Source organism: Monodelphis domestica, chromosome 5 (genome assembly GCF_027887165.1).
Source record: "Monodelphis domestica isolate mMonDom1 chromosome 5, mMonDom1.pri, whole genome shotgun sequence".
Taxonomy (NCBI): domain Eukaryota; kingdom Metazoa; phylum Chordata; class Mammalia; order Didelphimorphia; family Didelphidae; genus Monodelphis; species Monodelphis domestica.
The window spans coordinates 217,859,183-217,930,191 of NC_077231.1; the positions used below are offsets into that span (position 1 = coordinate 217,859,183).

General features: G+C 40.9%; 3 protein-coding genes across 8 annotated transcripts; 1 reads left to right on the forward strand and 2 right to left on the reverse strand.

Annotated features, from left to right (window-relative positions):
• Window positions 1–5,805: 5,805 nt before the first annotated feature.
• LOC100011049 (transient receptor potential cation channel subfamily V member 5) lies at window positions 5,806–26,321 on the reverse strand. The gene is made up of 15 exons (XM_007504475.3): window positions 25,995–26,321; window positions 22,536–22,633; window positions 22,241–22,363; window positions 21,501–21,632; window positions 21,017–21,115; window positions 20,166–20,341; window positions 19,611–19,757; window positions 16,648–16,860; window positions 12,517–12,603; window positions 10,621–10,697; window positions 10,228–10,393; window positions 9,937–10,003; window positions 9,183–9,451; window positions 7,471–7,577; window positions 5,806–6,775 (listed from the first exon to the last, which is right to left on the reverse strand). Exons 1-15 carry the CDS (start codon window positions 26,120–26,122, stop codon window positions 6,472–6,474), a joined length of 2,193 nt encoding a protein of 730 aa, XP_007504537.2. The 5' UTR covers window positions 26,123–26,321; the 3' UTR covers window positions 5,806–6,471.
• A 5,454-nt stretch (window positions 26,322–31,775) lies between these two features.
• On the forward strand, window positions 31,776–33,325 carry LLCFC1 (LLLL and CFNLAS motif containing 1). The gene is made up of 2 exons (XM_007504474.3): window positions 31,776–32,031; window positions 32,761–33,325. The coding sequence occupies exons 1-2, from the start codon at window positions 31,884–31,886 to the stop codon at window positions 32,958–32,960; spliced, it is 348 nt and encodes a 115-aa protein (XP_007504536.1). The 5' UTR covers window positions 31,776–31,883; the 3' UTR covers window positions 32,961–33,325.
• A 276-nt stretch (window positions 33,326–33,601) lies between these two features.
• On the reverse strand, window positions 33,602–55,040 carry KEL (Kell metallo-endopeptidase (Kell blood group)). 6 transcript variants are annotated; one of them, XM_056799815.1, is made up of 18 exons: window positions 54,454–55,032; window positions 53,509–53,635; window positions 52,712–52,903; window positions 49,006–49,130; window positions 48,287–48,433; window positions 46,738–46,920; window positions 46,428–46,616; window positions 45,949–46,094; window positions 43,583–43,712; window positions 40,783–40,896; window positions 39,681–39,779; window positions 39,211–39,288; window positions 38,216–38,316; window positions 37,904–38,014; window positions 37,582–37,649; window positions 36,894–37,063; window positions 35,129–35,224; window positions 33,602–33,864 (listed from the first exon to the last, which is right to left on the reverse strand). In XM_056799815.1, exons 1-18 carry the CDS (start codon window positions 54,475–54,477, stop codon window positions 33,694–33,696), a joined length of 2,271 nt encoding a protein of 756 aa, XP_056655793.1. In that variant the 5' UTR covers window positions 54,478–55,032; the 3' UTR covers window positions 33,602–33,693. The 6 variants fall into 6 exon arrangements, with proteins under 6 accessions (XP_056655793.1, XP_007504531.2, XP_056655795.1 ...); XM_007504469.3 differs by having other exon boundaries at window positions 46,738–46,794; window positions 54,454–55,027; XM_056799817.1 differs by lacking the exons at window positions 52,712–52,903; window positions 53,509–53,635 and having other exon boundaries at window positions 54,454–55,029.
• Between the last annotated feature and the right edge of the window lie 15,969 nt (window positions 55,041–71,009).

The window sequence follows — 71,009 nt, forward strand, 5'->3', positions numbered from 1 at the left end:
CCAGCTACTGTGACTGACCCATCTATTGTGCTATTCCCTGGGAATGAATTGAGAATAGATTTTGTTGCCCTGGTATCAATCAGATCTTTGTAGTCTTGTTCCCCAACTTTTATCCACATATAAGTTTCTTGAGTGTGGTGGCTTTGCAGAATTGGCACCATCATCTTTAATGACTGCATTCTCCAAGTCTTGAACTAGCTCTTGCCCATTAATATGCTGTAGTGCTGTGTATTCTGCTGGTAAATCTGGTTCCCCTTCTGTTAAATTATGATTCTCTACCCCTTCTTGTGAAATTTTGGTAATTTAGTTATCGCCCTTTTGATTTTCAGCCTGGGAGTTAACCTTAGCTAAGATGTGACAGACAACTCTGCATTTATGCTCTTAGAATATTGAGATTGAGCTATCCAGAGAGTTTCTGGATGTTTGCTCTCTTATCTTTCCTCTCCCATCCATCTCCTTAGAGTTTATTGAATATGCTGGTCCATGGGAAAGCCTGTTATTGAGGAATGGAGTTTGAACAGTGCTCTCCCCTTCCCAGTGTCTTTTATCAATGAATTCTAGTGATGGTTTGGGATTATTGGTTTCTGGGTGTTGTAAATCTGTTTTTGTTTTTGGATAGAAATCTTTTGCTCTTGAATCTAAGTTTGATTTGTTTTCACTCTCCTTTGGTTTCTTGTGTTGTTTCTTATGTGTAAAAGTCTGTGGGGGTATGAATGTTTGTGTATTGGGATTATGTTATTTTGGACTCTTCTTGTGCTGTCCCTTGCTTTATTCTCATTTCTTTGTCTTTGTGGTTTAGAGAATCAATGCAAGGTCTCTTTTCTGTTATTGTTCTCTTGTGATGCTGAATATGACAAGGAGTTGCTAAAAGTTTTTGTGCTCTCTTTTTCCAACCCATACTTGCATATTAAGAAATGTTCTAAGTATTTCTTGATTTGCTCTTTAGACTTCCATTTGCTTTCTTCTGTGCCTCTATAGGACTCCAATATTGTGTTCTTCATGTCTAATGTGTCTTTTTGTAACTCCCTCTCCATCTCTTCTATTTCCCTTTGTTTTAAATTCTTGTTTTCTCTGTCTCTCTCTACAGATTTGAATTCTCCCACCAACAATGCTTTTATTGTCATCCTTGGTGTGACAGCCCCTATTTTCCTTCCCTACACTCCCTGTGAATTAAATCTTGCTTCCTTCTGGCATCATGTGGTTCTAGACAGTAGAGTCAAATACTTGGGCTTTGTGCCTTCATTGATCATACACTACATAGTTTTGAGATCAGGAGCATTCTGTTCTTTTAGTTGGCAATGGTCACGACATTTGGGCTTACTTGTATTATAGTATGTTTGTTCTCTGTTATAGTTCTTGCACCCTTTATATTGTATAGCTCAGTTCTGGTATTATGAGCCTCTGCTGTTTCCCTGATCATAGCATGACTTCATTGGACAGAATGTAACTATGTGTCCAATTTTCTGGCACAGGAATAATTTCCTAGTATCCCCTTGCCCTCTAGGTTGATATTGGGGTCTCTGTTGTGAGAAGGTCCTAATAGTTGCAAGGTTTTTTACTTCCTCTATCTCCTTCTGCCTAAGGGCTTCTTTTGATTCTTCTAATTTTTGTTTTAGTTCCTCTTTTTCTTTTTGCTGCTCAGTATGTGTATCATGCAGTTAAGTTGCTGAATCTCTTAAGTCCTGGATAGATAATGATTCATTATTTGGGCAAAATTTATTTAAAAAGTGTCTAAGTGTTGGTAAATATCCTTTCAGGAACTGTCTCATAACATGTGGTATGGCTTCCTGGCTATTTTGTGTGTATTCTAATATTGCCTCTGCATTTTCCATCAATCTGTCAAGATAGACAGGAGGGAAATCCCATTCAAAATCACTTTAGACAAAATAGAATACCTAGGAATCTATCTCCCGAGACAAACAGAGGAACTGTATGAACACGACTACAAAACACTCTCCACACAATTAAAACTAGACTTGAGTAATTGGAAAAACATTAACTGCTCATGGGTAGGACGAACCAATATAATAAAAATGAACATCCTACCCAAACTTATTTATCTATTTAGTGCCATACCCATATGAACTTCCAAAAAATTTCTTTACTGATTTAGAAAAAAAACATAACAAAGTTCATTTGGAAGAACAAAGGATCAAGGATATCCAGGGAAATAATGAAAAAAAAAGACAAAGGAAGTTGGCCTTGCAGTCCCAGATCTCAAACTATATTACAAAGCAGCAGTCATCAAAACAATTTGGTACTGACTAAGAGACAGAAAGGAGGATCAGTAGAATAGACTTGGGGCAAGTGATCTCAGCAAGACAGTATATGATAAACCCAAAGATCCTAGCTTTTAGGACAAAATTCCACTATTCGATAAAAACTGCTGGGAAAATTGGAAGACAGTGTGGGAAAGATTAGGTTTGGATCAACACCTCACACCCTACACCAAGATAAACTCAGAATGGGTGAATGGCTTGAACATAAAGAAGGAAACTATAAGTAAATTAGCTGAACACAGAATAGTATACATGTCAGACCTGTGGGAAGGGAAAGACTCTAAAACCAAGCAAGACATAGAAAGAGTCACAAAATGTAAAATAAACAATTTTGATTACATCAAGTTAAAGTTTTTGTACAAACAAAACCAATGTAACCAAAATTAGAAGGGAAGCAACAAATTGGGAAACAATCTTCATAATAAAAACCTCTGACAAAGGTCTAGTTACTCAAATTTATAAAGAGCTAAATCAATTGTACAAAAAATCAAGCCATTCTCCAATTGATAAATGGGCAAGGGATATAAACAGGCAGTTTTCAGCCAAAGAAATAAAAACTATTAATAAGCACATGAAAAAGTGCTCTAAATCTCTGATAATCAGAGAGATGCAAATCAAAACAACTCTGAGATATCACTAGGACATTGGCTAACATGACAGCAAAGGAAAGTAATGAATGCTGGAGGGGATGTGGCAAAGTAGGGACATTAATTCATTGTTGGTGGAGTTGTGAATTGATCCCACCATTTTGGAGGGCAATTTGGAACTATGCCCAAAGGGCGATAAAAGACTGTCTGCCCTTTGATCCAGCCATAGCACTGCTGGGTTTGTACCACAAAGAGATAATAAGGAAAAAGACTTGTACAAGAATATTCATAGCTGCACTCTTTGTGGTGGCCAAAAATTGGAAAATGAGGGGATTCCCATCAATTGGGGAATGGCTGAACAAATTGTGGTATATGTTGGTGATGGAATATTATTGTGATAAAAGGAATAATAAAGTGGAGGAATTCCATGGAGACTGGAACAACCTCCAGGAAGTGATGCAGAGCGAGAGGAGCAGAACCAGGAAAACATTGTACACAGAGACTGATACACTGTGGTACAATCGAAGGTAATGGACTTCTCCATTAGTGGCAATGCAATGTCCCTGAACAATCTGCAGGGATCTAGGAGAAAAACACTATCCACAAGCAGAGGACAAACTGTGGGAGTTAAAAGATCGAGGAAAAGCAACTGCTTAACTACAGGGGTTGAGGGGACATGTCTGAGGAGAGGCTCTAAATGAACACTCTAATGCAAATACCAACAACATGGAAATGGGTTCGAATCAAGAACACATGTGATACCCAGTGGAATCGTGCATCAGCTATGGGAGAGGTGGGGGGGGAGGAAAAGAAAATGATCTTTGTCTCCAATGAATAATGTTTGGAAATGATCAAATTTAAAAAAAAAAAAAAGATAGAAGGATGCTCTTTTTGTTCCTGCTTCAGTCTTTTAAATTTGCTCCATGCATTTGGTTGATTGAGGATTTTATTGCTTCTAAGAGGTCCTCATGTGCTTTTCTGAGGAAAGTGAGGTTCAAGGGTCTAGAGAAATCAAAATCTTCATAATATTCTGGTCAGCTTGTTAAACTCTCATCTTCCCTAGTCTTCCTTAGGAACTGGGCTTGTTCCTGGGGGCTAAACATTTCAGATAGCAAAATCGCCACATCCTCAAAGCTAGGCTCATGCAACTTGAATGCTCTTTTCAGCTCATAGAGACACTTAAAGGACTTGGAACAAAATTTAGGCCTCCTCTCTTTTAGGGTCTCTAAGTCCTGGACCCTGAAAGATTGTATACCTTCCTATGTAAAATTCCTGAAACTGGTGTAACTTTTGCAAAGTCCCTAAGAGGCATGATTTTCTGTGCCCCTGTTACTTCTTCCATGTTTGTTTATCTGTCATTATTTTTTCAGTGCACACCCCCACTGCCAAAGCTGTTGTTGTTACAGTTTCAGTGACCTCATCTTTGTCATTGTCATTGTCATCAGTAGTAGCCCTTGTCACAAGCTCCTTTCCCTTTCCTAGTTTCTCCATCTTGGCTGTGAAGTCCTGGTACATGTCAGTAATGGCTGCCATTTATGAAAACATTTTGTCCCGTCTACTGTCTAGGTTATTTATGTCTCTGCCTAGGATTCTTTTCAGTCCCTTTCTGATGGTGTTGTAAAATTGCCAGATCATTATGATAGTACCATACACAGCAGAAAAGGTTGGCACCCCAGTAGTTGGATAATAACAAGAATCCATTACCAACAGCTACACCTGGAAGTTGGAAGAGATTGGGGGGGGGGCAGCCATCTTGAGTATAGAATTCTGAGCAAGCATATACAGGGACTAAAAACTGATATCTTTATTCCTGTAAAAAAGAGGCTTGTACAGATAACTGATTAAGGAGTGAACACAGAAAGAAGAAAATGTACCAGAATGTGGATCCTAGTGTTAGCCATATTGACACACTGGTACTACTCTATATTTGGAACTATTACTCTCTTACATCTGTATTCAACTTTGCATGTGTTCCCAGATATATCTGTTTCTCCATGATCTGGCCGATGAGTTCCTTGACAGGGGTGTCCCTTGCACCATAACCAGATTCCCTTCCCACTACTACCTCTCTATGTGTATCTCCCCTCTTTCCATTCTCAGAACTCAGTCCCTGGTAAAAGTGAGGGTCCTATTGGATTATCTATAGGATTAGCCATGTGCCAATACTATTTTGCCTTTGGAAGGAAGCAAATAGAAAGTTAAGAAGTATAGCTGTCCACCAGCTATATGATATTGTTCCATGAGTGGCCACCTGAAAGGGAGTTTGGGGCCTGAAGGAATATAGGTTGGAGGGATTAAAGCTAAGGAAGGGAGAACATAAGAAGAGAAAATAGGCCCACAGACCCAGAGTATTTCAGCATAGTGTAAGCCAGACAGGGATAGCCCTGATGGAATGAGAGCTTCTTCTTAGCTGGGCATATTGAATTTTATTGAAGTTACAAGGAAAGGGGGAAGGAAGATTGAAAATTAACTGGGTGGTTTGTCAGAAAAAATAACATTATGAGGTAACTGATGGCAAGATACAAGAGCCAGATCCTAATACAATGTAGTGGCCAACACTCAGCCCAGAAGTACATTGAAAGTACTCATGCAAATACTGAATGAACAAAGGAGCTATAGAAATTGTTAACCATATTTCCCCTGTAGATGTGGGAAATGGTTGGAATTTCACAAAGTCAGAGTTCTAATTCAATTCAAGGGTATTCATAAGTCTGGTAAATGAGCACATTGCTCATAAGAGTCAGTTTTTGAGTACATCTATAGTATTTTCAAGGTTTATTCATGCCTGGATCCCTACAAGAGGAGGAGATATATGAAGTATCAGTAATTCCACAGTATGGGAGCAGAAGCTTCCTGCTTTTCCAAAGATAGTCCACAGAGAGTATTAGCAAAAGATATATATGGAATGAACTAATCAGAAGGAAGTGATAGAGACCAGATGGAGACATCAATTATACATTTTTATGTATACACATATATTCAAGGATACAAGAACTCATTCATAATTCTCAAAAGCTAATGAATGCACAAAAGGGACCACTCCTTCCTATTCCTTGCATAACCTAATTCTGTACAAGTTAGGAGTTTGGTAAGGGAGAGAAGGAGAATGACTTGTGTTGGTTTGATAGGGGTATGAAAAAAATATGAGGAAGAGGCGAAAAGAGCTGATCTATGCCTGTCTCTGCTCATATTCGGTTTCATGGAGCCTAGCTGATTTATCCTGTTTCATCCTCCATCAAAGCCCAAGAGCGGCTCATGGGAGAAAGTCTAGAAGGAAAAAGTAACTATACAAGACATGGTCAGAATCTCCCCTTCACAGCTAGCCCCAAATTTTAGCACCAATTCTCTTTTTCACTGACATTGTGAACTTGGAGTTAAAGGATATTTGACTCAAACCTTAGTCCCTTTGCCTAGGGCATGAAGATTCATGGACAGAATGCTCACAATTCTACAATGTCAGAGAAGGATAAATTACTGAATGGGCTGGAAAAACCCACATTCCACTGGTTACTTGGGTTTCAGGATTAGTCACATTTAGATAGATGTTACTCTTCCTCTAGTCCCAAATGTCCCATGTCAAAAGGCTAAAAGTCAAGTGTTTCCAGTCATAAATGGTAGACTTTCTCTTCTTCATCCCCATCTCTCAAATCCAGACCATGGTTCACATGACCCAAGGTGTTTCTGCGAAGGACCTCCCAGCCCCAGTGATTAGAACTGCTTTGAGATGTAGTTCGGGATAAGGAGGTTGTGGGGGTTAATAACGAGGCCTTCCCCAATATTGTACCCTTCTGCCTGGAGGGCAGCTTCTCAGATAAATGCTCCTGTTCTGATTCATTTTGGTCAGATGGCTTAAGAGCTTCAACATATCGGAGTACCCGCAGAGGGTTATGATCCTGGAGATCTTCAACCCTGGAAAGGAATGAGAAGAACAGGCTCAATCCTCAAAGCATAGCTGGTTGGTAAAGGGGTAAAGGGAAGCAGGAGGAGGCCATAGCATGTATGAGACAAAAACGGATAGGAAGAATGAGCCAAGATTGAGTAAGAGAGAATACTAGCCTTAGTAGGAAATAGCGGCAGGAAAGACCATGCAAAATGGAAGGGAAATGGACTAGAAAGAGGAATGAAGAAAGGGATTAGGGAGGAGTAAGAATGAAAAGAATCAAGGAGCAGAAGGGAAATTAATAAAATTGGGAGATTAAGAGCATTCAGATGTGTAGGCCAGGTAGCAGAGTAGGATTGGGTACCCAGTTTTCCCTAGGGACCATAAAGTAGGGACCAAAGAGGAACATCAATAGAAAGTGCACACACCTGCATAGAAATATAAACATACAGATTTGATCACTCACATTCAAATAGTCTTCACTCACACTTCAGCTCCAACTCATCGCTACATCACTAATCCACCCCTCCTTAGACTTCATAGCCCCAACTTTGTAGAATTATTTCTCTCCCTAGTGGACTCAAGAAGAAATCTCGTGAAAGGGAGGTAGTCCAAGGGTAAGATTGTTGGGAAAGGGTTAAGGAATAAACTGCTCTCATTATTATAGATGTGCACATAACCATATATTCTCATATATAGATTACCATAACACCCTCCTGCTCACCGCAAGAACCAGCGGTCTCCGAGTCCATACTCTTTTCCGCAGATCCCTGAACGTGGCCACAGACATCGTGGTAGCTTCCTCTCCAACATTACTGTAGTGGCCACAACCTTGGTGGGAAAATTGGGAAGGGGAGAAAATAATCAGAAATAAAATCAATATACTAGGAAAAAAAAACAATGAATAAAGCTGAAATGGGAACAAATAGAATCCAAAGCAGATAGATATCAAGAAATGGGAGAAGCAGAGAAGATAGATTATATTTATTTAGAAGAGAATTTGGTAATCATTAGATAGCAACAAAAGTTCACTAATGACAAGTCATACTCTACTAAACTCATTCCATTTTTCATATGGTTTTGAGATATGCTTAAATGAGACTTGTATAGATATAGTATATTCTAATTTTAGTAAATAGTTTAAATTAATTCTTCTGTTAGTCTGAGGAAGGTTTCTACAGTTGATCCTATCCTATTCAATAGTACCAATGGATTGAATATAAACTAAAGGATGTTAGAGTCCACAAATATCAAAAAAGCTGGGAAGGGTAACTAATATAAGAGAAAGAAAATCATAACCCAACTGAACTTCAGCTTTCTCAACTGTTAAATGGGGTTGGAGTGGGTCAGGATAATCTTTAGGGTAATAAGATCATAGATTTAGAACTAGAAAGGACCCCAGATGTCATCTAATCAAACCCTGTTATTTTACACACTGAGATTTAATTGACTTGCCCAATGGGATCATACAGGCAGTAGATATAGGATTAAAATATGGATAATTTATCACAAACCCAGCAGCATGGGTCCTTCTTAGTTCTAATATATGTATATGTGTGTATATGTATGTTATGATTTTTAGACTCTTGATTTGAAATGGTGAATTGAAAATCATAAGATTAAAAAAGCTCTGTGTAAATTTCAATTACACGACTAGAAGAAGTGGAAAACCTGGCTGGGCTGATGCTGAAATAAAAATTTGGCAGTTCTAAGTTAACTAAAAGCCAACACTGTGATAAAACTATGAAAAAAAAGATGATAAATTAGAGTGTAGTAGGCTATTAATAGAAGTCACCTATGAATGTAATGTAATACTACATACGATCTCACAGTACTCTTCCAATCAGACCACACCTGAATTATTTTGTTTAGGTCAGGATGGAATTATTTAGGAGGGACACCACCCAGATGAGAGTGCCCTATATGGTGAGGATTTGGGAAACTATGTCTTATGGGGAGGTTATGTATTTTCTTTTCTCTCCTTTCCCTTCCTCTTCTCTCCTTTCCCTTCCTCTTCTCTCCTTTCCTTTCCTTTTCTCTCCTTTCCTTTCCTTTCCTTTCCTTTTCTCTCCTTCCTTCCTTCCTTCCTTCCTTCCTTCCTTCCTTCCTTCCTTCCTTCCTTCCTTCCTTCCTTCCTTCCTTCCTTCCTTCCTTCCTTCCTTCTTGTCTTAGAATCAATATCAATATTGGTTCCAAAGCAGAAGAACAGTAAGGAGTAGACAGCTTGGGATTAAGTGAGTTACCCAGGGTTACATAGTTAGGAAGTGTCTGTAGCCAAATTTGAACCAAGGTAATCTATTTTCAACTTCTCTCGATGTACCCTGCTGCTCCTCCAACATATAACCACTATAACTAATATATCTCTTCTCATTCTCCCCTTTAGTATTATCTATCAACCAAATACTTCTTGAGGCTATGGTTTACTGGGGGACTCACCTGGGCTCTCCAGAGCTCATCCCGCTCATGGGCCACCCGCCAGTGAGTATCACCCATCATAGCAATGAAGAGGTTCAGCATGAGAAGTACAGCGATGATGGCAAAGGCAAAGTAGACCAAACAGTACATGAAGGGCAGATCCACATCATAGTTGGCAGGACCATCAATGACGGTAAGGAAGAGCTCAAAGGTGGTGAATACTGACATGGGATAATTGAAGAAATGGCCCAGCCTATCTGGGTTCTCTGTCTGAAAAATGACATAAAACGCTGCTCCACCCAAGGGAAAAGGGTGGAGGAAAGGGTGGTTACCATAATAGTCCCAGGCCTGAGCTTGGCATATTTTCTGTCCTTTTCTCCTTCTGTTATGTGTGTATATGTTACAACTAAAACCTAGAAATGGCTCACATTGACATTTTCCATGACTAATGAGATACTCCACATTTGATACTAATAATTATGCTGATATTGGGATAAGCATGGGTCAGACTTTTGAGATGATATAATCTATAATAAGAAAATGACTTGGCACTTAGTGTTCATAAGTTAGGAAACTGAGAAAGTGAAAATAAAACTGGTAGATGAATAAATGGCTGGATTTATTATGCACTCAGTCTTTGGGTATCTGTTGTTACTTTCCTCTGTTTCTCTCCTATTTGTATTTGTGCATTTGTGGGAAAATATGTATTTATGGAACCAAAACTGGGATAGGACAGATCAGAGAGTATCAGTAGTTTGGGGGAAAGTGACATTACCAGAGGCGAAACCCAGGATAACCACAGCCATCAGCCAACAAAATCGTAATAGATCCCCAAAAAACATCTGCAGGGAGCAGAGAAGAACATGAAGGGCTGAGACAATCAGTTCTCAAAGAGTTACTCCTTTAACACAATGAGTCTATTCCTAATAGATGCATAGCCTCTAGAATAGTTTAGTTTATTTCATATCCCCTGTCTCAAAATCTCCTCAATCTGCTCATTCCCCTTCCTTGGGATAATTTATGCAAGACATTATCAATCCCAGAAGCAGGAGGGAGGAACACTGACCTTCTGGATCATGATGGTAAATGGCCCCAGCATCTGGAACCCTCGGGTGAAATACATAACATTGCACCAGCCAAGCACCAGGGCAAAAGACATAGGCACCACCTCACCAGATGTGCTGGTGAGTCGCATCACCATGATCAGTAGTACCATGCAGGCATGGGTTATGCTTGGGTAAGAAGAAAGAGTAAAACACAAAGCATGTATGAAAAGATGGCTGTTTGGTTGTCTCAGGCCTTGACTGCAATTTGTGTGTGATTTCACACTGTTCACATATACTAATGCACATGGCAACACAAATGCATTCAGATTTAGGCACCCATACAGCATCAATACATTATTGGCTCTCATTGACCCAGATGAATTCCAAAAGAGAATGAGAGAGAAAGGACTCACACAATGACATGAAAGGGTCCTCCAAGAATGGTGTGTCCAAAGTATCGAGCAGCCCCAATTCTTAAAATATCTGGAATCTGAGGAAAACATAGATATCTCAGCAAAAGGGACATTTGCTTGATGGTCTCCAAAACTCCATTTGGAGAGTGAGAGGGTGGGGGTTCCTGCTGATTTATCCTCCCTCCCTTCCTTCCACTATCTTTATTTTATCTTGTGAATCATTCTCAGCATCCTGGAGAGGGCCCTCAGGCCTACCTGCTTAGACTCAAACTTTGTTGACCAACTATCAGAGAAGGGGCCTGAGGAAGAACACAGGGATCATACATAAAGGCAGAATGGGAAGGCTTTTGCTAAGATTGGTGAAGAAATCAAGAGAGGATGGAGATTCCTGATCATCAAATGTCAAAATAGTGGACATGAGCCTCAGAAGGAGAGCGGTGGTGGTAAGGAGTGTTCCTGGGACTCAACTTCCCTTGAAAATTTCTAGCTATATATTCAGTCTTATGATACTTTCTCTGAAATTGTGGGCTCAAACCTGATTCTCCTGACATCAGTGCTATCTCTTATATAGACCAAATAGTTTGTATGGCCTTTTGGTGCTTCTAGACTTATTTCTATAGTAAAGCCCTAAGATCATCTGTAATAAAGAGTAAATTGACTGGAAATTATTACTTGTTGAACTAGAAAGGATAAACTGAAGGGGAACCTGTTTCTTCAGCAATGACTGCTGTTCTCTGGCTGACTGTGACTAGAGAGGGCTGCCTATAGGAGCCTAAACCTGCTTATTGGTAATGGAGGCAGAACCGGGATACTGCTGAGGGATGCCACACACACACAGATACTGGTACACAGAGGATACTGCTCTGGGATTCGCTCTGAGGTTTGCCTATTGATCCCTACTGATTGCTGATGGATCAATCTATTTCCTAACCCTCTTCCTCCCTCACTCCCTCCCTTAACCAACCTTTCCCTTTTGCCTCCCTCACCTCCCAAATCTTCTTGAAGCCTTTGCTTCTTCCCTCCCTCCTGATTGAATTATAAAGATACTCCAGTTGCTTTCTCAGTCAAGGGATAACAAGTCATTGGGATAACAAGATGGGAAACTGAGGTAAGAGGGAATGAGGATTTTCCCTAATCTAAATGAGATAAAATTGAGAGTTTGGGGAATCACAAGTGTGACTCAGACAGTTAGGGAGATGGAGGACAACAGCAGTACAAAATCTTCTTTCTTCTTCTTCACAAATCAGCCAGATCTCTCAGCTTAACCCCAGAAAGAAACAAAGTTCAAAATCTTTCCTTTTCTCCTGGCCAGCTCAATTCTCAAATAGACTACCAACTCAAAAGCTTCTCCCCTGATCAGCTTCCACTGTTCAGAGCCAGAGAGCCAGAGACCAAGTCCCAAAAGCCAAGTTTTTCTTCTCAGTGTCAACTTCAAATGCTCAGATCCAGAGAAACAGAGATCAAGTCCAAAAGCCCAGTTTCTCTTCTCAGTGTGGCCAGCCAAAGCCCCCAACTTCCCTTCCTGGGGATATTCCGTTGGAATCTTCTTGACAGACATCTAGAGCTAGATCTCCAGCCCTGCATCTTGGTCCACAAGTCCTGCAAAAACTCCCTATCTTCATGTTTCTATCACACATCCCTACCAATTAGCCATGGAAGAGGATCCTCACTTCAATAAAGAAAGGGGCAAGTTTTGTCTACTTCTTTGCCCTCTCTTAATATATGAGACTACATTGCTCTCATTTCCCACCTATTCTTACCTGAGGGGAAAATGCCAATGGATCAGAAATCAGGATAGAGAAGAAGGGAGACCCACAGATCACATGGGGCCCATTCTGGGAGAGCCGGCTCTTCCTTTCATCAATGGTATTAAGTCATTCCCTGCCAGCACCTCACCTCTATGAGTAAAATGATCACAGCCCCAGCGACAGATACCAGCTCCCCAACTAGTCGAATATGATCCTCATAGGTCACATAGGATTCCTGTAGGGGAAACCAATGGAAAAAGGTGAGATGCAAAGGGGAAATTAATTTCTTCCCTTTTTTTATAAACCCTTATGTTCTGTCTTAGACAGAACTTAGACTGTGGGGGGCAGTTGGGTAACTCAGTGGACTGAGAGACAGGCCTAGAGATGGGAGGTCCTAGGTTCAAATCTGGAATCAGACACTTCCCAGCTATGTGACCCTGAGCAAGTCACCTAACCCCTATTGCCTAGCCCTTACCACTCTTCTGTCTTGGAACCAAGACATAAAGTTGAACCAATACAGAGTATTGGTTCCAAGACAGAAGGTAAGAGTTAAAAAAAAAAAAGAATCAATACTGTGTATTAGTTCTAAGGCAGAAGAGCAGTAAAAGGGTTAAGCAATGAGGGTTAAATGATTTGCCCAGGGTCACACAGCAAGGAGGTGTCTGAGGTCATATTTGAACCCAGGACCTCCCATTTCTAGGCCTGGCTCTCAATCCACTGAGCCACCAGGCTGCCCCTCATTCCTATGTATCATGATGGGTCATAGCAAGCCAATGCAAGATCTCTCCCAAGCTCCCTTAACTGTTTATGCCTGCTTGGTTTTCTCTGAGGTAAGGTTTTTACACCATGTATAGTCTATGTAAGCAAATACTTAAAGATCATGCCTGAGCTAACCAAGTTTCTTTCTCATTTTAAAAAAAGTGGGGTAAAAGAATTCAAGTAACACAGTCTACATGATTGTGTCATGAGCAGAGACCATTCTAGGTGAGACAAAGCAGAGGCCAGGTCAGTGAAAGGAACAGAAGAGTTTTATGACCTGAGACAGAGAATGCATTTGGTAGTGGTTGTGGTAGGTCAGTCAGAAAGATCAAATGGTTATTGAATGAGGAAGAAAACTGCTTTTGAGCCTCTAAACAATCCTGGAAGGGTTCGCCAATCATAACTTAGGATGAATTAATTAAATCAATATAGTTTCCTTATGAGGAATCTTAGAATTCTGAACGGGGTGGCAGTGTCCTATGCCATTTTGTGAAGAGATGGCCTGGCCTTCTTCCTGCCAAAGACCAGTTGGTTGGATGGATGGTAACTTGTCAGAGACGTTGCAGAGGACATTTATTCATGTTTTGGATAGGGGTTACATCTGAGGCTCCTCCCCAAACTGACATTCTAATAGTATTAGAGACCCTGAAGATATAGACTGGTGATATTTTTTTGAATAGACATATAATGAAAGTGAAAAGATATTGAAGACTCATCAAATAGCCAGGAAAAGTATGAAGCAGAACCCTGAAATGGACTTAGATGGCTACATGGAGGTGTCTAGAACCAAAAGAAAGCCTCAGAAACCATCTAATCCTAGACTCAGCACCAATTCTGGGACTTAAATGGCATATATGATGTAGTTAACATATTTTCAGCCTAATAGAGTATTTGCCTGTTACTTAAGGTAGCCAACTTAAGAATATATCACTGTATGACCCTGGGCACATCACTTAACCCCCACTGCCTCTGCCTTACCACTCTTCTGACTTGGAACCAACACATAATATAAAATCTAAGACAGAAGGTAAGGATTTAAAAAAAAAAAGAATATCACTGTCATGATGATTTGTTTACTAAGGAGAGGGCCAGTGGAGGATGTGTAAAATAAAGGAAGAACTGTTCCTAAAGCCATAGCTACAGAAAAGAGTTCCACAGCCATTGAGATTACTACCATAAGTCACCTTTTGTCTTTCCTTGATTCTGCCTGACATGTAGGCTTTCTTTTCACCTATCACCCACAGATCTGAAGATCAATAAAGAATGACAACTCTATCCGGTCATCCAGATGTATACTTATAGAGACAATGAACTGAAAAGGAGCCTAGCTTTGTCAACTTGTGATTTTCCTATCCCCGTGTCTAACTATTTTTGATTTTCCATCTTTCTGGACTTAAGGTACTTACAAAGAATCTTGGTTCTCTTTTTAGAAGGAATCTCTCTTATTTAACCATTGACAACACCTTCACAAATTAGCAACAATCAACTAGCATCAAATAAATCAAATATCAGCTTAAGATACTATAGTTGCTGAGGGACATACTACTTGTTCCCATATAAACATAGATCAACAGCCTCAATCAAACTAACACTTCCATTCCCATCCATTCTCTCTCTCTATTCCTCCCCCCTCCCATTCTACCACATTCTCTTTTTCTTAGAGATTCCTACCTAGGGAGAACATAAAATCACAGAACCACAGAATCTTAAGAGTTGTAAGGGGCTTTAAAGGTCATTATGTCCAAATTTCTAGCCATAGGAATCCTGCATAACATCAGGTGGTCTAACAGGTGAAAAGTTATTGCCATTGAGCTCATATTGACAGTATACACAGGATTGAATGAAGGACAATAGGGTATATTTGTGTTGATTGGACACATCCAAAGTGTACTCAAACATGTCTGAGCAAAATCTCCCTTCCTTGAAACAATGGAGTTCCCTTCTGACATAACAAAGGACTTGTCCTCCTTAAGGGGTGTGTGAACATTCAAGTGTAATACATTCTGTTTGGCACTTTGAAACAATAAATATCTTGTTCTATTTCATGGGACCTTTCCAAAAGTCCTATATGTTTCCATTACTACTATTCCTGTCTTAAAGATGTGACAACCAGAATTTTAGAGAAGTCAAGGGATTTGTTCCAGATCACATGGCTAATGATTAACTCAGACCTGTGTCTTGTGACTTCAAAGCCAGTATCCCACATTCTACAGGAGAAAACAAGGGAAAGAAACATTTATTAAGTGCCAGACACCATGCTAAGATCTAACCTGATCCTCCAAATAACCCTGGGAAGTAGATCTAGTATAGTGGCTCATGTTACAATTGAAGAAAATGAGGCAAATAGAAGTAAAGTGAACAAAGTCACAGCATCAAATAGCTGACAAGTGTCTGAAGCTGGATTTGATCATCGATTTCAGATCCAGTGCTCTGTCCCCTGAAGAAATAGGTCAATGTGTTTTTGCATCTATAAAATATGTGGGGCCAACCAGAAGTACCTCTGATCCTATGATTGTAACTATGGCTCAATCTCTCAATGTCAGTATATTCCTAATCATGAAAAGGGTAAGAGTGTGATTGTAAAACCGTCAGAAATATCAGGTCAAGGTCTGGACCTATCAGACATATACTTAAAATTAGTTTCCTCCCAAGAAGTTTTCTATTTAGATTTGCCCTGTCCTGTCAGAGAGAATGCTAACAACTTGTAGTTCAGTCATTTCAGTCATGTCTGGCTGTTGGTGACCCCATTTTGAGGTTCTCTTCTCAGAGATACTGGAATGGTTTGCCATTTCCTTCTCCAGATCACTTTACAAATGAGGGACTTAGGTAAACAGAATTAAGTGACTTGCCCAGGTCACATTGCTATTAAGTGTCTGAGGCTGAATTTGAATTCATGGAAATGAATCTTCCTGATTCCAAGCCCAGTGCTCTATCTACTCTGCCACATAGCTGCCCAAATATTAACAAAAGACTATCATGAATAAGGATCACCCCTACATAAAACCCTACTCAAAATTTCTTTCCTCCAGTAAGTTTTCCCCTTCAAACTCATTAAGGTAATTAATTCTCTTTTTACTTAACTAAGGCCATCTTTTAAGAGCTTCCCTCCCTTAGAAGAACCACAAATCCCATCTGATCTTATTTAATTCTGGCCTTTCCATTTTTCTTTGTCTGGATTCAATCAATTATCTCCTCTTTCTAGGACCTTCAGTTTCATTGCCTCTAATTATTCCTTCATTTTTGCCAGTATTAGAGTCATTCAGTTGTTGTTAGATTATATTATCATTTCCTGGGGCTCAATTGCCAAGACCTTTCCCCAACTCATAGCCATTGACATAGATGGACTAGAATGTTTACAAACTAATGACTTGGTAGCCCAGAATACTTAGAGCCTTTTGGAGAGGCAGACAGAGGAGAGGAAGGAATATTGGACCTAAATTTTAAGGAACTCCATTTTTTTATTTTCAACACCCTGACCCCTCTTCCCTCATCTCTCCATCCCTCTCCCAGGAGCAGGTACCTGAAGACATTTTTGTTGGAGTAAAGTGATATCTCGTGGGTTGGTGAGGTTGCTGCTCCGGGGCTTGAGAGGGCGGTAGACACAACTTGTGGTGAAACAGATAATGTAGAGAATATAGAGGGCACCCAACATGTAGAAGTATTGCCTCCCAAACATCTTCCACTTGAGGCTTACTAGCTCCTTCACAGGGGTCTGGTCCAGGATCTGGCGGGCCTGGTAAGAAGAAGGGTGGAAACTCTTGGAACATGTAGTCACTGACTCAACTGTAGGACTCCCCTACAGAGAACTGTGGGGGAGGATACTAGCAACAGACCATTATGAATTAGGCTTATTTCTGCATAACTACTCAAAATTTCTTTCTTGAAGGAAGTTTTTTTTTTTTGGTGACTCCTTTTCCTTATTTCATTCTTCATTTACACTTAATTTATGAATTACTTTGTAAATATTCTCATGTCAATTCAATTGGAAAAAAAGATGCAATATGACCCAAGGGATAATTATCATAATAATAATAATAACAGTAGCATTTACATAGCAACTTAAGGTTTGCAAAGTATTTTACATATTTATTTCATTTGGTTCTCACAATACTCCTACTTTACAGATGAGGAAAATAAGACTTAAGGGACTTGACTGGTGTCCTTCCAATACTAAGTATCTGAACTCATGTCTCCCTGACTCAAGCTCTAGCACTCTGTTCACCATACTGTGTAGGAGAAAGAGTATAGTATTCGAATCATAGGTTATAGATTCAAGGAAGGTAAGAAAGTTCTATGACAGCTGAGAGGACTGTAAAGAAAAACTCTCTCTCTAGTCTCTTTTTAAAAACTTTAGTAAAAGGAAAGAAAAAAGCCCACCCAGTTCCCTAGCTGAAATTCACTAGGACCCTTCCCCCTAATCTCCTCAGATTCAAAGGTCCTTCCCAGGTGCTAGATTGGTCCTTAAATAGACCAATCCCATGCCTGGAAATAGGTGTGGCCCCTCCCTTGCACAGAATTGGTCCATTCAGGACCAATCCCACACCAGGGAGTGGGGGTGGGGGGTGTGGGCCCTCCCCAGTATAAGATTGGTCCATTCAAGACCAATCCCAAACCAGGAAGTAGAGGAGAGGGACTCTTGGGGCATGCTGGGAGAGGAGTTCCCTGCCCCCCCCCCCAGTACAATCTTTTAAAACCCACATTCTCAATAAATAAAAAGGATGAGGAGGGTGGCGTAAGCAGATGGCACACTTCACATAATACTGTGCTTTCAACATCTTCATACCCACCATCCACCAAACTTCTTGATGCTTTCCCACCACCCTTGCTAAACAGTATTCATGGTGATGACTACTCTAGCACCTTGGCTTGTCTCTTGAATTCCTCAACTCTCATGGCCTTTTCCATTTCAGACATCTATGAACACCTTTTTATTACATTCAAGAGAACTGGAACTCTTGAGATTTTCTTCTTTCATCATAGCCTTCTGCCCTTTTAATTCTCATATTCCTGCACCCCTTCAGAAGCCATCTCAACGTTCCTCTCATCCCAAGTCTTACTGCCTCAACTTTTCATAATATCCCTAGTCTATTAAGCCCTTCCCTATTTAACTTACCTCTTGACCCAGGATGGACCATATATCCTTTCAAAAATATTCTGACTATCCCCTTCTCTCCTTTGAACTAGTGTTATGCTTGTACCAACCCTGGGTAGATTCTAAGACCCACTTTTCTGACTTCCCATTTACAACTACCAATTGCTATAGATGTTATAAGTATTTCACATGGTATATTTAAAATTTTTATGTTATTTAACTTATCTAGGCCTTAATAAACATTTAAGCCTGTTTATACAATTATTTCTTATATATCTTATATACCTCTAGTTGATTCACTATTAAATTTCCCATATCATCTAATACTAAACATTTTTCACTGTCCTTCAATGTCCAATGTACCATCATTCTACTCAAAAAGATAGTAATCTTTCTACTTAACTAAGGTCATCCTTTATAAGATTCTCTCCTTTCTAAGAACTATAAATCCTATCTGCTATTATGGAGTCCTGGACTTTCCATTTTTTTCCAACCTTGTTCCATCAATTATCTCCCCTCTCTAGGATTTTAACTTTCATCACCTCCAATTCTGCCTTCACTTCTATGTGTATTAGTCATTCATAATTGGGGTATCTGTCCTAAAACATTATCAGCAACAACATCATCTGTTCATTCCCTCAAGCTCCTTTCTTCTCAATTCTCTCTTTACTTTTCTTTTTTTTAAAAAAAAGAATATTTTCTATGGCCAAATGTTACAAAAGTATGCCCACTTCTCTTTCATTCTTCATAGACATTGCATTCTGACTTCTCACCCTATCAACTCAGTTGAAGCTACAAATTCAGTAGCTACTGACACACTTAATTGGCAAATCCCATAGTCTTTTATATAGACCTGTCCTCTCTCCTCCATGAAATACTTGATGCTACTTACCACCTCTTCCCTTCTCCCAGCCCTATATCCTTTTCTTCCTTGGCTTCCTTGACATGGCATTATTTATGCTTACCTATTTGACAGATTTATCTCCAGTTCCTTCAGTTTCTTCTTTCTCTTTCTTTGCCTTCAGGGTAGGTGTGCTATCCTTAGATACTCTCTCCCTTAGCAATATCATTCACTATCAGCCTCAACTATCATCTTTTGGGGGAGGATTTCCAAATCCATATACTTTTTGATGAACTTTGGACTTCTATTTCCAGATGCCTACTTACTATCTTTTTCTGGGTGTCTCAAAATCAGTATGTCCCAAATTAAATTCATCATTCCCTCCCTACCTCAAAAAAAAAAAAAAAGGCCTCTCTCCTACTACCTTTCCTTGTCTGTTAATGGCATCATTGGGTTCTAAGCCTTTCAGAGATCTTTGCTTCTTCTTTCTTCCTTCAGTCCCTATAGTCAATCATTCACAAGTTCCCAAACCATACATATGGCCCATTACCTGACGCTTCTTGGTGTAGACAACAAGCTCCAGGAAGGACAATTCATCTCCACAGGAATCAATGTCAGTAAGATCATATAGTGTGGAGGTCAGTGGTCCATATGTCCATTGGATATGTTTGCGCTTCTGCATTAGATGCTGGAACATCTTATAAGGGAAGGTACAGTATGAAAGTCAGATTTAGAGGGAGAACTGAAGGGACGGTGAATTGAGAACCATTTGGAGGAGTGGCCAGTTGAAGGACAATGTTTGCCCCACCTTTGACATACAGGAGTAGAAGGACCCTTACTCACACAGACATCTTGGATTCCTTTCCTTTTTCTCTCCAGAGATTCCCTCTAGATCTCTGAAAGAGGGGAGGAAGATTTGGGAGGACAGTGGTTTGCCTATGTCAGATCTGTAGCTTGGGACCCTCACCCTATTCTGTATCACAGGTTACTGAGGTTTAGGGGTTGGAAGTAAAAAGTCAGGAATAAGTTATGACAACTTTGTAGACAGCAATTTTGGAAGAAGGTTTTTTGAAAGGACCAGGACTTAGAGGTGAGTATTCCTTACCACAGTGTTGCCTTCCACACCAGCTAGCTTGAAGGGGGTAAGACCCTCATGGTTGGAAATGAGCTCAAGTGGCTGCAGGTGGCTCCCACGCCCATCATAGGAGAGAATTACATTGTACATCTGGCAGGCAAAGGTTTTACTGGACTGCAGGATGAGGATATGCAGGACTGTGTTCCCTGGTGGGAAAGATATGGGGCATTAGGAGGATCTTTGATCCCCTCACTTCCAAGTGGGAAAAGGACTAAATTAAAAAATAGGGTTGAGGGGGGAAGCTGGGTAGCTCAGTGGATTGAGAGCCAGGCCTAGAGATGGGAGGTCCTAAGTTCAAATCTGGCCTCAGACACTTCCCAGCTGTGTGACCCTGGGAAAGTCACTTGACCCCCATTGCCTAGTTCTTACCACTCTTCTGCCTTGGAGCCAATACACAGTATTGACTCCAAGATGGAAGGTAAGGCTTAAAAAAACAAAACAAAACAGGGTTGTTAGGATATCTTGTTCATTAATCTAACTCATCCACCATACATGTAGCCTTGGGAAAGTTACAACTTTTCTTATCATCAATTTTATGAAATGTAGAACTGTAGAGTCATCCCAAGTGATCCCTAAGTACCCTTTATCTATTGATATCCCTAAAATTTCTTACTTATCCAGACCTTCATACAACAGTCATCCCAGCTCCTCAGCTAAATAAAGGCAGTATTTATCAAGTACCTAAAATGTGCCAGACTCTATATTAAGAGTTCTTAAGTGGGTCCCATAGTTCTATATAGATATTTTTTCCAGTTCCTGTCCAGGTTTCCTCTATTGTGGACTTCCCACTTCCCACCCCCTTCACTTTCTGCACTTCTTACCCAGATAATCCTGGGCCCTAATGTCAGCTCCATACTCAATAAGTAGTCGGACGATCTCCTCATTGCCCATACAAGCAGCAAAAGACAAAGGGTGCTCCCCTAGAACAGAGAGAAAGAAGGATGATAGAGTTGTTAGCACCCCAGGAGAAGGAGGGGAAAGGTATGAATCAAAATATAACTATTTTCCCAAAGTTTGTCCCTCTCTCTGTATTTTTCAGTTTATTTCTCTGTGTATAGCTGCCAGGGAGGGAATAGACTCAATGAAAATCAGAGGTATATGTATGGAAGTGAAAGAATGAGAGGGCAGAGGTCATGTTCAGCATGGACAGAGAGGGAATCTTTAATCATGTAGTGTAGACTGTAGAGAATGATCTTCACAGAGGAAGAGATTATTAGCATATTCTCCCCTTCTCCAAGAGCTTTATCTTCCACCTTTCCACCCAACTTCTTTGATTTTTCTCCTTTTGTAAGCTTTAGCTCTTACCAAAATAGTAGAGCTTGTTCTGACGAAAAGCCATTCCAGTAGCTCTGGCAGAAACACTGGCACCACGGGCCAGCAAGGCTCTCACCAAGTTCGTATTTTGGTTCACAATAGCTATATGAAGTGCTGTCTGGCCTGAGCAACAAACAAAAAGACTTCATTGGGCATGAAGAAAGCTCTCCATGAAATCCTCTCAAGTATGGGAACTATCTTCCGCCCAGTAGAATAATCCCATGGATGACCATTTCCACTTTGAGATACTTTCAGATATAGTATGGAACTCTCTTAGTCATGAAACCAACCCATCCCTACTTCTGGAACCCTTTAAAAGACCAGCTCTCTTATCCTGAAGAAGGATTTTATTTTCTGATCTATGAGATCTCTCTTCATTTGATGTTACATTGGGAAAATTCCAAGAGGAGATAGTCATGACTTTTCCCCATGCCTTGATTCTTCAAAGAAATAGGGCTTTGCATGACAACATGCAGGCACAATGATTGGAGAAATGGAAAAGAACTGAGATTTGGTGATGCGAGGGAGGATGAGGGTGAAATCCCAACAATCTGGAGCCTGCATCCAAGCTTTCCTTGGACACCTTCCTACTTCTTTATTTCACCTCCACCTAACAATCCCAGTCACCAGAGGTCATTTCCAAGAACAAGTCTACAAATTTTGCCAGCCCCATGCTTTACAAATCCCCCAATCCCCTCCCCATAGTTCTTTGGTTTGTCACTCCTTCTTACCTGCATACAACTCAGAGGTCATTGTTTCATTCACCAGTTCCGGTGCAACATCCATCAGCAACTTGGCTGCCTCCAGGTTGTCATAGAAGGCAGCAATATGTAGTGCTGTCTCCCCCAGGGCCCCTGGGGTTAGGTGGGGGGGAGAGACAGGAAGGTCAAACATATCCTAGGGAGGAAGCCCATGCTGTCAGAGACAACTTCTAGGTGGGGCCTCTGGGAGGAGTAATTACCGTCATGGATATCAAAGCAAAAAATTTTCACCTGCCCCCTTTTCCATCCTAAGTCTAGCCCCCACCTCTTTGATGAATCTCACTGGGACCATCCAGCAGCAGCTTCTTGAGGGTACAGAGGTCATTCTCCTTGACTGCCTTAAGTAGTGGGGACTCCCAGATCCTGAGGCAAGAGAAAAGGAGAAAGGGAGAGGAAGGCAGGAAGGAGGAAGGCAGAGAGGGGCAGGAAAGTGGGATAATCAAGAAAGAGAGAATTAGAGACAGAAAAATAGAAATAGTCATGGAAAGAGAGATGCAGAGAGATAGATATAGAGACAGAGACAAGGAGATGGTTGAGTAGAGGGATACAAAACCCTTCCATACACTTGCATGAATACCCACATACATGTCCATGGATACCTGGAGGCTGTATCTAAGAGAGGCTATACAGCCAGTTTAATTGAGTGGTTTTTGTTTTTGTTTTTCCTTTTGGTTTGGTTTGGTTTTTGTTTTTTAATAAGTTAGCCAAAGAAGCAGAATCTCATGTCCTGGAGCAGAATTGCAGAGCAGACCTCTGAAGCAGAGCCAGGCTTCAGGGAAGGCAAAAAAAAAGCCTGAAATGTATTTCTCTTTAGGAAAGAATTGAACTGGAATAGAAAAATTGGATCGAGCCTGAGACCTTTAGAATATAAAGAGTGTGTGAGATGACAGGTTGGGGAAAAGGATCTTTGGTGCCTGGGGTCTCTATAAGAGAAGTGATTTTCAAAAGTGTATTCTCAGAAAAAAAAGGTAGTGGGAGGGTAGGGGGAATTTTGTTCCCGTCTCTCAAAGCAAAATTTCAATTGATCTTGGTTAATAATTTTTATTAAAGGAAGCAGATGCTGGGGTGGGGAGGAGTTGCAGGCTAGGGAGTAAAGGTCTACCAACTAGGTCCATATCTTGGGCTAGAAGATTCTTTTGGCTATCTGGCAGTATGTTTTGTAAGATTATGTAGGAGAGCAATGCAATCCCAGCTGAGTAACCCTAATTATTAGACCCGGATCCCGAGGGGTTTCTGTCAGCCCCAGGCTCCCATAGAGGAACTCCAGTTTGGACTAGATAACTCATGAGGTCCCTTCAAAATCTGAGCATCTAGAAACCTATAAAAGCACTAAAGTTAGGAAGCCTGATTAGGGGCTCTGATAGATAGCTTTCATTTGGGCCATCATAAGCCTGATAAGGCCAGTTTGGGGTGGTTAGAGCTCTTGGATTCAAATACTACTTTGGATCCTATTTGGCCAGGGAAGGAGAGGCCATTTAACTTCCCTAAATCTCAGTTTTCTTATTAGTGGAGTGAGGAGTTGGGCTAGGATTCTGGCATCTGCCACCTACCACCATATGACAACCAGCCAATGAGATCCTAGCCCTGATGAACATGTGCATTGGGAATGGCAGAGAATTCTGTGAAATGGTCATTTGCCCCATCCCTTTTAGGGCAGTCACTTGGCAAGTCACCTTACCTCAGTTTCCGCATCTGTAAAAACTGATCAAGCCCTTATTTCCCATCTACTTTATTCCAGACACTAACATGGAGATACAAACTCCAAATATTCCCTACTGTCGGAAGCTTCACATTCTAATTGGAGAGATAACATATACACACACAGAAAGAAATAATTCCTGTACTATACTACTGACCTCAGCTGCAGAAAGCAAGCTGCTTTGTAAACAATTGATCATTATTTATTATTATCCTTATTAAACAAAAAGCAGCGTTGCCTAGTGGATAAGGAGGCAGCCTTCGATCAGTCCCACTACTACCAAATCCTGATAGTGTGATCATGAATAAATCACTTAATCTTACAGCGTCCCCAGGCTACTGTCAAAAAGCCTGGACTACATACATTATAGGCAGTTATCACTGGAAAGTTTTCTGCACTAATGAAACCAAAAGTCTGGTTTAAAAAATTAAAAATTAAAAAACCGAGGCTGAAGGAGTAACTCACTATTCACTGAGCTTTGTTACTCCTGGCTTCTCATTTCAAGAATTTATAGCTTGAGAGCAGGAATCTTCTCCTTCTCCCTCCAGCTACTCCCTTCCTCGACTCCAGGAGCTGGTGGGAGGGAGCGATGTGATCAGGCGGGTGGAGGTAATCATCGGAGAGGCAGAGTGCCAGTGGTTGTGGTTGGAGGTGAGCTCTTCTCTCCCTTGCGGGTGTCTGAGCTTCTTAATCCTTGTTTGTTTCTTTCCCAGCCGGGATTTTAGACAAACAAGGCAAAGCCACAGCCTGTCCCACCAGACGAGGTGAGACAATTGAGGACTGCTGAGACAAACACTGACTGACTGGGAGCAAGGACAGGCACCGGGGTGACCAGACAGCAGGAGATGGCTCCTTGCCCGGTGGCTTCCTGGGAGAAAGGGCATTTTCAAAGTCAACAGTTCAGGGCTCAGGGAGACTCCCTTTCGTTTCTCCAGTTATCTGGAAACGGAGACTCGGAGATCAGATATTCAGAAGAGAGGATCAATGGGACTTTGCTTCTTCTACTAAAGAACACTCACCCTGCTCCTATTGAGCAATTCAAGCTCTTCCTCCTTTACCTGATAGTCCAGGGCAGAAATAGGGAATCCTTGGGTCCTTGGCCCCAGTTCTGTTAGTGTTACTGGCTTGGAGGCTGAGTTTTCCTTCAGATTCTGAGAGCCCAGTGAGGTCTGAATTAGGCACAGAGCCAAGACCACCTCCCTAAATAAAGTTCTGAGTTTCATTCTCAGGACTCGAATTGTGAATGGAAAGATCTAGTCTCTGGGGAAAAGGATAGACGGTCCCAGATGACAAATTTGCCTAAATTCCAGTGTCACAAAGCAGGTCTAAACTTCAAGGGGCCAATACACCTCCTAAAAAGCAACTAAAACAAGCCAACAGCCAAAACCTAGCTCAGTTCTACCCTGAGAAATCCAATCAAAGGCTCTTTGCTATCTTTTGTCTAGTGAATTAACACTAAGTGACTTGGAAATCTGAAGTTTCTACTGGTCTGTACTCCACCGGAGAGAGATGGACTAAAAAGCCAGGATCAGCTCTGGAAGCAATATGTTCTCTCTCTTCCACACACGTGCACATACAAACACGTCCTCACCCCCATCACACACGTACTTACTCAATCACACACATACCATTGCCCCCTTCCCCCATCCCAAACTTGTCGTATACCCCCATCTCCCTCTCTTCTCCTTCTTTTCCCCACCCTGGTCCACTTAGATCCCCCCAGAGATCAGGTCAAGGCACTGGTTGCTGCCCTGGCCTCTGACCTGGAACTCAAAGCCCAAGGCCTCCCCTAATACAGCCCCTGGAGCCTGTGCAAACACGACCAATCTGTCTCTAGAGGCAGAGGAGAAGCATTGTCCCAGCCCCCATCCTATTCCAGAGGCTAGAGGAGGGGTGGGAATCCGGGCAGGAGCAATGACGTAGGAGAGAGCCAGTTTCTCAGCTGAGACAGTAGTAGGGCTGTTGGGGTTGTGGGACAGAAGTGTCGAACAGGTGGGTGAGTTGTGCTAAATGGAAGCAATTTACCTCTTCTGCTGAAGCATGTTGGCTTCATCCAGGCGCTGGCTCCATAGCTTCTCTTTAGGAATCCCCGTACAGAGAAGCTCCCTCAAGTAAGTCCAAGTTCCCCTCCACTTCAGTGGAGGACACTCCATGTTCCTTCGACCTAGAACCAAAAGCTTGAGGGATTGTCTTTGGGAGGATGGACAAGGGAGCTCTGGGAAGAGTAGAGCTGCTGGTGGGTGCCAAGGACAGGGGCCTCTGAGCAGTGTGCCTACATGGCATGAGTTCAGGGTGAGGAGCCCGAGGTTATTCAGCAGGGGAGAGGAGGAGGGAGGAGCTGGAGCTCTTATAGGGCTGAGCCCCCAGTGCCCAGAACCCAGCCCAACACCTGAGGCAATTGCAGAGGGAGAGGGAGAAGGAAAGGGAGAGGGAGGGAATCAGATGTACTGATCGAGGGACCTAGGATAGGCTAGGGAGAATGGGAGAGGGAGAGGTAATAATGGGGAGGGACAGAATGAGACTAGGTTTGAATAGGCAGGAATTAGGGAAGATAGACAAGCCTGAGAAAAAGGAGCCAGAAGAGGGCCAGCGTAGAAGTGAACTGTTTTAGAAGTGTTAAATCCCAAATTCTCTCACCCGGTCTCATCTTTGCTCCCACCTCCTCCCCTTTGACCTGCCTCCTATTGTTAACTTTGCCCCACTTCTCTTCAACCCTAACCCTCTACTATGGCTTTTCTCAGTCTCTTTTTCTTTTGAGGCAGAATTCCACTCTGGTTTTGTTGCTTGCTAGCAAGAAGAGTCATTTCAATTGTCCTCTAAAATAAGTGGGTTGGACTAGGTAATCATTAAAATCCCTTCCAGTTCTAAATCTCTGATCTGATGTTTTCTTCTTTCCTGTCTCATCCTCTAGTCTTCTAAGAGCAAGACCTGGGCTAACCCATGCTTTCACATGCCCAGAATCAGAGGGAGACAGCACCTGCTCCTTTCTCTGCCAAGGAGGGGAGAGACCCTGAGAGGACAAGAAATTCAGGAAAGGTCAAACGATAGGGTCCAAGTTAGAGAAGGAATTCAATAAACATTTATAAAGCACCTACTAGATGTAGGGCTGCTTGGAACTTAAAGAGATATTAGAAATTATTTGAGTTTGACCGTCTTATTTTATAGATCAGGTTAGAGCAAAGAAGAATAAATAAGTTGGCCAAAGTCACACAAATAGTAAATACAAATCTGGGATTTGGACCCAGGTCCTCTGACTGCAAGTTCTTTTTTCCAGTTGATAAGAAAGATGGTGTCCAGAAGAAATTAAAAAAAAAACGGCAGCAGGAAGGACTGAGGCTAAACCCTACTGTGTTATTTTTGCTAATAAGACCTTGCACGTGGGTACCTTTTTGACCTTTTCAAAGCATAGTTAAATCTATAATTTTATTCTAATAACAATCTTGTGCATGGTATGTGGAGAGGAAAGGGGAGGAGTAATAGTTCACTGAATTTTCCAAATGTAAACAAGGGCACAGAGGTTGAGTGGCCTAAATGGATGGCAGAACTGAGAATAGCACTCATGCTTGTTTGATTCCCCTTTCAGGGTTCTTCTGATTATGGACCAAAAGTTGTGAAGCTTTATATGGTAGCTGCAGAAACTAAGACATGCCACAAAGAGGGATCCATGACCAGGAGAATCCCTTTTTGTTGTTCTTGAGAAAGGTTTTATCCTCCCAGTCAACCAAGGATTGAACCCCATGACTTTTGGGGAGGGATTGCCAATCAAATTATAGGTGGGGGGGGGCAGCTGCATGGCTCAGTGGATTGAGAGTCAGGACTAGAGATGGGAGGTCTTAGGTTCAAATATGACCTCAGACACTTCCCAGCTGTGTGACCCTGGGCAAGTCATTTAACCCTCATTGCCTAGCCCTTACAACTCTTCTGCCTTGGAGCCAATACACAGTATTGACTCCAAGATGGAAGGTAAGGGTTTTTATAAAAAAAAATAAATAAATAAATTATAGGTAGGTAATTACTGAGGAAGATGCACAGATTTATAGATCATTAGAGCTGGAAAGGATCTTAAGGATTATTTAATCCAAGTCCATCATTTGACAGTTGAGAAAAGTGACTGGTGCATGTGAGCAATTTGGTTACTCCTTGCTCAGACTCATGGATTTAGATGGTCTTTTATCTGTTTTTGTCTGGAAAATGAAGAAGAAGAAAGGAATGGTACAATGGAAAGACAATTGAGTTCAAAGCCACAGGATTTGAGATTGAATTTCACTTGTGTCTAATTATCTGTGTGACTTTGGGTAAGTCACCCAACCTCTCTGGGCCTTGGTTGTCATCTGTAAATAAGGAGGCTGGCCTTCATAAATCCTTTTAGCAGTACAGCTGAGAAGTTTATGAAAAAGAAAAGGATTCTAGGGAGGAGGTTATTGTAAGAGTAATGATTTATTCTCCTACCACTTCCCCATAGCTATTCATTTTTCTTGGAGGATAAGGGGGTGGAGAATAAGAAAGTGGAGGGCAAGCTCTGTGAGATTTTTTTTCTACCTTGCTGGGGGCTGAGGCAATGTTGGGGATTGGTGAGTGGCTCTATAACCTTAGGGGCTTCCCGTCTGAAGAGATGGAGGGCCTGATAAGGTTGAGGGGTGGGTAGATGGATTGATAAGCAGGAACAGGGAAAGGTAAAGAGTCCTGCCAAGGAAACATGAGGCCCATAAAATTAATCCTTGAGGGAATGAGAGAAAGTGGGAGGAGCAGGCTCAGAAGGTGGCTGGCCAGGTTGGTCAGAGCTGCACAGGACAAGTGAACCAAGGTTTTGGGGCACTGAGGGCATTATGGTCTGGCTTCCCCACAATCTAGGAGGCAGGAAAGATGAATATCCATTGTGCAAATCAGGATACTTGTCTCTTCTTTCTGGGATACTTGCCCTGAACTTCTGAGTAACCTTATCCTTATTTTTCTATCTCTGCTTCCTTCACTGTGCGTGGAATGAGTGCTTTTGGGAGAAGGGAGATGTGTGTTGGGAGAATTCTGCCACTCAGGAGTCTCAGAGACATCTCATCTTGACTGTCATCTGCATAGTGCCCCTCTTTTATTTTCCTGCTTTGCCCATTTCAGTGGAAAGAGAAGCAGAATTGGAATAAATAGATTTGGATTTGAGTTTCAGAATTGCCATTTCCTGGGTGATCTTGGATAAATAATTTGGCTTCCTGAGTCTCAGTTTCTTCCTCTGTAAAACAGGAATAATGATACTTAATAATATCTCCATCATAAGAATATTTGAAAATAAAATGAAATGATGTGTGTAAAGATCCTTCTATCCATAAAATGCTACATAAATGTAAATGATCATGATCAGCTCTCCTTGTCCATCTTCTCTCCATATTGTAATTCCCTCTTTTTCTTCTTCCTTTTTTTCTCTTCTCACCTTCCACAACCTTTTTGGTGACCATTGTCCAAATACCTTCCAGGCCTTGGTTAGGCATAGTTTTGCTTACTGAATACTGACTTTGATCATAAGATCAAAGGATCTGAAGGTAGAGAGGATTTTATATATTTAGGTCAAAACTAATTTTTATAGATAAAGCAACCGAGACACAGAGATATCTCAGTGATTTGGACCCAAAGTAATGGGTAGTATAGTAGTAGGTTCTGATTTGGGTAGTCAGATTCCAAATTCATGCCTTGGAGTAACTTGACATCAGGAATATACTATCTTGTGACCCAGATGGAAGCAGGATATGTTCTTGTATCTTCTTTTTCTGCCCTTTCTGATCCTGATCTGCTCAACTGGACATTATTTCCTTCTTTCTAAAGCAACAAAAAGACCTTTTTGGCTGCTTATAAGGAATGGAAAGAAACAGGATTCATAGAATTTTTAGTTTTGGCAGAGAGACTCTAAGTCTTTTTCTCTTTGGGGGAAATTAAGCAGGTTTTAAGGTAAAAGGGTAGAAGAAGGGCTGTCAAAGGGGAGGACAGGTTAGGTCCCCTTTCTCCTTTGTGTGATTCCTTCTTCTGCTCTGCTGATAATATTGTGGATGGAGTGCTAAACCTAAAATTAGGGAAATTTAGTGCAAATCTGGCCACAGATACTGGCTCTGTGGCCTTGGGCATTCCCTTAGCCTCTTCTTACCTCAATTTTCTAAACTGTGAATGGGGATAGCAATTATCCCTATTTCTCAGGGTTGTTGTGAAGATCCAATGAGATAATATTTGTCAAAGTGCTTAGCATAATGCCCAGAGCATGGTAGGAGCTAGAAGAACATTTATGCCTTTCCTTTCCCTCCTTCTCACCTTCCCTACTCCAAAGCCCCACAAAAACCCCATAAGGAAACAAAATATAGCTTTTCCTTCAGCCAAGTAGTTAGAAGGCCCCATCCCCCGCTGCAGCCTGGAGGGGCCCCCAGTGTTTTTCCACCCTGGCATCTGCATCCTGTACCAGTAGGGTCACTGGGTGCAGGGCTGGGTTTATCGGGGCCATACAGACACTCAAGTTTTATCCACCTCTCCCTAGCAACTAGAAGTCACTCCTCCCAGCCTCATCCAATCACCAAGCCATGGCTCCTTTCTTAATCTGGCCTTATTTGGGGACACAGGTGTCTTTAGTTCTGTCTCCATCAGTATACAAAGAGCTGCATGTGTGGGTCAAAGTACCTGCTTGGGATGTGGGTGAATCTCCAGGAATTCTTGTGTAAATTGGCTGGGCTTCCTACCCCAGTTGTCAATAATAATCTTGGCCCAGGGCTGCCCTCAATCTCAGACAGTAGCATCTGCTGACCATCTAGTCTTTTCCAGCCCACACTCTAATCTTCTTCCCTACTAGACCTTCACTCAGGCTGATTTTCTGGGCTGGGTGGAACATCTGGAAGCAGATAATTAGCCATGGCTAATCACTGGTAACAGAACTGTCTGAGGGAGCACTTGGGGGATTGGAAGTCTCCCTGTGAAGATCTGGCTCAGGACCTGCTGTTCCCTTTCAGGCAAAGAGGAAGACTGTCTACAGACATTCTACAGTCTTACCTGGATAGGATAGAATCCCTCCTTTCTGCCCTATAATTTGTCCCCTTTCTACTCTTCTCTTCCCTCTTTCTTGTACTTTCCAACCCATAAGCTCTTTGGAAAAGATCTGGGAGTACTGACTTCCAAATACTTGTTATCTGGGCCAAATGTGTGTGTGTGTGTGTGTGTGTGTGTGTGTTTTCCTTCTTAGTTCTAAGAATGTGAATTGAAAGATAATTCATGAGAGGGTATCCTCATCCATGACTATTTGGGGAGAAATCGGGCCAAGAGAGAGCACAGTATTTAATGGGAAATCCAGGGACTAGGGATGAAGCCATAAGGGTTTGAGTGAAGAAGAGGGTAGTGAGCCTTCCGTAGACTCAGAGTTTAGTCCATAGCCTCAAACCAGGTGTGATCTTCCCACCTCCTATCCCATCCCCACCATCTAAGGCCTTTCCCTCCTCTCTCAGTGTTTGATGAAGAGAGAACTGCTGGGTCTTCTAGCCTCCTGCCTTTCCCTCCTCTCTCAGTGATGTTTGATGAAGAGAGAACGGCTGGGTCTTCTAGCCTCCTGCCCAGTCTCAGTTTATCTAGTCTTCTCTCCACCCTGAAGCCCTCCTAAAAAGCAGTAGGGTCCCTGAAGGAAACCCTTGCTAGCTTTTCGATTCTGGCATCCCTCTGAAAACCCACTCTGTCCTTAGGTGGCTATTCTCCACTCTCCTTGCAAATGGGACTCTGCTGTGGGTTCGGAACATGGGGTCAGAGCTAAGGCTATGATATCACAGAGCCCATGAGGTCACAGGTTCTTCAGACAGGAAAGGAAAGGTGTTTGGGAGGGGCTGGGGCAGGGGCAGGGGAGGGGCAGGCCGCTGCCCCCTGAGCAGGTGGAGGCCCATAGGCAGAGGGCCGATAGTAAATGGGCGAATGACTTCCCAGGGCCCCAAGCTCCACCAGGCATCGCTCCTGGTTTGCCTCTTACTGTTGCTGCTGTTGGTTCAAGGAGTGAAGCCCCAGAATGGGGATCACAATGGGAAAGGGAGGAGCCAGAAAGGAGAGGAAGCTTCACCAAAAGGTGAGGGAATAGAAAGAAGACTGGGAAAAGCACTCCCCATGCCTCAGCCCCAGACTGACATAAGGCACCGGTCAGAGATGAGCTCGGGATAAGGGTGACCCTCTGGACTGGGACAGAGGCAGCTTGGGTCCCTGTTGGAGTGTGGGACCACTGTGTGTCAGGGTCTACAGTGTCGGTTATGCTTGTATCAGAGTTAGGGTCTTAACCGTGTGTGTACAGCATCCAAAGGGTACTCAGGGGGAGAAGAGCAGAGGGAGTGCTTCCTGTCTGATCTAGCGCTCATTGATTTTCTCTTATCCCAGTGTTCCTACTAGTCCCCAGACATGGAATGCCATTTAGATGGAGGTAAAAGAGATCAGGAACCCTGACTGGTCAAGATTAGGCTTGTGGTGATAATAACATATTTATGTCATTTTGAGGTTTAGAAAGTATTTTTGTCATGAACATAGGAGGTAGGCAGGGCAAGTATTATCCCACTTGAATGATGAGAAACTGAGACTCAATGACTTACCCACAGGTACAGAGCTAACAAGTATCTGGGGCAATGCTGGAAGCCATTCTCCTAACTCCCAAGTCCAGTGCTCCCTACAGGTTCTATTGGCCTGCTTCTTGTGATCCCGCTATATATATTCTCTTCTGATTTCTGGCCAGATTTAAGATGGAGTCAGGTCCAAGCTGGCTGAAGTCAGGAAACAACCTTTCAATCCCCATTACTTTCCCCGGTTCTAGGTGAGGGTGAAGAACAGCTAGAAGAGCAATTTGTGGTTTCATCAGTTGGAGAGATACTACAGTTGCTGAACATGCAGCGGTCAGAAGAGGAGGAAGAGACAGAAGGAGAGGTGGAGATGGAAGAGAACGCAGCCGTTCGAGACCACCTCTTTGACCTGGCCTTCTGCTTCAACCTCGCCAGCATCCTGGTTTTTTTATGAGGGACATGGAGGCTGAGGTCATCGCCTGGTTTCTGGATGAGGAACTGGACATCTACCTCCGCTTCATGATTGCCTACTGATTTCCCCCGACTCAAGGTCTACCGCACCCTGTGGAGATGTCTGCACTGATTTTTGCTAGCTCCCCCCTCTGGTCTTGGCCCCAGATGGCACTTGGGAACCGGAGTCTGTTTCTGAAATTACTGCCTGATTTCTGCCACTAAGCCTCCTGGATATTACCACCCTGGGCCAGGGATACCATATCCCTCTCCCCACTCTCTCTTCTTCTCTGCCCTGTGATAGGAGTTCTCAGAGAGTTGGGGATGGGGAGGGAAGCAGCAGCAACAGTATTAAACCCCCAAAACAAATGGAGGCAGTTCTCTTTGTCTGAACCAAAGCCCTAACAACCCAACTATCTCCTTCCCATTTGTCCCATAACTACTTTTTCCCTCTAACTCAATGATCAACCATTAGACAACATCCCTTTATTCTTCAGTTCTTTCCTCATCTTATTTGTGTGATATTTGTGTGTACCCCTAATCTGGGCCCCCATATGATTTTATTTTTTAACCACCAACACAGTGTCCTCTTTTTCTGTTCTGGATTCAGGCTACTGAGCACAAAATCGGGAACGGAAACAAGGAGAAGAGACAGAATCTTTATTTCTAGAATTGGAAGGTAGTGGATACCTTGCTTCTCATAATTAAGTGCTTGATTTCATAGTTAGGCAGTACATTCAGGCAGATAACCAGAGTTGGCAGCGGTTACTAGGGTTCATAGGGGTACCTCTTGGGCAGTGAAAGTGTCTAGCAAATGTCGGGATGTTGCTGAGGGGCCCATGGATACGAACGATAGGAGGGCTATGGAGGTCTTGAGCATCCTTAGAGGCAGGACTGCCACACATGACCTAGGAGGAAGGAGTAGTCAACCAGATGAAGATGGAATAGTAGCAAGCCTAAATTAGAGGGTCAGGTGGAAACAGTGAATGTGTAGGGTGGTCACCAGGGTAGAAAATGAGGATTAATGAGGTAATGTTTCAGGGAGCAGAAAGGAGATAAGAAAACAGAGCATTTGGAATGGACAAGCCCATGGAGGATTGGAAAAGGATGTTTATACTTCAAAGGTAGAATAAGATTTGTGAAGAGTATCATGGCCATATGGGGTAGTTTTAGAGGTAGGTTGTAAGATATCTAGGGTCTACTGAAGCAAATCCATAAAATAAGGTTAGTAGAGTATGTTTTGTAGGAAGTTCTCTATTCTATATTTGTGGGGTATTTGTAGAGGACTGTATTGGGGTCATACCCTATAGGATCTGGGGTGAGTAAGGCATCTTTGTTTTGTGTGTATCCAGTGTCAAAGAAGAAGAAGAAGAAGAAGAAGAAGAAGAAGAAGAAGAAGAAGAAGAAGAAGAAGAAGAAGAAGAAGAAGGAGAAGGAGAAGGAGAAGGAGAAGGAGAAGGAGAAGGAGAAGGAGAAGGAGAAGGAGAAGGAGAAGGAGAAGGAGAAGGAGAAGGAGAAGGAGAAGGAGGAGAAGGAGAAGGAGAAGAAGAAGGAGAAGAAGGAGAGGAAGAAGGAAGTAGAGGAGGAAGAAGAAAAAGAACAAGAACAAGAAGAAGAGGCAGAAGGAAGAAGAGGAAGAAGGAAGTAGAGGAAGAGGAGGAGGAAGAAGAAGAAAAAGGAAGAAGAAAGTAGAGGAGGAGGGAGGAAGAAGAACCAGAACCAGGAGAAGATCCAGAAGAACCAGAAGAAGAGGCAGAAGGAAGAAGAGGAAGAAAAAGAAGAACCAGATGAAAAATCAGAAGATGCAAAAGGAAGGAAAGAAAGAAGAGAAGGAATAGGAAATGAGATGTCTTTTGTAGTGGAGAAATGGTAAGGGATAGAGTCTATAATGAAAGTGACAATAGAGAGCTGTGAAGAGGATAAACACTGAAAGGTAGAGAGGTAGGGAAGATTCTGGTCTGCAGAAGAAGGGCTATGGTAAGGGGAGTCATTGCAGAAATCTTGGGGGAGAAGCTATGTTAGGAGTTCTGAGGAACATCTAGGAGGAGAGATTCTAGGCATTCTAGATTCGAGAGATTCTGAGAGAGAGGTTTTGAGGTGGGACTAGAGATCCAGGGGAATTTGAAATGAGTATAGCAAGGAGTATGTTGGGTATAGGGACAACTCTCTTACCTTGGCATAGCTTTGGTAGAAAAGCTGATAGGGGCTAAGGCCTAAGCTGGGCAGGATGGTCTCCCCTTTATGCTTCTGTAGCCACTTCTTATATGCCTGGGGGTGATGTTGATGATGTGAAAAAAATAGGATATGGAATTTAGAGGTGGAAAGTCTCAGAAGAGAACTCAGAAGCCATCTAGGTCCTGCGTAAATGAGAACTTTCTCTACAATATACCAGACCAGCAGTCAGCCTAGACATGGATGAATTCCAGTGAGGGGGAATCCACTACCTCCCAAGGCATAACTCTTAATAGGAAATTGTTCCTCACGTAAAACCTAGATTTGCCCAGTTGTGCCTTTCCCCCTTCATTCTTATTAGCTCTGCCCTCTGTGGAGAAACAGAGAAAGTGTTATTCCCACTTCCACATGACAACTCTTCAAAATCACAAAGACAACTTATAATATCCCCTTGAATCTTCTCTTGTCCAGCCTTCTTATCCTCAGTTCCTTTAATTGATCATTACATGGCATGATCTGGCAAGCCCTAACCACCCTTTCCAGATTTTCAATGCCCTTCTTTTAAAAAATAGGATCCAGCACTTAACACAATACTACTAATTTAGAATAATATAATAATAGTATAATAACTAGAATATAATAGAGCTCTAGATATTATGCAACCCCAAATCACATTTGCTCCTTTGACTACCCTGGTACACTGTTGATTCATATTAAGCATTACATGATAGTTCACTAAGGCTCCCAGGTAATTTTCATTGCTATCTAATAATGCCTCCTCCTCCACTTTATGAAGTAGGTTTTTAAGAATCCAGATGTAAGAACTCATATTTTGCCCTATTAAATTTTGTCTTTCTGGTATAAACCCATCATTCATTCAATCTTGTTAAGAGTTTTTGGATCCTAACTATTATCTAGTGTTAGCTATCACTGCTTTGTGTCATCTGCCAATTTGATAAAAACATTCTATCTAGGCTTTTTGCCAAAGATTGATAAAAAAAAAATATTAGATGGCATAAAGGCAATACACTTATTTAGGAAACTGAGCTTCAAAGCCACAGATAGGAAGGTAAGGAGCCCCTGGGTCATCTGGTTCTAGACCCAGGAAGCTTTTAATGACAAGCTTTCTGCAATGATTTTGGACTTTTCAACACTTCAGCCTGTGAACAAGGAGTCTGTCCTTGGTCTCTGTGTGGTCTCTTCCCATTTTACTCTGCATTTCTGTACAAACCATAGGTTCTCTATTTTAGATTCTGCTCTCATTTGTTTCAGGCCAGGAAAGATAGGACTTACAGATAGCATAGAAATGGAGGAAAGTGGTGAGAAGGTGTTATTGGAGGATTTGGGGACCTGGATGTTTGATGGGAGACAGGAAGGGTTATCCAAGTTGGCATTGAACACAATGAGCAGAGGAAGCTATATTAAAGGAGATGTTCTATAGAAGTAACCACTGTCTCCTAATGAGCCCAAAGTATTTTCTTTTTTCAAGGGGAGGGGGGTGGAAGGAGGAGATAAAAATCTGAGGGCAGTGTGGTATACTAGATAGAGGACAAGCTTTGGAGCTAGAGGACCTAAATTCAAATTTGCCTCTGCAACTGAAATTGGGAATGTCACTCAACTCCCTGGATCTCAATTTCCTCATTTTTAAAATGGTAGGAGGAAAGAGGAGTTGACTAGACAGCTTCTGAAGTCCCTTCCAGTTCTAGAGATTTACATCTCTGGAATCTGGCTGGAGCTCCCTTCTTAGGTATGAGAGCACAATTACCTGCATTGCAATTACCAGTGCGCCTATATCAGCAGCATTCTCCAATAGGGTGTGGGAGCTATTGAATATATTCCCTGTTGGCAGTGAGATGGACTCATAGTGTTTCTGTAAGCAGAGCAACTCCCCATTCAAGGTGGGGATATCACAAGCTGGGCAGCCCTCTGGGACCACTGTAGCAAGTATAGAAAAATATTGATCAGTGTTTCTGAAAAGGAAAAAAGTAGAGGATAGCTCAATCTAGACAACACCCAGGACCAGAGATGTAGCCTATATCAGGAAAATGGAGATTTGTCACAGGCTGCTGACATCTAAGGGAGATTGGCCTGGCTTTTACTCTATGGAGACCCTGTCACTATGCCCTATCTCATGGCCCTACTCTAGCCCTAAAAAGCATGTAATACCCCTATCCTATCTTGTTCCCAAATTCTGTTCATTAAAGGGCTGGGCACAACATTTTCCCCCTTGGTTAAAATAGATATTGTCTTACTGAGAATATTACATATATGATGAGGCATTTGACAAATTCTTCTACCCACCCTCAACCCCCTGCCATAAGTTTCTGATTCAGCATATTGGATTTATCACTGTTTATCATTGCTTCAGATACATGGTACACTTCTGTTCTTTCGGGACCCCATATTCATACCCAAAGCCTCCATCCTCCCTCTTGTACCCATCTGTTACCCACAATACTGGTTGAAGATATGCATTAATTCCCGGGCCATCACACTGCCAGCAGCTCCAAAGTTCACAGAGCTAAGAGATAGGGAGTATAGTCGGAGAATGTGGGAGCTCACCTACTGACCACCTCAAATACTCTAATCTTTCCTTTGGCTCCATACTCCCCCCTACCCCAGCCCCACTACCCTACCACCATGAGATCTGTGCCTTTTCTCTACAACTTTCCTTTCCTTCTGCCTCAAGGACTAATTTCCCACCTCCCTTAATGGTTCCCATCCTTCCCAACAACCTTCCCTTTACTTCCCTGCCCCAGCCAAATTCCTTTATACCTTGGGTAACTAGGGTGGAAGAATGGAGGCTGTAAAAGTCCAGCGGGGAAAACAGCCACGTTATCTGGCATGGAATAATAGGCTTTGACATCCCAAGGGAATACTTTCCATCTGTAGGAAGAGGAGCAAAGATGAAACTCAAGCCCTGCCATATGCCACATCCCACATCCCACCCCTTAATACCCATGTCCAGAGAGCCAGCTTCAACCCCTTCCCACCTTTCCCCTGTGTCCTTGTTTCCATAAGCAGCCATGGTTCCTTCCTCATGCTCTAGGACTAAGATTTCTTTGGCTTCCTATCTCTTGCTTATACCTGTGCCTGTAGGGAGGCCCCAGAAAGCCTCTCATGGTCCTCTCATGGAGAGATCTGGAACAACTCAGGACTGTCTGAAGATAACTGGAGCCAAAATTTATCTGAGAAGGTGCAGAAACATTGAGATACACACTGATGCACAACCAGCTGCCCATAGAAACAATCAGACTATAAGAAATATACAATCTGACCATTTCCCAGAGACCAGCAGTCTCTTCTATGCATTCAGAGATTCACTCAGATGTAGACACAATGATACAGAAACCAAACATATATCTAGGTCCAGTAAAAAACAACCACCATAATCTCACAGCTAGTCTACTTTATATAAAACCCAAACTGGGTTTCAAGTTCCTTTTCTAACCAGTTGCCTTAGTAGTCTATGCTACAGAGCTGAGTTCTTAACTATTTTCCCCACTATAGCATTGACCTCTTTGACAATCTGGAGAAGGTGATAGACTTCTTAAAAGACTGTTTTTAAATGCATAAAATGCATAGAATTGCAAAGGAAATCAATTCTATAGAAATATGCACACACACATACATGTGTATGCATATATATACACATATAAGCATATGCATTCATTCCTATCAGTCTGTCTGGCTGTATCTATCTATATCTATCTATATCTATCTATCTATCTATATATCTATCTATATATATATATATATCTGTCTGTCTGTCGGTCTATCTATATTTCATGGTCCCAGATTAGACTTCCTTTAATAGCGCTTTGGCAATAGGGAAGGATAGAATGGGGAAAAAATTAGAGTATGTGAGAGAAGGAGGGAAGATATTCTCAGGGAAACAAGGGAGATTCAGGATGAAGAGAAAGCTAGGAAAGGGGGAGGGGGTAAAATAGCAGAAGGGAGGGGGAAGGATGCGACTAAGAGTTAATGAGAAGGATCCCAAGGAAAGCATGGGGGAGGAGGGAAAGGTAGGGATAGGAGACCAGGACGAATTGAGGATAGAGTTAAGGGTCAGAATTACTCACATCCTGATAGTCTTGTTTGGTTGGATCAGGTTTTAATATCTCCTCTGGAGCCCCCATCTCTACCTTCAACTGGGATAACTGGGAAAACAAAATAGGGTGTCAAGTACTAGGTGATAAGCTCTTAGAGAATTCAATGCGATAAGGTAGAAGCTTTGCCTAAGTCTTGCGTGCATGTCTCCTTAATAACTATATATTTATTGTTCATTAGATTGAGAATTCCCTAAGCACGGGGACTGTCTTCTGCCTTTCTTTGCTTCCCCAACACTTAGTGAATCCCTGGTACATAGTAGGTACTTAATGTTTATTGAGTATATATTTCTGCTTGTATATCTGGGCATTGCATCTGTACAACTTGTCTTCTAGACACATTATCTTTTCTGCCACCAGTACAATATCCCCATTCTCAGTGGTCTCTTGACCCACATTCCCCAACCTCACTCCAACACCCTTTACTCTGCTCCATGACATGCCTTGATTTGCACCTCTCTCTGGCTTCCTTCATCCATCCAGTGAAGTCTCTTCAAGTGTCTGCTCATGGCATTTTGGATCTCAGAGAAAAGTTGAGTTGCCTGGTAATTGGTGGAAAGGCATTGAAGGATATAAAATAAGCATCAATCTCTATCTCCTACCACTGAGGTGTTTAAGTGGGGAAGGATTTCCTGGGGGTCGAATGGTGATAAAGGCTTGGTTGCCTGGGTTACTGGAGTTATCAGGACCATCTAGCCAGGAAAGGAGCTAACAGGAAGAAATAGAAAGTAAAGGAGATGTATACAAGGACTCCCTTGAGTGTCTTCTCTTCTTTCTATGAGAGGGTAAAGGTGAAAGTGAGGTAAACAACAGATATGACCACTACCTCTAAGGACTGTCCTTCTGATATAGGAGACAAAGTCTCTGCTATGAAGAGGTATCTTCTTTAATAGATAAAGCACAATTATCAGGGAGTCCAATAAAATGGGGCACACAAAATGAGATAGACACAACACCAGGGAAAAGTACCAAAAAACATAGTGGCATTTCCAATAAGTTATTACCTTTTTTCCCCTTAAAAAAATCTTTACCTTTCCTCTTAGAATCAACACTAAATATTGGTTCTAAGGAAGAAGAATGGTAAGGGTTAGGCAATGGGGCTTAAGTGAAATGCCCAGTCACACAGCTAGGGAGTGTCTGAGGTCACATTTGAACCCAGGACCTCCTGTCTCAAGGTCTAGCTCTCAATTAATTGAGCCACCTAACTGCCCCCATTCCCCTTTTCTAGTGTGAATTCTGTAGCCATTTCTTTTTCCCATTTCTTTACTACTCAAAAGATCTTACTATCATATTCATTCTCTCCCTAGGCAACATTTTCCATCTCTCCAAACATACTGGAGCTTCCCCTTTTATTTTCAAATATATTGACATTTCCCCTATCTAAAATAAAAGCCAAACTCTACTTTTTCATTACTGCCCCTTTCAGTGACCATCTTATTGATTCAAATATGTGTTGAAGGATTCACTGAAAAAGATTCTGGGAGAGAAAGGGCTAGGGAAAGAAAGGGAATGAATGAAGAGAACTGGAGAAAAATCCTGCCATACAACATCTTGGCTGTCACGGCTGAAGGTTTCCTGAACAAACATTGCTCCCAATGTGGGCTTGAAGAAGGTCTCTGTCTCCTTAATGCATTTCTTCCATCGAGGGATGCTGAGTGACTGTGAAGGAAAGAGCAAGGTCAATTGTTCCTTTCTATCCAAACCCCAGAAGACATGGCAAATTTACATTTACATAGCACTTTATGGTCTATAAATTACTTTCTTCATAATAACCCTACGAAGCAATTCAAGTACTATCATCTTTTTTTTAATAGATAGATGAAGGTCTAGAGAAGCCAAAAAGTTTGCTTAAACATAAAATTAACAAGTGTCTGATTCAGAATTTGAACTCAGGAATCCAGATCTAATACTATACTACAGTGTCTCTATGAGATGGTCCTTTCAATAAGTGGTAGCAATTGTAGGCATATTAGGAACTTAAGAGTCAGTGAATATCAATACTGATTCTCACTTCATTCAAAACCAAAAAAAATCCTTTTCAATGAAATATTCTTTATGAAGGACCTATAAGTAATTTTCAATTAGTAGATTTCATGACTGGACTTGCAAGGATCTTTGGTTTCTCCCTGAGACAGTGTAGCCCTATTTGGACCACTGTTTTCTTTTGAGATCTACTTGTTTATCTCCCTTGGCATTGGGGGAATGACTCTTGGTCATATATATATTTATGCTACTTTCATCTAGTTTGTATTTTAGACCTTTATTGAGATAATGGATGCAAAGATTTTCTCCCAGTTGATAGACTCCTTTCCTTTCCTAGTTGCATTGATTTTCTTCATGCAAAAGCTTTTTTATTTCCTATAGCAAAACTTATTTGAATTGTGTGATGTGAGGTCCCTGATGCTAGGATTAATTGTACCTTTAGTCAAGAATTTCAGAGTAGTGGTATAGAAATAGAAATTCTCTGCAATGGCTTCTCACCCCATACAAATATCTGTTCTTCAGCAGCAGATGGACAGAACCTTTACCAGACGGAAGAATTAATCCCAAAGGAAATGTTTTCAAACAAATTGTTGGACCTTCACTGAGTTTGTGTTGAACATAATGACAAAGTGGTGACCTTGATGAGCATAAAATTCTTTCTCCCATTGTATCATAGGCCTCTTCCAGCTCCTTCCCTTATGTCCATTGTAAAGCCAATCAATTGAACATTCCTGTCCTCTGTTCCCCAAAAGGCATATAATAAGACCCCAAGTTCTTCAGATCTGAAAATTTCCTTTGGTGAGGCTTTTCCCCAAAGACATTGTTTCCAGAGTCCTAGAGCTTTGGCTCTGTGTATTATCCAGCACTTGACTCTGTGCAGTGGCCAATCTGAACATTGTCTTCCTTGTCCTGATTAAAGATTTGTTCTTTCTAACTACTTTGGTGGTTTTGAGTTTTTCAAGGTTGACTGTGCATATCACACTTCAATAAACCACGTAAGCTTTCTTATACATATAACACAAACTTTTGTTCACTTTTTTTTAAAACCCTTATCTCCTGTCTTAGAATCAATACTGTACATTGGTTCCAAGGCAGAAGAGTAGTAAAGGCTGGGCAACTGAGGTTAAGTGGCTTGCCCAGAGTCATAAAACTAGGAGTATCTGAGATCACATTTGAACCCAGGACCTGGCTCTCTCTATCCACCGAGCTACTAGCTGCTCCCTTCTGTTCACTTCTTATATAAATCAGGAAATTCACCAGAAATGTCTAGGAATCTGAATTTAAGGATAATTGACAATTATATCACTTTCTAAATTTTACAAGACCTCTATTATCTCATTTCAATGTTGTAGTCCTAATCCCCACCCCAAAGAGGTAGGTGCTATAGATGTTATTGTCATTCCTATTTTGTAAATTAGTAAACCAAGACTCAAAAAAGTTAAATGACTTGCCTATGGTCACAAGTTTCAGAACTGGAATTCAAACCTGTGTCTTCCTAACTTCAGATTTAAAAATTGATCTATTCAACCATGCTGCTTCACATTTGGGAGAAAATTAGCTAACTTTTAAGTTGAAGTGATCAAAGTGAATGATGGATCAATTATAAAGCCCTATTACCCACTGACCATCTTGTTTAATGACTAACATCTCTTAACGATTAACCACTGGGTCCAGTTTTTTATGATACTAAGCTCTTTGTAAAGTGTAAAGCTCTGACAATTTCAGAATCATAGAGAAGGGCTACCTATTTTCATTGACCTCTATTCTCAGGTGAATTCCATCATACCTAGTAAACATCTGTTTATAGATAGTTTGACACTGGGAAAAAGACACAGGTCTTGAGTCCCAGGTTCTTTGCTTACCAACTATATGAGGATCAGGAAATCATTTGCTTTTCTGAACATCAGTTCCCTAATCTACAAAATACTACCTGCACTGCCTCCCTCATAGGGTTGTGGTAAGTCAAGAACTTTATAAAGTACAAGTTCTATGGAAATGTATACTATTATTATTTCCCAACTTGTTAATTTCCATTGATGGTGGTGGTGGTGCTGAGGGACTACAGCCCTGACTCCTCTCATTCAGGATCCTCTACCACTTGCTTGCTGTAAAGGAGTGAGCCCAGGCTTAAAATAAGGAACCCATTTTTCTCAGGGTTTTGGTGGCAAGAAAATAAAGCCTTTTATTCAATATAGGATTATTGCTAGCCCTACATACCAAGACATCCCCCTTCCAGTTGGTATTTGCTCTTTCCCATAATGCATGTTTTCCCTTCAAATTTCCTTATGCTACTCTTGGTAAATAATTTGCAAATCCCACCCTCCTCAACCTTGATGGAGGGAAATTATATCTATTTCCTTACAATGGGAGACCATCCTGCCAATTCCTGAAGTTTCTGGCTCAGATTTCTCTGTGCATTCTGGAAATGACTGTCTAAAGCAGGAATGAGTGTTGAAACCAGTCCTAGGATCATGTGGCTCTGAAGGTAATCTCTAAAAAAAAAAGAAAACACATACACAAGTGATATATAAGATAAAAGGGACAAAGAGGATAACCTAGTCTACTTCCCCAAGTTTTCACATGAAGAAACTGAAGTCCATAGAAAGAAGACTAGACTAACATGACAAGGATAAGAATGGGTAGCAGAACTGACCCCTGAGCAGAACTCAGAGTCAGTATTTGGGGTTTAAGTCCAGAACAAGGAAAGAAAGATTAGGCAGGTAGAAGTAAACTATTTATCTGGCTTCTTGGGTATCCTTGTGGTCAGGATGATTCTCTGTAAATGACTGCTTAAATATGGAAACTGAGACATATACTAACCATAGAATGATTGGATCTAAGCTGGTAGCAGGAGAAAAATAAATCAGAAACAAGGTGAATCCTAGATATTGGGGTAGAAAAGAAAAGAACAGGAAGGAAAAGGAGAGAGTGATGTCTTCAATAGACTCACAGAATGTGAAAAGCCAAAAGGACTTTAGAGATCATCCAGTGTGACTCTTATTTTACAATTGAAAAAACCCAGCACAGCTAAGAGGAACATATTAAGTCACACAGGTAGTAAATAGCAGAAATAAGACTTGAAATTAGGTAGGTCAGACTTTGCTGTTCTCCTTGTTCAGTTGTGAATTCTTAATGACTCCATTGGAGTTTTCTCAACAAAGATAGTGTAGTGGTTTGCCACTTCTTTTTCCAGCTCATTTTACAAAACAAGGAAACCAAGGCAGACAGGGTTAAATGACTTGCTCTGGGTTGCACAGCTTACAAGTATCTGAGGTCAGATTTGAACTCAGGGAGATAAGGCTTCTTGACTCCTGGCATGGTGATCTATTCATTGTGCCTCCTAGTTGTCAAGACTTCAAATCCATTATTTTCTCACTATTACCATGGTGAGACCCTCCTACACTCAAAAAAATTAGGTCTAAGACACCGCTCAGCTAGAACCATGATTAACATGAGGAGTACTGTAGTGTTATGCTGTTTACTGAGTGGACAGGGAAGCTCAAGGGGAAAAAATCAATTTGGGCAAGTGGTAAAAAAAAAAAAAAGCCCTGCTGGAGTCAAATAGAGAAGATAGACTCTTGAACAGCTGGGAAGGAAAGAGTCAAGACAGGCAAGAAAGAGCTTGAATGAATGAATGAATGAATGAATGAATGAATGAATGAATGAAAAAAAATTATTGCCAATGTACTATGTACCAAATCTTTGAGATTTTCTTTGCAAAGATACTAGCGTGATTTGCCATTTCCTTCTCAAGTACATTTTACAGATGAAGAAACTGAGACAAGCAAGGTCAAGTGACTTGCTCAGTCACATTGCTAGTAAGTGGCTGAGGCCATTTTTTAAATTCAGGTCTTTCTGACTCTAAGCCCAGCACCTTGTGCTGTCTAGATGCCTATATATTCCCCATTAGTTCTGAGCTAAAAAGAGCTGAACTTCCTGAAGCTACTCACTACTATCTAAAAGAGCTTTCATGTAATTTTATACAAGTTGTTGTTCAGTCATTTCAATCCTGTTCAACTCTTCTTGACCCTATTTGGGGTTTTCCTGGCAAAGATACTGGAATGATTTGCCATTTCCTCATCCAGCTCATTTTACAGATAAAGAGCTGAGGCAAACAGCAGTGGGTGACTTGCCCAGGGTCACCTAGCTGGGGGGTATCTGAGGCCAGATTTCAACTCAAGAAGATGAGTCTTCCTGACTCCAGGTCCAGTACTCTATCCACTATACCACATTGTTATCTAACTGGCACATAATAGGCTCTACATAAGTATTGGCCATTATGATTATTCCCTAAATGCCTTTTGTGATAAAGAAAAATTTAACCTAGAGGGATGCCATGTGTGTAAAGAAGCTGGGATGTAAAGGCATCAATAAAATGTTTGTTGTTTAAAAAAAATGGTTGTCATAAAGATCAAATGAGTATGTAAAACACTTTGCAAATCTTAAAGCCTTCTATTTATGCAAGCTATTTTTTTTATAACTAATACCTGAATGTCCATGTCACTTGTGTTCCCCAAGTTCTCTTATACTGTACTGGCTGTACTGTATTCTATCTCCCATGGGCCTCTGTTTCCTTCATCCCTCGTCTATATTTTTCATACCCTCCAGCATATTCATTCATTCTTCCATGTGCTTCCCATCCTTCCCAGTCTTCCAAACTCTCTCCTTTGCCTCCTGTATTTCTCCTTACTCCCTAAGATATTTTGATCAACTCCACCCAATACATACCTGTAATTTGCTTTCTGTTCTATCACCTGGGACATGCCTTTAATGTAGTCCAAGTCATGAACTATGATGGGCTGAGAGGGGCTGAGGGTCATCACAGAGAACACTGCTTGCAAGCAAGATAGCCAGTCAATGGAAGGGGCCATTTCCTTGAGGGATATACAGAAGGTATTAGGTATAGGAAGAGAAGGACTGATCATGGAGGAGGGTTTTATTCAGGTGGGACTGGTATAATGAGGAAAAGGTACTATATCAAAGACAGTTTAAGAGACTCTTGGGAAACTCAGAAAGGAACAGAGTCAAACTGGGCAAGGGTAATAGATGGGTTAGGCTGGAGAAAAGACTAAGGGACAAGAATGTTATGAAGGAAATTATAAATTAAGTTAATTATTAATAAATGAATAAATTAAGGCTTTATCAAGGGGGAGAGTACCAAAATATAGTTGTACTCTTTTCTCTACCCTGTCCCAGGACCCAGGCACCTGCAGCTGAGCAATGGTAGTTTCTTGGATGAGCTTATCCTCTGTCTTCTCCTGGACTAGGGGATTTGCAACCATAAGGAGATTTGAAGTTATGGTTATTGATAGATAGGCATGTTCCAACACAACCTTTTGGTCTCCCCCTAGCAAGGTTCCCAGTTGTTCCAGGTATGACACGTATGCTCTCAATATCTGGGGATGAGAAGCAGCTTTAGACATGGTTCTTGTCATCTTCCATCTCTCATTTAGGCATGGAATCCTATGTGTATAAGTCAGTGTCCCCTTCCCCCCCTACACCTCCCCTCAAGATTACCTGGGTGTAGTTCTTCTGATCAGGTCGAAATGGCATCTGAAACTCTGGTTCCTCAATCTGGACACAAGAAACACTAGAGAGAAATGCAGTATATGGGGTGGGAGGAAAGGAAAGAGAGGATAGATATGGAGGAGACCATAAGGTACTGGGGAGAAAAAAGAAAGAGTGTTGATCAGGGAAGATCTTACATTGGGGAATAAAGGTTTGGGGAGATACAACAGAAAGAAGGAGAAATGGAAGCAGAAGAAAAAAGGCAAGATAGTAATAGGGGCAGTGAGACTGAGGGGTCTGGTGTCTGGAACTGTGAATCTGGAAAGCAATTCCAACTCCTCTCTAAAGATAATAATAGCAACTCATATTTATATAATGTTAGATTCACAGAGTACTTTCCTCAGAACAGTGCTATGAAATAGAGTAACATAAGTATTATTATCCTCAATTTACAGATGAAAGACTCACAGAGGCTGTGACTTGTCCAAGATTATATAAGAAAACATTCTTGGAGCTGGGATTTGAGTTCAATTTTCCTGACTCCAAATTCAACACTATCCAATACACTATGCTTATCCTCCTCTCTATGCCCTTGATTCTATTCTGAGGGATTTACTCCCACATTTATATTATGTCATCTATATCATATTATGTCTAACCATCTTCAGCTTTATCTACTAGCTCCTTCTTTAGATTGATACATTCACAATCTTTCTATATCTTGAAGAAAAAGAAAAAAAATACCATCTACCCTCTTATTTCCTTCTTTTTGCTTTCAAACTTTTTGATAATCTGTCTGTTTCCATCACTTTCTTATCAGTTACTCCCTATGACCATGGCCAAATCACTTAACATTCCTAGGCTTCAGTTTCCTCAGTTGTAAAATGAAAGAATTGAAACGGATGGCTCCAGAAATCCCTTTTAGCTTTAATTTATGATTTAGCCTAATATGTTAATTTCACAAATGGGGAAATCAAGGCTCATAGTCTTACTCAAAATGACATAAGTAGTGCGTAACAGAAAGGGGATTTGAACCCAGTTCTTCTAATTTCCAATCAACGCTCAATGGTATTATTCCATGATGCTTTCTGCCTGTTCAACACAATGTAGCAAATATGCAGTATTTCATATTGTTTGCTATTGTTTCATATTAATCTTATACTGCTCATTGCCCTGGAAAAATTCTTGAGGCTCTAGACAAGGCATTATTTTTCTTTTGCATTTCATGAAACTTTGTGTTTTTTCATAGTGCTAAAAGACAAAGCATTCATAAATACTCACTTGTTGATTAAAAACTAAGGGCATTCTGAGTTCAGGGGAGGGAGGCAGAGAGGCTTATACCATGAGAGTAATCCTTTATAGGTAATTGCCTTTCCCATTCTTTAACCTTTTGGCTCTCTGGTATCCAGAATCTTTCAGAAAGGGCTCCAACCATTCCAGGTTTAATTTGTTCTCTCCCTCCAACTAGATCCCTTTCTTCTTCGTCCTAGATAATGGGTAGGAGTAAAGAACATAGGCAAGCCTGATTTTACTGTGTGTCTGCATGTGTGAGACTCACCTGGATGACAGGAGTGTGTGGAGGACTTGGCTGAGGCCCCAAGTAAGCTTTGAAGAAAGGGAAACTGCCATATTGACTCATTAACAGCTTCAAGGTATGATTAAAATCAGGAGGTGTCCAGTTACCTGAGATACGCCAACCCCCCAGCTGTGGAAGAGGGAGACAGAGTTCAGTGTGACTAATATCCATTGCCCTGACTATTTTTTTCCTCAAGGACTCTGCATTCAGACCCCTGACTACGCCAGGATCCAACTCCTGGACTTTTCTTCTCATTGCTTCTCCAAGATCCTGATTTCCTTATAAGCCCCTTGCCACTTTCATCTATCTCCTGGGGCCTTAAGGTCTACACACTGGCACCCACATACTCTCCCACAAAACAAAATCAAGGAAGAAAAAAATTGGAGGAAAAGAAGATGCCTGACTTGCCCAAGGAACAAAGGCACAAAAATCACAAAATGACAAGCCATTGGTGAGTGTAAGTCTTGTTTCCATCTCCAAGGCCACTGGAGATGATTCATGAGGGCTGGTTAGAGCCTTAAAAGCCAAAGGCAGGATGGAGGTTTTTGTTTCCTCCTCCCATTCCATTTTGAGGTCAGATATACACATGCACACTCCCATGTACATGGCCATTTATACTACATTAATTGTCAGTCCTGAGCAGAGAAGGGGGCTTTTGTGGGTTGAATCTTGGGCAAGCATCTGCTGCTGTAAGGTCTCACCTCCTCAATGACCTGTAGAAGAGGCTCTGCCCCTGAAACCTCAATGGCATCTGTGTCCATGCAGGCTTTATAGAACCTCACAGTCTTCTCCTCTGCAGAGTCAGGAGGCCAGGAAACTGAAGCTTCTAAAGAGAGGGAGACACGAGGGAATAAAGAGATGAAAAAAATGGAAGAGGTGGATAAGTAGAGAGGATGTGAACAGAAGCAGACAATATAAAGGAAATAAAAACAGATGAAGGAAATGAATAGGCAGAGAAGGGGAAAGATGAAGGACTACCACAACTAGTGTGAGTGATAGGATTGGGAAAGATTAGAAAAAGAGGTATTAGAGGAGGAGGAGACAAAACAACTGGCAATCTTGAAAAGGGGCAGAGAGAAAAGTCGTGAGAACAGGGGAAGAGTTAGGAGGGGAGGAGCTAGGAAGCAGCAGGAGGGAGATGGAAAAGAGAGAAAAAAGATGGCTATGGGATGAATAAGGCATTAGAAGAATTGAGGAGGATGCTGGGGAGAGGTAGGTGATGAGACACAAGAGAGAAGAGGAAGAATATGGGGATGAGAAAATTCTATTCTTGGTTCTCACCCACAAATTCCAGTCAAAACTATTCCTTGTTGATATCTTTATCTGGCTTCTTCTAATTGCCTTGGCATAGTAGTAGCTAGCAGTCCTTCAGGACTTGGAAAACACTTCATATATGTTATCTCATTTATGAAAGATTTTGAGTTTTGCCATCACCTGGTAGCTGTGTGATCATGGACTTTACAAAACTGTAACTAGGAATATTTTCTCTTGGTTCAAAATAATTGAGCTTCAGTAAGGGAATGAGGAAGGAAGTATGGGTTTATAAGTAGGTGGTTTATAACCATGTATGGTATTTTGTTACAGCTTTAAAGTTAACAGGTTTTTAAGCCTCTTGGAATCCTTTTTGACCAATAGTTTTATCTTAATTTTTTTTTACGTGACTCACCCAAGATCATATTACTTTTCAGTGGTTGAGCTAAGTAATATACAAGTCCTCTACAAATTCAGTGCAATTTCTCCTACATCACAATGTTATATCTCATATTGCAACTGAGACTCAGAGAACTGAAATCATTTTCCCAAGGTCACACAGATAATCGACAGAGCTCTCATGATCCTGTCTTCAACTCTTTGAAGGGCTTTAATGTGGAAGAGAGATTATAAGGTTTGCTCTGTGTCACCCCAGATTCAGAAGTAGGAGCAGTGAGTAAAACTTTCAGATGAGTCAATTTGGGCCTGAAATAAGGAAAAACTTCCTCACAATTGCTTCTTTCTTTACATACAGTGGGCTGTTTTGGAAGGAAATGCATTTTTCCTAACTATAAGTCTTTAAGTCAAGACTAAAGTGATTACTTATTGAGTATATTATAGAGGGGAGCCCTACTTAGGTTCTGGTTGGTCACAGATAATAAGCTGGGCCAAGAGAGTAGCAGTCTTCAAATATTTTAAGGGTTGAGGTTCTGTGATAAAATTGACATTCTGGTAAGATATCAGAAGAAGATTTCAGCGGAAAAGTGGAACAGAAACATTTAAAGGGGTATGAAAGAAATGTTCCTAGCAACCAGAAGCCCAAGCTAAAGGTAGAATCAGAGGAAGAAGAGAAGAGGATAGGCAATAGGGACAGACAGATTACAAGTGTAGGGGCAGCTAGATAGCACAGTGGATAGGAAGGCAGGCTGGAATCAGGGGGACCTGGGTTCAAATCTGACCTCAGACACTTCTTAGCTGTGTGACCCTGGGTATGTCACTTAACCTCTAATTGCTTAGCTTTTATCTCTTACTGATGTTCTGCCTTGGAATCAATTCTAATAAAGAAGGTAAAAGTTTAAAAGGAAAAAAAAAGAAAATAAGTATAGTCACATTCTGTGGCGCCTGGGAGGAAGGAGCCCAGTCTGTACCTCTTGGATTGGGAGCTAGCCTAAGGATCATCATTTATGACAGAATGAGCTGATGAAATAAAGGACATTGAGGTAAGACATAAAGATATTAATGAATTAGGGGATGTTTCCTAGTAGTTAAAGAGGGAAGCACACACCAGTCCTTAGATATATCATCCTAGTGCAGTCTTCCTAGCCTGATTTTGGCACTGATGGTCAAGTCATTTCTTCAGATCTCTGTGTCCTCATTTGTAAAACAGGGATACTGTCTGCCCACCTCATGGGATTAAGGAGAATACTTTATTAAATGTAAAAGCCCCATATAAATCTAAGTTGTTATTCCTGTCTCTCAACTTATTTCCCCCAAACCACATCAATTTTCATTTCTATAGCATGTTCTGCTGTTGCTACACACTAATTCTGCTCCCCTATGAAATCCCTCTTCCATTGTGTCATTTCTTTGTCTTTGTATTTCCAATTCCTAGCCCAGTGCCTGCTATGTAGTAAGCACTTATCCTCTTGTTGAGTGATTGAAGATCATGGAGAATTCCCCTTTACTCTAAATTTACCACCATTTTCATCTATGCAGCCTACTCAAAACCCAGTTCCTCTCAGGCTTACCATATAACTGGGTAGTAAAGTGGATGGAATAATACTGGTTCTGGACCCAGGAGGACAATTTCAGCCTCAGACACTTCATAACTGTGTGACCCTGGGCCAGCCCCTTAACCTCTGTCTGCCTCAAATATCTCAGTCGTAAAATGGGGAAAATAATAGCACCTACTTCACAAGGTTATCGTGAGGGTCAAATGAGATAATATTTGTAGGGCATTCAGTGAAGTGCCTGACACACAATCGGGGCTTATTAAATCTTGTTTCCTTCCTCTTCTATCCCGTGATGTCCTTCACTACTCTCACTCAGTGAAAGGATGGGAAGGAGGTTCATTTTCTTTTGTCTCCCAACTTCCACTAGCAAACCCTTGACACACCACCGTCTCTGTGCTATCATCTGTATTCTCCCAGGTCCAATTCACGCTTTCTTTTTCACCTGCCACCATGACACATGGCTTCAACATCCACATTCAATAACTCATCTGTCATGCTCCTCTCACAGATTCTCAACCATTTTGGTCCTCAATAAATTTTAAGTATAGTTTCCTTTAGCCATTCTTATTACCTCCAAAACCTGGGATGAGTAGCCTTCCCTCTCCTCATACTCCTTTTTATCTCTCCATGGAGATGGTTCCCATTCCTAATTGGGGTCATCAATCAATCCTTCAAAATGATATCATCCACTCTGCCCAGCATAAAGGATATGTTCATCTACTCCAGTTGGCAGGAAAAAAAATTGAAAGAAGAGAAAATTGGGGGATTAAAAGGGAGTTTTAGGAAAGAATAAGTTGGGATGGGGGGCATTGAAAAGAGGGAATGAGTTGGGAAAGCTAAGATAAGTGGAAGAGTGAGAAGAAATTAAGACAACAGAAGGGACCTAGAGATCAAAGATTAGAAATATACAAGCAAAAAGAGAGGTAGAAATTGGTTGAGATGGGGATTAGGGAAAGGTAGGAGGACTGAGAGGAGGCAGGAAGAGAAAGGGAGTAACTGAGAGGCTAGAGATCTGAATGGTAAAAAAGTAGAGACCAGAGCCTCTCAGCAATAAAGATGTGCGCCATGCATCCATCCACATGGTCACTCCCCTTTATGTTCTTGCACACAGATACACATAGTCTGATGACTACCCGATCACACAGACCTAGCCACAAAACAGATCCAATGTATACGCGTACTTTCTGTCCCTCATTCCATTTACCCAGCATCCTCTGGAGTCGATGCTCGTTCTCCTCTTTCAGAATCTCAAGTACGTTCCTGGACTCGTTGGCCCATCCAGATGTCAAGTTCCCACAGACAAAGCTGAAGAAGTCTATGCAGGGCAGGGCACTGGCATTGCCAGTCATCAGATAATTTGCCATAAGTGCCAGGCACACAGGTCTCTCACAAGGGCCTGTGGGGACAGGGTGACTGCTGAAGAAGATATAGAAGGATGGAAACCCCCTCCCAGGGTCATCTAAAGAAGTGGGGACAAAATCTAATATGGTGAGTAAGATTAGAGAGGACACTGGGTGAACTAGAAATTAATCAATGACGGCTGAGAGTTGGTGGCTAGGACAAGCTTAGGAGACTCCTAAAGTGACAGGGGTTAGGAATCTAGAGTAAACAGAATGAATGAGAGATATATCAAGGCATTAAAAGTAGCTACAATGGGGGGGGGGTGTGTGGGAACTAAATGACTCAGTGGATTAAGAACAAGGCCTAGAGAAAGGAAATCCTGGATTCAAATTCTACCTCAGGCTACATGGCCCTGGGCAAGTCACTTAACCCCCCACTGCCTAGCCCTTACTACTCTTTTGCCTTGGAACCAAAACATAGAACTGATTCTAAGATGGAAAGTAGGGGTTGTTGCTGTTTTTTGTTTGTTTTTGTTTTTTAAGTGGCTGCAATGGAGAAGTCAGAGGAATTGGGATCCTATGTCTTCAGGATTGGAAAGTAGAAGTTAGAGGGCTGAGATAGGAGTGTGTAGAGGGCTGGAGGGTCCAGGATCTTGCATACGGGGTCCACAGCTGTAGAAGGTATAGAACAGGAGCACAGAAAAGACCACAGTCAGACCAAGTAGCAGGACACTCAGCAGCCCCCATCCCATCACGGTCTTTCGATGACTCCATTCCTCTCTGGATCTCTGTGGACAAAATTGGAAAGTAAGAGACACCAAGACCAAATGTGAACTATATAAAGACAACCTTAGTCTCACAGTAGGGTTCGAGAAGGGGTGCCAGGAGGGAAGGAAAGAGAGATCAAGACCGAGGAAGAAGTAGTGAGAGTTTTTTGTCCAGGATAGGCATTTGAGAAATGGTTATTAAATAGAACTCCTGATCAGGGATAGCTGCAAAGAGAGAAAAACAGGAGAGGCAAGAGTGTTAGGACAACTTCGTATTTCCCTAGCCCCTCTCTCCCTGAAAGCTATCCTACTAGAAACTCAAGTTGGGAAATATAATTTAATGCTCAAGAGAACAAGAGGTTCACTTGTTCTGAGAGAGAGGACCCCAGAATACCGAGAAAAAAGAGGAAAGAGGATGGTGAACGTAAGTAAAGGTGAGGGGCCTCATTTGATCACCTAACCCAGCTTTTCATTTATAGATGAGTAAATTGAGGTTGAGAGAGGTGAAATTGTTTGACTTATACAATACTCTCTGCACTACACCAAGATTTTGTTTTGCTTTTCTTCTCCCCAACAACCCCAGGGGACAGAGAGGATCTGGTCAGGATTCCAAATCAGAGCTTGAATGAACCCAAAAGAGGAAAGTTACTGATCTATCCCTCTTGCCTTAGGAAATCATGGAGAATGGAAGGATGGTAAACTATGGAAATAGAAGAGCCTCTGGACTGAGAGAGGCTGCAAGAAAGAGCAAAAGGGAAGGAGAGGAGAGGCAAAAGGGGGGGAGAATACAGAATGGGAAACGGAAGAGGGGAAAATTGTGGGGGGGAGCAATCCGTTACCTGCTGGGTCCAGGCAGTCCCCATTCTTCTGCTTTGTCCTAGAGTAGTGTTACCCTCTACTTTTGGTCTCCACCCTCCCTAACTGGGTGTGGGAGGAGGGAGGCGCTGGTTTAGGAAATGGAGGAAGAAAACAAGACTTCCCTTGAGAGACAAGTCCTCTTCTCACCGCTCAGCCACTCTCGACCCTATGACAGTGCTTTCCTACAGTGTTTCAGAGTTTCCTCCATTAAACATCCTTGCAGGCTCTCCCTCCATCCCTCCATTTATACTTAGTCTATTTTCCTCTCCCAAGTCCAACCATCTCTTGATCCCCTCCAGTCGCCTAGTTCAAGGGCTCTTCATTCTTTTTTCAGTGCCTTCAATTCCTTCTCCACCAGGGCAAGTGCTTCTGTCTTGGGGAGCTAAAGCCCTGAATTGAATGGCTGATCTCCCTTTCCCTAAATGCCTTTTTCTCTATCTCTTGGTTCCTATACTGGTGGGGACCCCCCCCCCCCCTTCTGTCGGTTTTGCTGAGTTGGTGATCTGATATTGCAGAAGCAACTGTTTACTCTGTTTTGGGTTTCTTTTTCCCCTAAAACTTCTGTTTCAAGAAAGGGACACTCCTACCCTTCCCCCACCTCCACTCTTAGAGTCTGGAGATCTGTTTATCTCTCAAGGAGCTTCAGTGTGGCCCTCCTCCTTCCTTATCTCAGGTTCCCAGGGAGAAGCAAAGAAAAGCTCCCCCCAAACTTGTCATTTAGACTGTTTCTTACTTTCCTTCCAGCAGGCTTTCTCATTCTTAGTGAATCCTGGATCTCTTTTTTTCAAATCTACTCAATTTAGGCTCCTAAAGTTCTTCGGAAATATGGCTTAAGTTTCAAGCTCTCTCTTTATTTTCCATCTGAAAAAATAAAATAAAAAAGACTGCTTAGGATAAATAAAAATAGAAGTAGGATGAGCAAGACAGTTGAATTTGGAGCCAGAAGTTTTAAACTTAAAACCTAGCTCTATATTTTACTACTAGTGTCACCTTCCAGTCATTCTCCGTCTCCAGATCTCCTCTTTTTTTAGATAAAAAATGAAAAGATCGAACTAGATGATTTGATGGGTCTCCTCTATCTAGCTCTAAATCCCATAACAATAAATCAGCAAATATTCACTACATACCCATCACATACTTTCCAAAGTCCAGTTGCGTCGTGGTGTAGAGGTGACATTAGACTCTCAAAGACCCCAGCAGAGTCCTCCAAGTTCTGGAAAGGCCTCCCACAGTAGAAAGAGATAAGGCTGGAGGCATTTCTCACCATCAAAGGCCTAGATCTTGCCTCTTTACTGGAACAGAAGTTGGAAAACAAGAATCACAGCCAGAAATTCCCTTTGGTTGGTCAATGCTTTTTTGAATCCACCTCGGTTCTGACTCTATAGCCAATTAGACTTGTCTTCACTCTACTTTTAATAGGCCAGAATGAATTTAAAATATACATGCTTCCCAGTAAGGATTACGTCAATCAAGCAGGGTGCACGTACTTATAAAGACTGCTTACTGACCAGCCACCCATTATGTGTGCCTGTTTTGTATCAGTCAATGTTTAGGACTACTGCACCAAATATTATTTTATAGTCATCAAACAATAAACAAAGTGAGATCTTGCATTTCCTGCATCTTTCAGGCAATTCTAAGACTATGTTATCTGTATCTTTTGTGAATACCTTCCCATTTTCTCCTCATACCTTCATGAAGGTTGCTTGCAGTGTATGTATATATTATAATCATGAAGATGTTGTAGTGCATATGGATGAAGAGCCAATAATATATGCAAGTTCCTTGGGAATTGGAATTGTTTCATTCATTATATTTGCATTCCAAGGGCTTAGCACTGTGCCTGACACACAGTAGGCATTTGATCAATGCTTATTGATATTTATATGTTTCCCATAGGTGGTGTGTGCTGCTGTCATACACAAATTTCAAATTAAGGACTTGAGACTGTAGACCTGGAAATTCTTCTTGATGTGACTGGAATTCCACATGTCTAAACTTAACAACAAGCCAACTTGCCATTCCAGTTTTCCTCACTTTATTAATTCATTCCACTTGGCTCATTCACCTCCTACATCACTCCCATTCAATTAGCTGCCACCATGTCCACTGGTAGGTTTTTATATCAAAATGTCATTCTTGGGGCAGCTAGGTAGCTCAGTGTAGATAGAAAACCAGGTCTGGAGATGGGAGATCCTGGGTTCAAATGTGACCTCAGACATTTCCCAGCTGTGGAACGCTGAGCAAGTCACTTAACCCCCCATCGCCTCACCCTTACTGCCTTGGAACCAACACTTAATATTGAGTCTAAGGTGGAAGTTAAAGGATTTTAAAAAATGTCTTTCTTACCCTTCTGTCCATTTTTATTTCATTTTCTATATCTAGTCTTAGCCTTTGCTGTTTGATTACCTCAAAATTGTTCCTTCATTTAGTCTCACATACTATCAATCCATTTTGTAGAACACAGTCAGAATTTTAGCATTATTTTCTTCATAGGATGGTGGACATATAGACAGGAAACATGTTTAAATCATAGGTCTGCCATGTGGTATGACCACTGGCAATTCCCTTAAACTCATTGAGTCTTAATTTTCTGATCTATAAGATGATTATAACAATATATTTACTCCATACTTCACAGAGCTGCTGAGGATGATACTTTCAAAATCTTAAAATACTACATAAATTTAAGATATCATCAGAGCTGACATGTACATAGTGCTTTATAATTACAAAGTGCTTTAAGTAGAAGGTGATATAGTAGAGGGAGGACTGAACACAGAATCAAGAAGAGCTGAGTTTAAATGTGGCCTCAGACACTTACTAGGCTGTGTGAGTCTAAGCAAATCAACTTCTGTTGCTTCAGTTTTCTCATCTGTCTGATAGGGCAAAGAGTAGCACATCCCTTTCATGGTTGTTGTTAGGATTAAATTAAAAAATATTTGTAAAACACTCATGACAGTGCCTGGCACATAGTTGCTTCACTTTGTCCTTCATTTTTGAAGATGACCAGTGACATGGGGTGATATCTGGACTTGTGTGTGAGGTAGAGTTGGACAAAGTTGTCCATCTTGCTGTCTCTTCTAGTTATTGAAGTCCAATGGCAAGACAAAAGTCAAGACAACTGGTGATGGCCCAGGATGCAGTAGACAAACTTGGCATCTGCAATATCTGACCAAACTCTAAGCACTGCAAAGTACCTGCTTCAGCTGCCTTCTTAGCCACTGAATGAAATTGTCCTCATCATACATTCCACAGTTGGGAGACTTTACATGCTTGGGGTAGACATCTCTCTAATTCACCAACAATGGCCCATTGGCTACCCTCAATATGCTTTAGCACATCTGCTGAAATGGTTTACTGTAGGGTGACAACTGCACATGCTATATCTTCTTGGCTCCACAGATGGGAGCTCATAGTAGGTGCTGTATAAATGTTTATTTCTTCCTTCCTCACCCCTTAAACTGGGTACTTCTAGGAAGATGAATGAATGAGAGCTCACTAGTGAGCCTAATTTCTCAATTCCCCTGAAAAATAATAGTCGAAAAGTTCTAAACAAGTAAACTACCATTTATATATATTCAAAGGAAAATTATTTTTAGGGAACAAAGGAACATTCAAAGAAATTAATGAGTAAACTAATCAATAAACATTTATTGAGCTCTTGTTATGTGTTTGGCCCTGTGTTGGGCACCAGAGATACAAAGACAAAAAATAAAACTGTTCTGGCTCCTGGAGAGCTTGTGTTCTATTGGGGGAAATAATAATAATACAACTCAAGAAATAAAAACTACAAAAAAAATAATAGCAAGCATTTGCATAATGTCTTAAGGTCTGCAAAGAGCTAAATAAATATTATCTCATTTGATCCTCACAACAATCCAGGGAGAGAAGCACTATTGTTATCCCCATATTACAGATGAGAAAATTGGGGCATCAAGTGTGACTTGCCCAGGAATATCTGAGGAAGGATTTGAATCAGTGTTTCCTGACTCAAAGTCAAGTGCTCTACTCATTATGTATCTAGTTGTCTAATGAATAAGTGAAGCATGAAATTATTGGGAAGAGTTCTAATATATTAGAGGATAAGAAGGGGGGGGAAGCATCTCTTGTAGGAAACTATGTAATCTGCGCTTTGAAAGAAAATAGGTATTGCAAGAAGCAGAAGTGAGGAGGGAAAGTATTCAAGTATGGGGTTCAGCCAGGACAAAAAGCAGGGAGATAGGAATGAGAATTAAGAAGTAAAATGAAGAAACAAAAAGAGGAATTCAGACATAAAAATATCAGAAGATAAATGAAAAAAGCAGCAAAAGTACCAGAAGAAAACTTTAATCATACAAAACCAACAAAAGCACTAGCAAGGAAATAAGACTTTTTTTCAAGACAAAAATATATGATAACCAACCAACACATTAATTAAAGGAAGAAATGAAATTAGCAAAAAATGTTATGAGATTTAAAAAAAGAAACCGAGTCAAAAACAAGAAACAAAAAGGAACTGATTCTAAGTAATAGTCAAAATTATAATGAAAATCAAGAGTCTTAAAACATACAGGTAAAATAGAAACAAAATAATGGAATTTTTTTTAAAAAACAGATTTATTTTCACTAGAGGACAGATTGGTAGGAAAAAAGAAAGAGCAAAAAAATGAGCACAGCAATTAAAGAAAGTGTTTTAAATATATTCACATACTAGTCATCACAACAGTGAGGCAGGCAGTACAAGTCCTGGGACTCAAGCCATTTAAATTGAATAAATCAATCAGTCAGTTTATTTAGGCACCCGCCATGTGCCAGGTATTGGATTAAACCTTGAAGATATAAAAAAAAAAAAATTTTTTTAAGTTCCTGATTTCAAGGCACTCACAGTCTAATGAGGTAGACAACATGAAAACAACTATGTATAAACAAGATTTGTATAGGATAAATTGAAGATGGTCTCAGAGCAAAGGCACCAAAATTAAGGAGGGCCAGGAAAATTTTCTGCAGGAGGACTCTAGCTGAGGCTTGAAGGAAGTCAGGGAAGGTAGGACGGGAAAATGAGGAGTCAATTAAAACACTTTGAGTAGGGAAATGAATTGTCTTGTATGAATCTCAGGGAACATCAAAGAGGCCAGTGTCCCTGGATCTCAAAATACATGGTGATGAATACGGTACAAGAAGACTATGGCTCAGTGGATAGAGTACCAGGCCTGGGGATAGGTCCTGGTTTTAAATCTGACCTTAGACATTCTGGTATGACCTTGGGCGAGTCACTTAACCCCTGTAGCCTAGCCTTAGTATAGATTTTAAGACAGAAGGAAAGGTTTTCTTTAAATGTGTTTGGTTTTAAAGAAGACTTGAAATGTAGAAAGATCTAGGCTATGAAGCGCTTTACAGGCCAAAAGAACATTGTATATTTGATCCTGGAGGTAATTGGAGGCTACAGGAGCTTATTGAACTGGGGTTGAGTGGGTGACATAGTTAGACCTGCGTTTTAGAAACATCAATGTGACAGCAAGAGTGGACCAGACTTCTTTGGGAGACCAACCAGTAGGCTATTCTAATTGTCCAGTATAAAGTGATAAGGCCTGCACCAGAGGGGGAGGGGGGGCAATGTGGAGCATAAAGAAGAGATATTCTTTTTTATGAAAGTAGAAACAACAGAACTTAACAATTGATTGATTATGGGAACTCAGAGCCCAAGATGAATCAATTATGACTTGCGGGCAATGAGTGTGGATGAAATGGATATTAGAGATCATCTAATCTAAATCCCTCATTTTACATTTGAGGAAAATGAGACCCAATGAGATTAAAATGATTAATCCAAAGTCATAATACTCAAACTCTAAATTGGGTTCTTTTTCCATGTTGCCTCCTTGTCCCTCATCTCCCATCCCTATTCAAAACTTTCAAAGGCTCTTTATTGACTATATTGAATGAAGCCTAAATTTCTTTCTCTTTCCAGACCAACCAGAATTTGGCTCTTAGCCACTGTGGAAAGGAAAACTGAATCAAGCTTTAGACTTTCTGCCACTGAGTTGAAGCAAACAGCAATTAGAAGGTTATAGTGAAATTGATGGATAGCAATGACAGTTGGTGGGGGGAGGGGCTACTTGGAAGAACAACAGTTTCTCTCAAGGCTCTCTCTTTCCTGGCTCTTGGAGGAGTACTCTCTCCCTGTCTCTGGATAGAAGTACCTCTATTCCTGGATCTTTCCCAACTGTATGCTTTTCCTGAATTCATGTGATCGTGTCATCAAACAAAAGGATTTTAGGGGAGTGGTTTGAACTGTAAGGTTGGTATTTAGGGGTGTCAGTCCAAAGAGACAGGCCCAACCAGCTCTGAAGGTCAGAACATTTTCTTCCTCTTGTCTACTGCTAAGACTTTGAACTTAAGAAAGCTAGCATAGATTAGTATAGACAGGAAGAAAAGAAACCCTCCACCAGCCTGCAAGGCCTGGCCTCAGCTCAAAAGCTGGGAGAGAGACTCAAACCCAATCTAGGGAAATCCCGATTCCCTCTTCCCTGATACCTCCCAATCCAAACTTGATATTAAATTCATCTTTATTTAAAAAACCCACAGTCAGATAAGAGGACTATCATTGCAGGTGGGCATAGAGGGAACTGAACCTAAGGACAGTCATTCAACCATAAACAGTCCTTATCAGACCCCTGCTGGGTGACCTTGGTCCAGGGTAGAGGCTTGTCCCTCAGCAGGGTCTGTGCTTACCTGCTTTGAGGTATCTTCCACATAAATCAATAGAGATGACATCCCCTCAGGTGATCAGAGTTGGTCCATTTCTTGGGAACCCTATTTTTCAAAGATAGCCTCTTGGCAGGGGGTATCTATCTCCTTTTACCTCACCAGGATCCATATTCCCTCTGTCCCGTCAACTCCTTCATTCCCTGTTACAAAACCTTCCTTATTTCCTGTACCTCTTCAATCCTCAACATTTCCCTTAACTATTACACCACATTTGCAATATTAATTTCCTCACCTACTGCACACTAATCTTTCTGGTTTCCCAACAATCTCTCCCACAATGCTTAATTGGACATACATGGGTATTTTAATGCTTCATCAGACCACTGAACTCATCTTTCTGTGACTTCTTCTAGTAGTTATTACGGCAACATATTTCCTTCTAATCCCTTGAAGCTCTTGTCCATGTTTTTGTTTTTGTTTTTAAATAAAACCTTTACCTTCTGTCTTAAAAAATCAATTCTTTTTTTTTTTCAAACCCTTACCTTCTGCCTTGGAACCAATACACAGTATTGGTTCCAAGGCAGAAGAGTGGTAAGAGCTAGGCAATGGGGGTTAAGTGACTTGCCCAGGGTCATATAGCTGGGAAGTGTCTAAGGCCAGATTTGAACCTAGGACCTCCTGTCTCTAGACCTGGCTCTCAATCCACTAAGCTACCCAACTGTCCCCTTAAAATCAATTCTAAGACAGAAGAGCAGTAAGGAAAGCACAAAAAAGAAAATTCCGATATCACTCTAATTTTTCTAAAGCTTTATTGAAAGCAAAAGCAAACAGAGTTTCCCCCTAACACTTTCACTTAAACTAACCCCATTCACCACCCTTATTCATGAGAGAGAGAGCCCTCCTAGGTGCAGGATTGGTCCTTATGTAGATCAATCCTGTACTCAGAAGTAGGGGGCATGGCCCCTCCCTAACACAGGATTGGTCCAATTTAAGACTAATACCATGCCAGGAAGTAGGGGGCATAATCCTTCACCAGCATGGGATTGGTCCATTCAAGACCAATCCCACACCAGGAAGTAGGAGGGACCCCTGAGACATGCTGGGGGATGCAGTTCCCCCTGGCCACAATATTTTTGAAACTCACAGCAGCAAGGGATAAGCAATTAGGGTTAAGTGATCTACCCAGAGCATCTGAGACAATATTTGAATCCAAGTCCTCCCAACTCCAGCCATGGCATTCTATTCATTGTGCTACCTAGCTGCCCCATGTCTATATCTTTCTACAAAAGGTTCATCCAATAAACTGGAAATATTTATAGATCTCTTGATTCTTCCTCAAAACAAAGAAGCAGTCAATGGATTAGTCAATAAATACTTATTAGGCATGGATTTACTGTGTGCTTGGCACTGTTCTATGCTCTGAGGATACAAAGAAAACAAAGATAATTCCTGCCTTCAAGGAACCTACTGTCTAATGGGGGAGACGACATATAAACAGCTAAATGTAAGCAAGTTATAGACAAAATAAGTTGGAACAGGATAAACTGTACTTGAGCTGAATCCTAAAGGAAACCAGGGATTCTAAGAGTAGGAGGAAGGAGGGAGAACATTCTAAGAATATTCTTGAGAAGGGAGGGGTTGCTGAAGTCCCCCTGAAATTATTTTATGCTTCAGATGATCTCTTGTTAAGGTCGATTTAGAAGGAATTCTCATTCTTTTTTCAGGCATAGTTGGACTAGATAGCAACTATAGTCTCTTTTGACTGAGATTTGGTGATAACTTCAGCAACATGATGAAGCATCAGAAGAAGTCTTCAATAGGAAACTGGACAAAGATTTGATGAAATATTGGATCTACTAGAAACTAATGAGAGTCATATTTAAGGGAAAGGTGAGGAAGGATTTTTATTTTGTTTTTCTGGTTTCCTAGGTCCTCTGTCATTCTACCTTGTATTCTATTTGTAATCCTGGGCTTGCCCATTGTGAATCTTAAAAATTCTCAGACCCTACTTCATAATATTTGGTTAAGACCATTCCCCATTTTAAACAATGAAGGAACTTAGATCAGGAATGTGAGACCTCTACTCCACCCCTACTTAACCATGCTTTAGGGGAAGAAACTCCTTGCTGAACAATGAAATACTTAATATTTAATACTTAATATTAATACTTAAACCCATACTTATAGTAAGGCAAAAGTTCTTAAGCTGTGCCTATTTTTAGATCTAATATAAAAGGGTGTTAAGTACCTATAAAGATCAGGCAACTTGTGAATTTACAATGAGCAAAGAGGTGACAACTTACTCAGAGGTTTTTTCAGTTGTGAACTTAATCAAAAGTTTAAACCTACTTAGGTGTGAATTAAGAATAGTCTGTCCTTTGGAAAACGTCTACTGTGATTGGTAGATGTGAGAACTTAGGTGAGGTGACATAGGAGAAAATTTCCTTTAAAAGGAGATGAAAAGCTGAGAGAGGGGACTCTCTCTCTTGGGACTCTCTCGGGGACTGTCAGAAGAATCTCTCTCTGGAGATGGAGCTGGCTGAACTTGTGTCTCTCTGAACACTAGAATCTTGCTTGAGACAAATCTTGTGGTGAGTGGATTGAAGCCTGACTGATCTCTCTCTCTTAAGGCTGGCTTAAACTGGCCTAGCCTTTTTTCTCATTATTCCCTCTCTCTCTCTCTCTCTCTCTCTCTCTCTCTCTCTCTCTCTCTCTCTCTCTCTCTCTCTCTCTCTCTTTCATTAATTCCTCATTTGTATTAATTAAAATCTCTATAAAACCCAGCTGACTTGGATATATTTAATATTTGGGAATTTTTCCCTGGAGACCACCTCATATTTAATTTAAAACAAGACACTGTCTTGAAACCATATTTTCTGCGGTTGCAATTTAAGCTAAACACTCTTTTATCTGCCACAGTTTATGAAACCAACTATTTTAATCACTACACCCTCTCCCAAAGTTATTTCCATGGAGATTTGGTGGGCCTAGGTTTAGGCCTAGACAGAGAGTGCCTAGAATTCCCTATGTTCCTATAACTTTTTCTGACTTTGCATGGAGTTTTGAGAAAAAAATGCATCAAGTAGGCAGAAGTGGAGTTAGCAAATTTTGGAGGGACCAGTGAATGTATGTATATGGTGCCTAAAAGGTTTTTTCTATGCCTTCTTTTCTAGAAAGGAGAAGAAGCCACCCATTAGAAGTCTGAACTAATTCCTATTGATTGTACCCCCATCTGTGAGGGGATCTGAAATGGAGGGGGAAACTAGCCCCTGCTAACATAGCCAAAATTTGGGCAAATTATTCCCATCTTGCTACTTTTATCTTCTATATTATTCAAAGTTGTTATTTAAAAAATAGATCACTTTTAGCCCAAGCTTGTTTGATTCCTGAATGTGTACAGTGAAGTTGAAGGAAGGTAAGAAGTCAAAACCCAGCTGGGTAGAGAGAGGAACAATGGTGGTGAAGAAGAAATTTTTAAAAATTCTTTTCCCAGTCAAGCTTGATAGGGATGGGAGGAGGAGGGGGGTGATAACTTCTAGAGTACACACAAGCCCTAACTATTCACTAGAACATGGAGAGACCTATAAAGACTGAGAGCTAAAAAGATTAAAAGGAGGAGATGCAGTCCATATCCTTTGTCTAAGGACTCATTCCATGGCACACTGGCTGCCTACCCAGATAATATAGGGGCAGGGAAGATAAAGTGATTTTTCACAGCATGCTTTGCCAAGACCTAAGCATTCCCACAAAGAGATAAATACTGATTTGTGTAATGGGGTGCCCTTCCTCATAAATTGCAAGCTTCTCGAAGACAGGAATTTGTCACTTTTCATCATTTTATCCCCAGGACCTCACTCCAGGGCTTTTAAACATAGTAGATGTTCAAGCATTTTTGGAATTAAGCTGAAAGACTTTTCCTGACCATTGCTGAAATGGCTTTCTTTGTGAGGCAATAGTTCTGTCATTGAAAACATTCATGTAGAAGTTGGACCTCAATTTGTAGGAAGAACGGCCTTAAGAAGCCATAGCAGACGAAAAGTTGGATTTAATAACTTCTAATGTCTATGATTCTAAGACTGAATTCCTGGGAGGAATATTGAGATGAAAACAGAGTTGAAGATGTATATCATCTATTTATTCAAAGTTATAGCTGATATTTATTAGGAATTTATAGTTTAGACAGCACTCTACCCACCCAAATCAGTATTTCAAAAGATGGAATGACACAAGGCAGGAAGGTATAGATGAGATTTTAATAATAACATTTTTATTAATGTTTAATATTTAATAACTCACATCTCTGTGGCATGTTGGGAACCACTACAACTTAGTGAGTACAAGTGTCATTATCTCCATTTCATAAAATAAGGAAACCAAAGTTCTGAGATGTTAAGTTGCTCAGGATCACAAAGCTAATAATTTTCTGAGGCAGGCTGGATTCAATGTCAGGTTTCCTAGTTCTTAGCATTACTCTCTCTATTTTACTCCATTGCCTCTCCATTTTTAGGAAATAATTTTTAAAAACCCTTATTGTCCATTTTGGTATCAATTTAGTGCTTTGGCAGAAGAGCTTTAAGGACTAGGCAATGGGGATTAAGGGACTTGCCCAGAGTCACATAGCTAGGAAATATCTGAGGACAGAGTTGAACCCAGGACCTCCCCTCTCTAGGCCTGACTCTCAATCTACTTGAGTAACCTAATTTCCCCCTTTGGGGAAGCATTTGATGGAAGTCTTGTAAACCTTAAAATTTCTTAGACTTATAAATGTTAGAAATTTCACCATTGGGAAATTTCATACTTGAAAAATTTCCTACTGATAGTCTATTGGAATGTGAACCCCCTTGGCATGGGAAGGTCCTCCTCCTCCCTTCTTAAGATTACTTTAGGACATAAACCTTTTGCTGAACAATGGAAAGGGCTTTGACCTATGCTTAAGCATAGAACAGGAAGTTCTTTGAGTCATGATTGATTTTAGAATTGATACAATAGAAATACTTGGAATGACAGAACCAGGTCTTGGAACTTACAATCTCCACCCTACTCAGTCCTAACAGGATTTAGGAAGGGCTGCAGCATAGATCAAAATTTAATTATTTGAGAATATGACCTTCAACAGACATGTGCAAAGGGGCAGACCTCTGGGTGGTCCTGGGTTAAGCTAGAGCCACCATTGGCACAGGGAAGACATGGACAGTGATTGGTAGATGTGAGAACTGAGGGGAGGGAACTAGGATGGTTTCCTTAAAGATAGCGGGGTCTGAGGACTAGGGGGAGGTTGGAGAGGTTTTTCTCTGAGAGGTTGTGCTCTGAGAAGCTTGCTCTGAAGGAAGCTGGAAGTGGAGGCCCCTGAGACTGTTTCTCCATTTTGGTCACGTGAGTGATAGGGACTGATCTCTTTTCTTTGCCTCAGCTATCTAAGGGCTTGGGCCTTTTGGCCCAGCCTAAACAGAGGGGGTATTTAAGCCCTATTCCCTTCTCTCCCCTTTCTCTCTCTCCCTCCCTCTCTCTCCCTCTCTCTCTCTCTCTCTGTCTCTCTCTCTCTCTCTCTCTCTCTCTCTCTCTCTCTCTCTCTGTCTCTCTCTAATACCTTTCTTCCTCCTGTTTGTAATTAAACTCCATAAAAGGTTGACTGCTGACTTGAGTTTTCACTTAGGAATTACATAGCTGAATTCCTTGGCGACCTTAAATTAATATATATCAGTCTTTTAAAGTGATTTCCATGTCACAGTCTCTAATGCTATCCATGTGGATAGATGGTAACTAGATGACAAATTAAATGACCACACCCTAAAGTAGTCATTAATAGGTCTATGGAAACTTAGAAGAAGTTCTCAGAATGGTACAGTAGAAAGACAAGTGAACTTACAAATGAAAGACAAAAGACATAGATAAGAAAGATAGCTAAGACATTGGATGAGGAACATGATGGCAAAAAAAAAAATCTTCATAGGCTAGAAGGAGGAGCCAAATCTGATAATATAAATTTAATAAGAGTAAATTATATTTACTATATCCATGGGAGAATTTTGGAGTAGGAAAAGGAGAAGAAAAATACTTGAGCTATTTATAAGTAAATTGGGTTAGAAGTTTAATTTGAGGAGGAAAAAACTGGAAGCAATTAAGGAATATTTGAAGAGAAATCTCCATCCTAGATACTGATCCAGAGACTACTTCCAGGTTTTAAGGGAATCTAGATAAAAGATGGTTAATGAGAATATAAAAGAGAATCAAGGAAGACTTGGGAGTATAACCAGAAGTACACTTAAGAAGGATAGGAGGAGGTAATCCATAAGGCAAGACAATTAGAGTAAGAAAAGAGAAGTAGAACAACTGGTGGATTAAGGAAATGGATTGAATTAAATGGTGGGTGGAGAAAAATAATGAAAGACAGGAGATTGTAAAAGATTGAAAAAAGAGTTGGATGTAGCTGTAGCTAGGGAGATATTAAAAAAAGAAAAATAATTTGAGTGGTTGTCAAGATATTTTAAAAAGTGGTAATTAGGTATAAAATAAAAAAAAAACATTTTAACCAGGTATTTGGGATTGAGGTGTAAATACCCACAATTAATTTCAAGGAGTAAAGTTTAAAACCTCCACTATTATAGAGAGTAAAGGAAATTGTGCATGAATTGCACTGTGTGCTGTTCTTTTTTTCTGCTCTTACTGAGTGACTTGCCTATATTCCAAGTGTAGAGCAATTTTCCTCTTGGGAGGTTTTAAGAGTTTTAAAGTTGAGGGACATCTTCACATTCCAGAAGGTTAGGAAGAAGAAAAAGTAAAGAAGAAGAAAATAACAAAGCTTTCCAGGGCATGGGGTGGGTGGGGGTAGTATCTGAAGGAGAGAAGAGGAGATGACACTTTTCAGCAATCCTGAAAATGGATGAAGGAAAGGAAAAGCATAGGTGTAGAATTACAGGGCAGAAATAGAATTGAGGCTTCTCCTGAAGAAGAGAAAACTAAATGTTTTAAGGGGGAAGAAGCTGATTGTCTTTTGAAAAACAACATGGTATAGCTGCAAAAGCTATTATTCAAGAGAGATTGTTCAGTAAGGGGCGAAGAAAGAAGAAAAGAGGGAATAGTTGTGGATTCTCTGCTTAGGAAGCTACTTATTGACTTGATAATAAAAAGAAAGTGGTCTGTGTCTTTCTAGGGCATATATCCAAAACATATCAGAGAACCTCCCAATAGTTATCAAAATGCATGACAGCTATCTACTTCCGATGATTCATGTGGGCATAAATTATACTTTCAGAAGGAACTAGAAAACTATGCCCAATGATTATAAAATTGTAGGCAAGATATTGAATACCATGGGGGAACAGGCTGTGTTTTCATCACTGTTGCCCATTGAAGACAACGGGTGTAGAAGAGAAAAATTAATTTGGAATGTGAACAGCTGGCTAAGAATGTGATGTCTGAAAATGGGATTTGAATTTCTATGTCACAGATTGTAATATATGGATGACAGATTCCTGGCAGGAGATGGGGTATGCCTAACAAAGGCTGGAATTAATATATTTGTCAAGTGTCTTGCAAATCTAATCAAAAAGGCTTAAACTAAAAAAATGATGGGGTCAGTGGGAAAAGGCTGTCTCTGTCTGTCCCAAAAGTAAATACTATGAAGAAAAACTATAAAAAAAGAAAAATGAAGACTAGCAGTAGGACACATGAGAATTCACAGAGGACAAAATTCAAGAAAACCCAGTGTTAAAAAACCTATGATCCTAGACAAATTCCCAAAATTTAGACAATAAATAAGAGGACCCAGAAATACCAATATGAGGAGGTAAAACAGATCTCATAGATATCTCCAAAACTTGACAGGATGAAATCCATGACTGAGCTCTGCCTGGGTATACCTTATTCAAAAGAAACAAAGTAAGTACAGCAGGGGAAGATATCAATGTATATTAAGAAGGTATACTCAAATGAAAAAATCCAAGAGCAAAAGGTGAAAAGTAAAGTGGACAGAATTATCCAAGGAGGGAAAAACAGAAAGAAAAAAAATAGTTGAGGAACATGAAAAGCAGATAACAAGCCTGGAATAAAGGATGGTAAGTTGTGTTGAGGCCCTTTGGTTAGCCAGACACATACCAGTGCTTTCTCTCCACCAAAAGCAGAGCAGCAAACAACTTCTAGACTTGAATTAGTGATAAATTCAGTCTTTAAATGTAGAAGAATCCATAAGAGGACATTTCTATTTTAAGTGAGATTCTCACTAACAGGGAGGGACTCGTTGCTGAGGTAGAAATAATGGTACCTTGTGTAAGAATTAAAATTAATCTCAAACAATAAAATATTATATTTTAGGAGGTTTATTAATGATCATTAGAAATCTAGGAATGAAGAGGATACAAAATAAAGACCATGTGCCCATGGCTGATTAGCCATTTCAAAATCCCCACTCACCACCACCATGCTCACATTTCCTGGGAGCCCACTGGCTTTCTGTCCTTACATACTTCCTATAGACAGAGGATGTTAGGTGGGGATGTGGAGGGTCCCGCCCTCTTTTTGGTCCTGTTGGTGAGCATGGTTCTTGAATCAGGGTCCAATTAAAGTAATTTTTATCCCACAAGTCTGTAGGACAAAATGTAGAAACATTTCACTTACTCATTTGCAGCCAAAACTACAGGAAGTTGCCATAATATAAGAGAGAAAAGGGACTAGATTATATGGAGCAAATGGGAGTCAGAATAATAGATGATGTGTATTTTATATAGAGTGTGTGGTACAAGGAAGACCTGCATTTAACTTATGTTAAACAGCAGCAACCTCGAGTCTCACACATGATTAAGTCCTCGCACTCTTTGCTCATAATCTCATCAATCCACATAGGATTGGTTTGGTCTCTTTGACCTTGTGCTCTACTGGCATTATGCAGTTTAGCTTTGTGCTTCTTTGGCACTGTGCAATGACTCTTTTTGTATTCTCTTGTCCTGGAATCAGAATTATTAAGCAAAGTCCCATAATTTTTTTTAACAATCAAATGGCATCATTTTAATAGTCTAATGCTTTTTGGGTATGCATCACTATTAGAACAAATGTATTTTAAACTTATATTACTACAAAATCAAAAAATGAAGAAAAATCTTCTCAATACTGTTGACATGTGCTTCAAATGCAAAAAGGAGAGAAAAAATAAAACTCAGGTACTATATTGTACATGAAAGGAAAAACAATAATAAAAAGAGTTTTAAAAATAAAAAATATATAGCTTACAATCATTGATATACTGCGTTAGCTAGGGAAAGGTAGAATACAAAGGCTTCTCACCCAAAAATGAGATCCATTTTCTTTTCAAACTTGGCCCTGATCCACTGTGAGTGCGGAGCAAATGATTTTCACAAAGTAACAGTTTTTTTTAATAGAGAACAGCAATACAACAGGTAATGCACATTTTAAAAGTATCAAAACCCCCAAAGTTATAATAGCCCATTTAATTACAATAGCATACAAACCTACTATCATATTTCATATAAGTTGCTGTATGACATTAAAAAACCTATGAACTTATGGATATTTGTCACAATTTTTATAGATGTAGCAAATCTTTCAACCTTGGCAAACATATTTTTTAAATGAAATAAAACTTATTTGAGTCTAGAACATCATCAAGAAATCTAGATTGTTCTGGTGGAAGCAAATTAAGCGAAGAGTTACAAATGAGAAATGCTCTCTCTTGGGAGCCATCCAGGGTTGCCATGCCCTGGGATCAACTTCCCAGCTCATTTGGTATGAGACTATTATGTAACATCCATTCACATTTTTACAAATGTGAAGTGGGGATTATAATAGTGCTTCACTTCAGCTACTAAAATGGACCCTTTACCTCTTGTTACAAATA

Coding starts and splice junctions, on each gene's coding strand:
- LLCFC1 (XM_007504474.3), top strand. CDS start 31,884: ATGACTTCCCAGGGCCCCAAGCTCCACCAGGCATCGCTCCTGGTTTGC. Junction 32,032..32,760: donor AGAGGAAGCTTCACCAAAAG/GTGAGGGAATAG, acceptor CCCCGGTTCTAG/GTGAGGGTGAAGAACAGCTA.
- KEL (XM_056799815.1), bottom strand. CDS start 54,477: ATGGGGACTGCCTGGACCCAGCAG. Junction 46,095..46,427: donor CTACCATTGCTCAGCTGCAG/GTGCCTGGGTCC, acceptor ATATCCCTCAAG/GAAATGGCCCCTTCCATTGA. Junction 39,289..39,680: donor AGAGAGAGGTGCAAATCAAG/GCATGTCATGGA, acceptor TTGTTTTCCCAG/TTATCCCAGTTGAAGGTAGA.
- LOC100011049 (XM_007504475.3), bottom strand. CDS start 26,122: ATGGAGTGTCCTCCACTGAAGTGGAGGGGAACTTGGACTTACTTGAGG. Junction 21,633..22,240: donor GACCTCTGAGTTGTATGCAG/GTAAGAAGGAGT, acceptor TTTGTTGCTCAG/GCCAGACAGCACTTCATATA. Junction 7,578..9,182: donor ATGAGCTCTGGAGAGCCCAG/GTGAGTCCCCCA, acceptor TTTCCCACCAAG/GTTGTGGCCACTACAGTAAT.